The 62,682-nt window shown below is 35.0% G+C and overlaps 2 protein-coding genes and 1 long non-coding RNA gene across 3 annotated transcripts; all 3 read left to right on the top strand.

Annotated features, from left to right (window-relative positions):
• Positions 1 to 6,149: 6,149 nt before the first annotated feature.
• LOC128552897 (uncharacterized) lies at positions 6,150 to 30,878 on the top strand. The gene is made up of 9 exons (XM_053533968.1): positions 6,150 to 6,401; positions 10,345 to 10,425; positions 10,766 to 10,830; positions 14,544 to 14,594; positions 15,976 to 16,111; positions 16,355 to 16,487; positions 25,440 to 25,918; positions 30,019 to 30,120; positions 30,622 to 30,878. The coding sequence occupies exons 1-9, from the start codon at positions 6,167 to 6,169 to the stop codon at positions 30,876 to 30,878; spliced, it is 1,539 nt and encodes a 512-aa protein (XP_053389943.1). The 5' UTR covers positions 6,150 to 6,166.
• On the top strand, positions 30,627 to 37,680 carry LOC128552898 (uncharacterized). Its single transcript, XM_053533969.1, has 2 exons — positions 30,627 to 35,308; positions 35,891 to 37,680. Exons 1-2 carry the CDS (start codon positions 34,538 to 34,540, stop codon positions 36,257 to 36,259), a joined length of 1,140 nt encoding a protein of 379 aa, XP_053389944.1. The 5' UTR covers positions 30,627 to 34,537; the 3' UTR covers positions 36,260 to 37,680.
• Positions 37,681 to 45,880: 8,200 nt separating this feature from the next.
• LOC128552899 (uncharacterized) lies at positions 45,881 to 47,211 on the top strand. Its single transcript, XR_008369200.1, has 3 exons — positions 45,881 to 45,974; positions 46,261 to 46,357; positions 46,632 to 47,211. It is a non-coding gene; the product is annotated as an uncharacterized LOC128552899 (long non-coding RNA).
• The last annotated feature ends 15,471 nt before the right edge of the window (positions 47,212 to 62,682 follow it).

Here is a 62,682-nt window from a genome sequence, read left to right as displayed (position 1 = left end):
AATCTTCAGTTCTTTGTTTGACGCGAAACTGTTTAACTGAACCAATTTCGTCTAAAGTTGAAATAAAAATAGAATTAAAATTGAATCACGCTTTATTAATAACAGTACCGCAGAGCAGAACATCTGACCAGCCGACTCCGAGTAATGATTGCTGAAAGCTTTCCTTGGAATATGTCTTAGTAGAACGAAAAGACACATTGTTCTGCTTATTTATGTTTTCACGAGTAAGTTATCATTTGGTGGCCACTAATTGCAATATCTAAACCAGAACTTTACGAGATTTTATATAAATCTAGAACTAATAATAGATCGATTATTGAACGAGAAGATGTTGTAATTCTTATACAATTGGTAATAATTTTCTTCAAACAAAACATGTCACAGAATGAATTCAAACTTTAGAAGAGATGACATTCATTCTTTTCAGACACGTCAATATTAAAATCACCAAGGATGATTTATTCTGCTTTGTTTACGGGAGAACAATTTGAAAAAAAATACTCTCCATCACTTCATAAAAATTAGTTTGCTTTGGTGGTCTATAGAGGGCTCTACATAGTATTGGTTTCGATTTTAGAAGCAAAATATTCACAAAAGTCCCCTCTAGCTCAGTATGTTTTAAGACGTCTCTGTTGTTGTACGCTATGTTATTGCGAATGTATATGCCAACCCCGCCTCCTTGTCGATTTCGGTCCCGTTTAAGTTTAATTACGATCCATCCGCCCTTTCAGACACAATTAATTAATGGACCACGTAGAGTATAAACCGCGAACATGTCCTTTTTCATGTTCTTAAAAGGTGTTGTTTGTTGCCAAATAGGGATAAAGATTACCTCTCTGCAATTCCCAGAATGAATATCTGAATATTTATAGAAATTTCTGAGTCCGCAATTAAAGAATCGAGACAGGTTTTTGGTATCATTATACATGATGCATTTGTTGAATTTGCAATTAAACGAATTTCCTCAATTTTGGTAGTAGGCTGTGAACATTCAAGTGTATAAAGTGAAGTCATCTTTACTTTTATTGCAGTCAATCGGCCCTTGACATGGATGTATATCCTCATTCAAAAGTAAACAAACTCGTCAGCAGTTAAGTCATTTTGCCTGCAATGTTGAATGGGGCGTGTTGTTGTATCTGGTATAAATTGTTCTTGTGGATAGTATTATATGTTGTAACAAAGTGGTAATAAAACGTTAGTTCACCAAAAGAAATACTTTTACATATGCCACTCTGAATCATGATACTTTCATAAGAAGATTTCCGAACTTGGAACATTCCAAGGACTTGTGCACTTACAAATTTGTAGAATAGACGTATATACAACATTATAAAACCAAGGGTAAAAACCACAACATGGTCTTTGAGAAGTCCATTTTGTTGAAACCGACATTGTAGATAAAAAAATGGTTTTGTTTACAAAATAAAACACCTCCCTAGGTCATACACCACTAAATTCAAAAAAAAGTGTCTCACAAATTACCTACCAATTAGCTTTTCTCATATACTACATTATTGAAGTAACATGTACAATTGGATAAAGCTCAATAATTAGACAAACTTCTTTAATCTATATAAAACGAACAAACTTCTGAGCACACGTTGACCTTTATTGAAGAAAAATGTGCTAAATAAAGATGAAGAAGCGGATCGTCATGTTCGATGCAAGATATACAAAGTGTCACTGCCGGACTGATATACTAACTTCTCTGTGTATGATATTTTGAGAGCAGAACATATCAAACAGATTTTTTATAAAAAAAAAATTGTTGTAACTCCAAAGGTCGCGCTCCACACGACAAAAGTGAAAGTGTTGCAGCCTAGGTTTGATTCAGCCTTTACACGGACGGTAGTGGAAATGCATGCTACTTTCCTAGCCCTCTAGCCCGGTGTTGAAACTGAACATTTACGCATGTTCGAAGTACAAAAATTAAATAGAGACATCTATGGCGGTGTACATGACCTTCGATGAAACACTAGTATGAGAAGCGGCGTATGGTCTGAAGTTAAAATAATAATGAGCTTGCCCTAAACGAGAAATTGGTAGAAGTAGACAAAATATGATTTAGATGGGAATGTGTATATGGAGCCTACATATCACAGAAACTGTAATCTTGTGTAATAATGGTAATTCATCCAAATTCATAAGAGAAATCTTTCTTAAAGATTATTGCACTTTCTACTACTGTAACAGTAGTATTCCATTATTGAGTATAACGATCAATGAAACGTTGCTTAAAGATGCATAGAATACAATATCAGTAGTTAAAAATACATCAGCAAGTCCAAATTCACTAAGTAATTTGTTTACATTGGAGAACAATTAAGTATGACCATAATAATAATTTACACCAGTATTCTGACGTTTGTTGTTATATATAAGGGATATCCCCTAGCTCGCAATAAACAACTGCGCTGCATGTTAAAGTTTTAACATTTAAAAAACGTTAATAAAAGTTTATATTTCAGATGGATTGTTTCATTTCTGACGAATAGTTTAATAGTCAGTGTGCCGACCAAATAAAAACCCAGAATTCAAGTGTGCACAAACTATTTCTACATCAAAAGGTTCTACAACATGTACCTTCATAGAAACTGAATGATACAACTCTGTCATCATTGAGCATTATGAAATATTCAAAATAGCTGCCAAGATGGCCGCTAAAAATGCAAAATTGATTTACATGTATCTCCTAATTAAACTTTTAGACATTAGAGATTTGGACAGGATTATTAATGTATAATATATATCGGGGAGGGGGGGGGGGGGTTGTTTTTTTTTTTTTTTTTTTTTTTTTTATGTTGTTGTTTTTTTTAGCTATTGGTAACATGATAAACATCAAATGTATATCTGTATATTTAAGAAGAAAATCAATTGAAAAATCCAAAATGGCCGCTAAAACGTAAAATTGATATACAGCTTTAAACACTCTAAACGTGGGTGCTTCCCTAAAATGTTTATTACACTTTAAATATTTCTTCGATAGTTCTATAACAAAGATGTAGATAAAATGTATGTTCCTTTTCAAAAGCATAACAATTTTAACACAAAATATATATAAGTGGGTGATATGAATTGCGATCAGTTTACTATATATGCCAGTAATGATATATCAAGTGTTTTCATTACAATGTTACTGTTTCTAAATAACTGATCCTCGTGCTATTGTCGTATATTATGTTTGTTAAAAAAGTACGCTATTATATATAATTATGATGTGTTAAGTTTGACTTTCCAAAAAGCTGTTGAACGATTGGCGTGTTATATTTGCTCAGTGTTCTCGTATTCTACATATCCTTTGCCAATCTATGTTGACAGTTACAGGTTTGATGGCAGTTACAGAATATTGTGCAGACGATGTGAGTTACAAAACAACCAAAACGATTGGTCTTGTGCACGACCACAAAAATGAACTTTAGTACAGCGCTGGTTCCAGAAGGGAGAGGGTTTGTCTTCAAGGATTGTCGTCGGTACAAGCCTCTTAAAGTTGGATCTTTGCTCCATCCAAAACTAGTAGCATCAAACTTTGAAGGGTCACTCCTTCATATGCATGTCTCTATGTGTGCTCTTAGAACGATTCCAATGGAGGTGATATTGTTTAGAGGTCTTTTAAGCAGGTTTCTTTCCCATTTTTCATGTCCAAATATCAATACTAACATCGGACAGCCTTTTAGCCATTTTCTTTTAACAAAACGCAGCAATAAAACCGATAGTTTCTATAAAGAACTTGTTCATCTACATCTCCAAGTTTTTCTAGAATGCAGCCTCGTTCCACCTGTTTGACAACGTTTGCATTTTCAGTACCACATAGCTTGACGACAGTATCGCAACCAGACAAAGCAGAACTGCTAAGAACTGTGATGCAATAACTGAGTGTGTCTAACATGTTGCTACAATATCCGCTATCGTCCGATGAGCACCAGTTTCCTCCATCTGTAGAGTGGATAAGTGCATCAACAAAACACAAAACAAATCCGAGTGTGTCATCACATGCCACTATCAAACATTTTGCTAACAAACCACCTGCTGTAGACTTATGACATCAGCTTCCTCCTGGCTAGTCCGTAAAAGACAACTCCCATTTATTTCTTTAAGGAACCTGTGTTTGTCAACTTGTAACTGAAGCTTGCAGGTAACCTCATGGCCTTGCATTTTGTCGTGCTCGCAAACCTATCAGTTGAACCATATTAATCATAAACTGAATACCTGAATACCATGACACCATTATCGGCATAACATACGGTCCTGACTAACACAGGCAACAGCGAATACTGATGAAAGAGACTGGTGCTCAGTGGACAATAGTGGAAACTGCAGTAACATGTAAGGTATAGTCAGCTCTTGGTCCCTAGCTATTAGCAGCTCTTGCCCTGTATATCTTGATGCAGTAATGTATCCAAGCTAAGTGGCAACTGAGTGACAGCCGTTGCCGAACAGCTTAAACGTGGGTGTAATCTAGACAAACATGGAGATGCAGATGCAGCTACAAACAATGCTTTTATAAGAAGCAGTTTCATTGCAACTTGTTAGGGAAAGAAAGGAGCTAAACGTCTGTCAGATATACGAGTATCAAAATTGGGAAAGTAACCCATTCAAAAGATGCCCGAATTACAATCATCGTCAAATACATCAGACTCGTTCTATGAGAACCCCAAAGGAGTACATATACATTCATACATGTGGAGGAGTGTGGACTCAGATCCTCCAAATTTTGATGCTATTGATTTTATGGAGCAAGAATCCTAACCCGAAGAGGCTGGTACAGATAACAATCCCGGAAGACAACATCCTCCTTCCCCCACCCCTCCTTCTCATCTGTTGTGATTGTACATCAGAACAACAATTTGCAGCATACCGCAGCTCACCTCGCCTGCCCAACAGTCTGTAACAGGTCAATCGTCCACTAGCTTTTTGGAAGTCAAACTGGATATAACGTATATAATGGGTAGTGTTCTATTTTAACATCCATATATAAAGACAGCACAAGGATAAGTTAATTTAATAAAGCAACACTGAGATGACTCTTGATATACACTCAAGAACTTAAGAAAGGCTCATCCATGTATTGCACTTATTTCACCAACCACTTATATTGCTAAAGGAAAGTCACCGAAATTATACTGGACAGGTTGAGGCTTTAATGTTCCTTGCTTGACACCACTATGTGAACGTTTTGCATACGGTCAACATCACCAACGTTGGCGTAATAAGCAATTAATCCTTATATCATCGGACAAACTGGTCAATATGTTCATCTTTTAACAGTGTAATGACTTAAACAGATATTTGCAATTCTTATACAGAAACGGCAACCGATATCCGAATAAAACTTACCCGAATATGTGCTGCATGCGTGAAAGTCACGTTTCGTTTAGCACAGACAAATAACCACCTTAATACCCTTATCTGTTATGCTTGTTTCATACATATATGCATAACAGTATTATTCTTGCATCAAATTTTACAAATGTGTAGATGGGGCTTTTTTGAAGTCCTTGAGTGTATCTTTACTGTTATTTGTAGCAAACTGATCACAAATCATACCACGTTCTTGAATAAGTTCTTTGTTCAAATTGTTATGCTTTTTAATGAGTATATTCATTTTATCAACATTTTAAGTGTTGTAAACATATTCAGTACTCGTAAAAGGTAGGAAAACCTGCACGTTTAGAGTATTTGCTTATCACTGCGATCAGTGACGATATAGTTATGACTGCTGGGTGGCCGGTATTGTGGCCGGTAGGTCTTGGGTTTCGCTTGATTGCTGGACTTCAATGATAAAAAGTAGGCAGTTTTGGATATACTGTAAAAGCACATATTTTCGCTTGGTCAAAATTTCGCGATTTTGGAATTTTGACTATGTTCGCGAGGTTAAATATTCGCGAAATTGTAACAATGGTACCCTACTTGAATTAGCATTAAACTAATGGTGAATATTTATGCGCGTATTAATTTTCGCGAGATGTAGGGCCTCGCGAATATAGCGAAAATTAATCCCTCGCGAAAATTTCTGCTTTTACAGTAGCTAGAACTAGTAATACTTATATTTTTGTTCTTGTTGTTGTTTTGTTTAATATAAGCATTTAGTTTTCTGTTTTCAAGTTAAACAGGGACCTACTTCAAATTCACACGTTTGATTCTATTTAACATTACACGTTCACAAGCAATGACTCGGAGGCAGCGTTTAGAAAAAAGGGCGAAAGAGCTTGGCCAGTGTACCCCTGCAGAGAAGCGACCTTTGGTGGAGGATGGTAGCAAAATTGGTAGACATTATGGCACGAGCAACGCTGGAAGAAACGGAAGGCAAGATCTGCACGTGATGGAAAAACCGGTGGGGTCCAAGTATGGCGACGACAGCAGTGGGAAGAGTGATGTTTGTCACAATACTAGCACCGATCAAGGTGATCTAGATTTTGTTTTTGTCCTTAGTGTATATGCTGAGCTAGGCTATAAAATCTCAGAGGCTGTAAAGTCAAAGGTTGTGGAAGGAAAATACATAGACCTTGCTCAATTACTAGATGCCAATTCGAGTGCTAGTCAAATAGACAGTCAGGTTATTAATAGTCCGTCTGGCGAGCTCATGCTAAGACCAAAATTACAGTCACAAAAGATAACGTCTATATAAACATGGACCGATGACTTCATATATTATATAAGTATTTATTTAGCTTGTCATCAGGAAAAAACGCATGAGGTAATTAAATATATGAACGTAATGATGTCAGGTGCCAAGCGTATAAATGGGTTTGGATGGAAAGAATATGACGAGCAATTTTGTTATAGAATGGACCCCTGTTTATCTTGGAGTAAATTTACGACGAACTTTGGCTCATGTACATGAACAATCCACAATCACTGAGCAAAATGCCTACATCATCTTAGGCATCTTATGTTAAGAAATTTTTGACTTCATTTTCAGGCAGTGTATCAGATTTAGCTGTCCATATAAACATGTATTTTGTCCTAAAATGGTAATCACCCTTCCACAGGTTGTGCCAGGCAGGTCATAAATAAATAAAGAAGTTAGTTTAGGTCGTATCGCGGGACCGTTTGATAAGCCCCCATTGGGCAAATATTAAAGTTTCACCCATAGGTCTTGTCCCAAAACATAATGGGAGCTGGAGGCTTATAACGCGCCTGTCACATCCACATGGCATTAATATAAATGATGGTATCGACAAATCTATCTGTTAACTTCAGTTTCATACACGTCCTTTGACAAAGTAGCCGACATGGTCTTTAGGCTTGGCAAATAAGATTTAGACATCAAATCTGCATTTAGTCTGCCTCCCGTCTATCCCGGGGATATTCACTTGCTAGGCATTAAAGTGATTGAAAAATACTATTTTAACAAGTGTCTGCCAATGAGTCTAAGTATTTCCTGCGCTCTATGGGAAAAGGTTTCTACATTTATCCACCGGCAGGTAGCTAACTAAACAGGTTCGCAAAATCTAGACTATTTCCTTGATGATTTCATTTTAGTACGCAGAGATAAGTGTAGTGAAGTGAGACTCCGCTTAACTGTTTTAAACAAGTTTGCAAGGACTTGGGTATCTCCATAGCAGATGAAAAATCAGTTGGCCCTTTCACCGTTCTGGTATACTTGGGCCATGAAATTGATACAAATAATATGATCATAAGGATTCCACAAATAAAAGTTGTTGAGCTTATTGGGTTACTTAAGTCATTTTTGTGTCAAAGTAAGGTTTCCCTTCCTGAATTGCAATCTTTGGCTGGTAAGCTTAGTCTCGTAAGTAGAGCTATTAGGTCCAGTAGGGCATTATCAGAAGGTTGTATGACGCATAGTTGGGGTAATCATAAAAATACTACCATCGTCGGTTGACCATTGAAATGAAGGCAGACATGCATATTTTTGGCTACTGTTTCTTGAAAATTTCAATGCAATTTCTGTCAATGATATCAGAAATGAAGCTTCGAGATTGTTAAAAGCATCGGTTTCAGCTATTACATCGGCATCATACAACCTAGAACTACAGAGATTTTTGTCGTTCATACATAAATATCGTTTGGGAGAAAATTGGCCACCAAATGTTGAACATGTTGTTCAGATTGTAGCAGTATTGTCATTGGAGGGATTGTCGTATGCAACAACCAAATTGTATGTGTCAGGAATTGGTTTCCATTGTAAAATATTTGGCCATATCTATGTTACTAAACAATTTTAGTTGATAAGGTACTTGAATGTTTCAAACGTAGTAGGCTAGGTTCTCGTGACACATGTCTCCCAATTACGATATCCACACTGACCAAGGATGTTGTGAAATTACCAATAATTTGCACAAATTTGTATGAAAGTAGATTGTTTCGGCTGAATATACGTTAGTATTCTTAGTTTTATTTAGGGTTGGGGAGATAACAGTCATGAAAGCCTGCTATTTACACCGTATAATAAGTAAACATGATATTAATATGGACAAAGTACAGGAAACATTAAACGTAAAGATATTCGAAGACCGATCAAGAAAGGTGGGGGAAATTTTGCAGTTGCAATAACAGAGCATTGATATTTGCCAAATAAGACACATGCAGTTGTATTAAACAGTTTGTCCGAAATTGGCCGAGCAATTACTCATTATTTCATTTTGATGGCAAACCAGTCGTTAGGCACAAGTTCTATGCGGTTTTCAAAAAAGCGATGCCGGCACTGGGTTTTGACAATCAAATTTCAAGTCCCACTCCTTTCGCATAGATAGGTGCCCCAACCTATAAAAGTTATGTCCGAGGTCCTGTCCGACTTCTGCCAAAGTAAATAAGTTAATTACTGCACGGAGATTTGATTTTGATTTGTTAAGATTCGAGTAAAGCATTAGTAACTCTGGTTTAGTGACAATAATTTGGTTTAGTATATATACTCATAATTTACATGTTATTTCATTTGACAGGTCCAACAGTAATATGGGATGTTGGCTCATCCATAATACGTAATGGACCGAATTTCCGAATCTTGGGATTAAAAGCACAGAAATCTGGTGGCTGAAAACTCATAAAAAAATCAGAGATTACCCAAATTTCATACGCCTACACTGTGACGGTAATGATATTGGTAGATATCATTTGTTCTCAATACGGCATGAAATAGACCGTTATCCATTACATTTATACAGTCTTTCCGAATTCTTAAATAATATGGTCTCAAATTCTTCCGATTTTCTAACAATCTGTCCGCAATGGAAAACGCGCGTAAGCGAATAAATTCATACGGGGCAAAGAGGGTTCTTGGATCGGGGTGAGATTACGTTTTACACTCAGATATCAATACCAAGTTCCAATGTCAGTTTAATACAGACGGGGTGCATTTGTCGTCCATGGGCAATGACTTAATTTTAAACAAAGTGGCAGCAGCATTAGAAACTATGTTAGCAGGGGACGCAACTGCTAGACCCACAATTTAGGGCTTGGCAATGCTATTTTTTTCTCAATAGGTAGATTCGCCGGAGCCAATCTAAAATTGGCGGTGGCCTCCTACTTAAGCTTGTGGACTTCTCCCCAGTCTTCAGTGGGAGACCAGTGGCGGCCGGTGAATTGTTTTAAACCGATGACGGTGGTAATGCCCCTGTTTCCCAGGGCCTTATCGCATAAAGCATCAGTGTGATTTGTATGGCCTCTTTTAAGAGTTTGCCACAATTTATGTTGAATGACTTTTGTTGACTATTTGCTATTTGGTGGATTTAATAATATATTGGTGTTTGTTTATGGGATGTGTTAAATGACATTTGCTTACTATTTGCTGAACACTATTAGTGGATTTATATATATTTGTTTGGCTTAAGGGAAGCCCGAACGAGATTTTGAAGTATTGCCTGAAGCCGTGTCTACAATTATCCATTCGTTAAAACCTTAATTTAATGAACAAGACATTCATAGATATATCATTGTTATTTGAATGTGGTATATTTAATTTGAAAGTAAATTGCATGTAATTTACATTTTGTTTTGTGATTGTTGTCCCAAATAATTGCCATTTGGCATACTGACTATAATGTAGCAACAACGTTAAGAGTATATTTTAACCCGAAAAATGGTCTTGATTCAATGCAAAATTGCCAATATATTTAAAAAAAATGTTCCCGAAGAATTAAAGACATTTACATTTTTAATGTTATGGTCATTGTTGGTCCTACTTTCATTTGGTTATACACGTCCTTGCTTTCTAAACAATTGATTTTTTACCTCCAAAACCAATATATTGCAATTATTATATAGGTGTAAGAGGTCAAAGTTTGATCGTAATTCAGCTTAGGTCTTCCATAAAATGATCACATCATCGGCAAAGAGAAGTACCATCAATGCTATACCATCAGGTGACTTTCATTGCTATTCTAGGTCCTCAACGAACACTGCAAAAAGTAGAGGAGACATTACCTCCCCTTAACGCAAACCTAAAGCATAACAGAAATTATCAGAGTACGTATTACAGTTCTTTACATTTATTTTTACTGTTTAAGTTACTGATTTCACTTCGCTACTCTCTTTTACTTTAAAACTTAATTTCATTCCTGTTCAATAAATGACCTATAACCTATGCTTTTTGGGTTCAAAGAGCTTTTGAGTGCACAATAAGTGGAAGGTGAAGTTAATCGAATTCGATAACTGATGCCATATTTATTTTGAAAACACTCGTGCACTATATTAAATGGATAGAAAACCACGTTAGCTTGTTTACTAAGAAATAAAAGAATTAGACATCATTCAGTAAATAAATAAATCCTAATAATGAAAGAAGTTTATTTTTCTATTATTTCAGAAGTGAACCAATTAATGATGAGATCGCCTGAACATAGACCTCGCAACAAGGACAAAAAACAAACGGTAAAACATTTTTTTTATAGTTTCAAAAAGTCCGTTATTTTGCTTTTGATGTCATAGGTTTGATTACATTTGGAAAATCAAATGCATAAAGTGTTTTATGATAAATATGCACGTTATTTTGCAAAACTCTAATCAAAGTAGTCAGATCCAATTTCTGTTCCTTTACACGCATGACATTGGTAGGCAGTTGGTAGTTGGTAGTTGAACATTCGAATTACCAACTGCATGCTAGTTGCAGTTGGTTATTCAAAATATATCAAAGGTCAACGCATTACCAGTTTTCAGTATCTTGGTTACTCAAATATAATCATTAAATTTAACGTTTGATTCTAAATATTAATATTCAACATTCTGCCTACGCAACGACCAAGACAACCGTTTGCAATTTTGCGCTGATAACCAACTGCCTACTGAAAGGTAGTTGGTTGTTCAAATTTTGAAGAAAAATATTACCTCATTCAAAGGGATCAAATCATCAAATTTAACGCTTGATTTGCTCTTAAATATAAACACATGCGACCTATCCCCGAAATGAACAGTAGTGTCAGTTGGCAATTCACACGCGAATAACGAACTACCTACTGATAAGCAGTTGTTTAGTCAACATTTTTGACAGAAAATAAACTTCTAATTCGCAAAATGATATATCGTTAAATTTGATTCTTTATTAGTTCTTAAACAATAACGTTTAACACTTCATATGTATTCAGCGGTTTGCAACGATCAGGAGAGCCAGTCTTTTTTTCAGACATGAAGGATAAAATCATTTAATTTATCGCTTAATTTGCGTTTAGATATCAATATAGAGAACCAGGATAAAATCATTCAATTAAAGGCTTAACTTGCTCTAAGATATTCATATCCAACACTTTCAATAGATAGATCAGTCTTCAAAACATTCAGGAGAGCCAGTTAACAATTTGCTTGCGCATAACAAACTGCCTACTGGTAGGCAGTTGGTAATTCCATATTTTTCAGAAGATCAATGTGTCTGTCGAAAATAATAAAGTCATTCAATTTAACCCTTGGTTTGTTCTTGAATATCAATAATAAACCCTTTAAATCAATTGGGAAAATTTGCATCGACCGGGAGAGACAGTTGCCAGTTTGCGACATCTTTCAGAAAATCTTTCTTCCAGACATAAACGGAAATAAAATCATTCAATTTTACGCTTTTTTTTTAGTTTAGTTATCAATATACAACACTTTTAATATATAGACAAGTCTTCGAAACAATAGGAGAGCTAGTTATCAATTCGCGTGTAATTAATCAACTTCCTACTGGTAGGGAGTTTATTATTCAGTATCTTTCAGAAACCCTTTTTCACTCGAAAATGATAAATCATTCAATTTAACACTCGATTTGCTCTAAGATATAAAAGTCCGTCCCTTTCAATAAATATATCAGTATTCAAAACAGGCAGACAGTTTGTTATCCGACATTTTTCAACTACCAACTACCTACCAACTTTACTTCATATATTCAGATACTATTCGAGTAAGTCAGAAGGAGTTTGTCTCTTTAAGGTTTTATAATCTTTGTACCATATGAAAATATCAAATGAAGCAGTTTTTCTAAAACATAACATCTTGAAAATTGTTGGTCAAAAGATATGTTTCATTTTAAAGGACATAACGTTTCACGGACGGACCGGCGGACATATGGACCTGTGGACGGACCCTTATCTACTTTTACATTATCATTTCTTCTTTGATATGGAATATTAGGGATGCAAATTTATTATTTTACAATTTCAGATACTATCAGTATGATTAAAAACGATTCAATCTAGGGTATATCGGAAATTGAACTATACAATAAATGAAATTCAGTTGTATTGACTTACCTAATTCAGGATATCCTAGATACAAAAATCATTTTGTATGACATAAATGGAACGGTTTTTGGCATGTTAATACTATCAGTAGTGTTCTATTTATAAAAAAGGCTTAATGAATAATACGTATGATAACGGCCCAGATATTATTATATGATAATTAAAAAAATAATATTATATGTCTCATCATTGTATTACATTTAAAAAATAAATTGTAAGCAAATAACCTTTGCAGAGAAAATTAATGATTACATAAAAGTTGACAAACTTATATAGTAAACAAACACTTAATAAATAACCAGAGGAACGTCAACATGATCAAAGTATCAAGCATGGAACCAAAAGTGCCATGAAGGCTCTGTATCTGTTACCTGACCTAACCTAGTATCTAACTTGACCTAAATTACATTATGATAAACGTTCTGACCAGCTCGTCTACAATAATTTGACCAAGTGATCCAGTAACAAACTTATTCTAGACTTGAAACAAGCATTCTGACAAATCTCTGTGAAGTTCATGTTGAAAATGTGATCTCTAGAGTGTAAACAAGGCTTGTCTATGAATTGACCAAGTGACCTAGTTCTAACCCTCATATAACCCCGGTTGAAAGCTGATCTAGAATTTATAAAGACAAACATTCTGACGAAGTTTAATGAAGATCAGTTAAAATATGCGGCTTCTATGTTGTAAACAAGGTTTTCTTTTAACCTAGTGACCTAGTCTTTGACCTAGATGATATGCAGCTTCAAGCTTGACCTAAATTTCAAAGAGACAAATATTCTGAGGAAGTTTTAGTAAGATCAAGCTGAAAATAAGGTCTATAGAGTGTTAACAATGTTTTTGTTTATATGTTCTTATTAAGTGGCCTGATTTTAGACCTAATATAACCTAGTTTTGAACTTAACCTATATTTCATAGAGTCAAACATTCTGACAAAGAAGTCTGTGAACAAATAAAAAATTGCCTCATGTTCATTAATTTTTTTTCTATGATTTGACCTAGTGTAAAGATAGAACCTAAAAGTTTCAAAGATAGAAAGATATTAAATAAAGACTACAAGTTGAGTATTTCAATAACCAAAATGATTTAACAATGTTTCTGTATGATTTGATTTAGTGGCCTTACAGTCTCAGATAAGCCAGTTTTGAACCTGTCCTAGATTTTATAGAGGCAAACATTCCAAGAAAACATTACGATCAAGTATAAACTTGGCCTCTACAGCGTTAACAATGTTTTTCTATAATTTAACCTTGTGACCTAGTATTTTTACGTTGAGCAAACAACTTTCAAACTATTACTAAATTGTATAGAGACAAACATTCTGACAAAGCTTTACGAAGATAATACAGAAAATGTTGCTTCTATTAATATTATTTATGATGGACGACGGACACGGGATGCTATAATAACTCACCTTACAAAGTCAATTTATCAAAACTGAGCAATTAAGTTTACACTAAGTTAAAGATTGTACAGTTGTGGATTTTTACTGGTCTCACTTTTTGCTTCATCTGTTTTTGGTTTTTTTGTTGTTGTTGTTGTTTTTTTTTTTTTTTTTTTTTAATTATTTTATTTTTTATACTAGTTTCTGTTTCTCTCAACGAATTCCAACCTTACCTATCTAAAGTAAGAGATCCAAAAGCCTATTTCCTGAGAGTAAAACTTTGCAAAAAAATGACACGTTTTCTACATACTCCGTCCGTTCCATAAAACATCACTTAGTCCTAGGCTTGAGTAGTATTTGGTACACAATCTAGAAAGACTTAATAACAAACTTATTAAAAACTAACTATAATATTTTTGTGTTCATACGTGCCGTTTTTAGAAAAATATAGACGTATGACATATATATTTCATGCATTTCTTTTCTCTAGATTCCATACGCAGGACCTGAAAACCGAATATCTCGGTTTTGTGTTTTAATGGTAAGATCTTTCGTATAATCTGAATTCTTGTTTAAAAATCTTATTTCCATTTTGCGAAAATAACATTTCGCAAGCCCTCGCGGTTTAAATAAATAGATTGCAAGGCGAGTGGTTTTGATGTCCTTTGTCCTTTATCTGTGATTCTGTAAGACTTATTTATGTGGTGAAGTTGTCAGTTGTTTGTGGAGAACAAGTCAGTGCTGGTACAGAATCTAGAAACAAGTACAGCTGATAATTTAAAACTCGCTGCCGTTATAACTAAATTACTGTTGAACAAGAGCTGTCTCCATAGGATGACACATACCCCCGATGGCACTTTGAATGAATAGTTATGGCCGATGTTAGAGTTTAGGACCTTTGACCTACGGACCTGGGTCTTGCGCGCGACACGTCGTCTTACTGTGGTACACATTCATGCCCAGTAATTTTAAAATCCATGCATGAATGACAAAGATATGGACCGGACACGCCCATCAATGCAATATCATGAAATATGACCTTTAACGTCTGTGACCTTGACCTTTGAGTTACGGACCTGGTTCTTGCGCGCGACACGTAGTCTTACTGTGGTACACATTCGTGCCAAGTTATTTGAAAATCCATCCATCGATGACAAAGATATGGACCGGACACGAAAATTGCGGACAGACCGACAGACTGAGACAGACGGTTCAAAAACTATATGCCTCCCTTCGGGCGCATAAAAACGTCGTTTCACCCAACTCATACGAACATAAACGCGTTTTGCAATATATAAAACATGATGAAATGTTATTTGTTTTGTTGACCGTGAACGAATTCAATTGTTGTGACTCGGATCATTAACATAATATATGCACGACCTTGTAATTTCATCAAGCAATATTAACAGTGAAAAAGGTCCGCGTGTAACTGATAAATATAGTTAACATACGAATTGGAAATAATAATATTATAAATATTATGTGTAAATACATGTATGCAATCGCTTAACTACACTTTTTTAGCTTTTTAATATCTTTAAGATCATTAATAGCGTACTTTTTGTATACTTGTAGAAAACAGAGCACTTCGACAGCATTAAACTCTAATATTTTAATCATTTTATCACTTCAAACCATTTTTAAAAAAAAATGAATACGAAGGCGATGCACAAAATAAATAAGTAAACAACAAATTAAGAAACCAAAATTAAGAAACCAAAGTCATAATAAAACGTATGCCGTAAATCATGTTTGATAAATTCATATCAATGTTTATATTTATGGCACCTTTTGTTTGTTTACATTTCAAAACGCCATAATACTCTACGATACCTATAATTTATTTCTGTATTTTATATCTTTTAAATGTTTATAAAATACTCAATCCTTCAAAGTAAATTTACTTTATGTCTTTTCAGATATTGCTCGGTTTAGCAGTTATTACATTGCTGGCTGTCTTTGTTTATTTTCTATCTGGTTCAAGCGATACAAAAACTGCTGATGGTGGCGGTCATTCGCATGTTGCGGCCAATATGTTCAACAAAAACGGCAGTGGTACGTTTTCAGTTATAAAATAGACTACAAGGCACGTTCTTAATAATTTTCTGTCAAATGCTCATATAATGTGTCGTATGACGAATATTTTTCTGTTAAACAGTTGGTAATTTTCACTTAGTCTTGCTTGTATTATGTTAATGTAATATTTTATTTCTTCCATGGAATTCAGTACATTAACCACAGTTTCATGTCACAGTTAGTGGTATGTCTTTTTTTTTTCTTTTTTTTTTTTTATATCAGTTAACTACCTCGTACCAAACGCAGCATCAGCTGAAGTACCAACAAGATGGGATATGAACATTATTTTGGTACTTGTTACGATAGCCGTGCTTGTAACAGTAGTCTTCGTTTTGTGCGTGATTTTATGTTATTTGTAAGTATTTTGAATAAGTTTGCATAATTCTTTCGGATATTGTTTGGTTTTATTTATCACTGTATCTGGATTCCTTATCTGTGGTAGTTATGCAGCAAGTACTACTAAATCTAAAGTACTGCGTCTCCCGCTGCTCCAATTGAACTACCGAGATTATTATAATATCATCAGTTGCTACTAATATTCATACTGTTTTCGCAACAACTAGTTTACCTGGCGCTATTGTAATTACTACTGGCATTAGGGCTTCGGTTTCTGAGACGTAGGGCTAGTATTGTTAATTATTATGTAAGTCTGAAATTTTATCTTTTTAAATTAGAATTTTAACAGTTTTTGGGACATTTGGAGTGTACATTGTATTTCAACTGACCACCGTTAAAGGGGCTTCTCGTTCATGTGGTTGAGGCCACATACTTCGAATCACTTGCCCCCAAACGCCGTATATTCGAAACGTCCCTTAGGATGTAGAATTCGCTCATGTTAGGAAGTCATCCAGCTGGCTTTCGGAAGGTGTGTAGATCAGATCCACTTAGGTTCTCGTCCGTAATGAAATAATGCCCGGTGGGGCACCTAGGGTCTTACTCCGCCATCAAAAGGTGGAAAGTCGCCACCATGACCTAAATTGTGTCGGTGTGACGTAAAACTAAGCGTAAAAATACAACAACACGAAAACCATCAAATCGCTGTTAAAAGCTTTTGGTCAACATAAGTTCTAAAGCTTTATCAGTTTCCGTATGATATATACAATGGAAATCCATTTGGCAGGTGACTTTATACCGGCGTATACATAACCGCACTAATATTCTGTGTACATTTTGCATTAGTTACAAGTTGTGGCAAGTGATAGTGCCGTCATTTTTGCCAGAGTTGATTTTGCTAGAGTTGATTTTTTAATGAAATGGGTAGATGTATTTAATAGGCGAGTTTATACACAGTATGGTAAAGTTTCCTGCAATTTATGAAATTTCGACTGAGTATGTATGAAGTTTGAATTGCCACAAATCACTTTTAACGGAAACACTGTTTTGTCGCTTTCAACGGGTTTCTGGTGGAATTTTCAATGTAGCTATCTACTGCCCCCATCATACCCCATTGATTCCTTGTAATAGAATCAGAAGTAAATGTTTCGTATACGTACTTCTTGGCAGGAGTTAACACGTGTGTTTCATACCATCGAAAATGAAAGTAACTGACGCGCTTGAACATGCTTCTTTTATCTTATTATATAAGAACAAAAAAAAACCTTCAAAAGGTCATGTTTCTATTTCGTCTATAGATCGATCAACCATGCCTATCAATAGCGCAAGAATGTTATAACATACCGCCATTCTACTTTGAATTTCACTGAACGACCGAGCATGAGAAGTTAAGACGCGAGAATGGAATTGATAACATAAATATTATGTTATTATAAAGCATAAAGGCAATTATTAATTTGTTTAACGTAGTCCCTTATATAAGCCGTTGTCTGAAATTAAAATATATCGAGATCATACATTTTAAATCATTAATTGCATTGAGGTAGAATTTTTTATTTAGATCGGACGGTCACTAAAAATAGTGAGAACATCTGTAACAGAAAGCACCAGTCAGTCGGCATGCTAAAAAACAGTGTTATCATCCGAACCTTTAATACGATTGTTAAAAACACTAACTCATAATGAAATGAGTTAAATGGGTTGCGTGCATCTCTGCTGTCCCCACCTCTATTATCTATAGCTGAAACAATGATACGCACTTGACTTGTATTTATTTTACGTCAATGCTTACGATGTACAAGCACATTTTCAGAAAAAAAAAGATGAAAACCTGAAACAGAAGTAACTGAAATGTTAATTCAGGGCCTTCCTTGCAAGTAAATCCTTCAAGTTTTTGACAAAGTTTGTTTTAATTTTCCATGTCTGTTATTCAACAATAAATAGATCAGACTTCTCCAACTGTGAGCAAAACCCCAAATGACGTTTGTATGGACGCCGTCATCTTGAAATGGACGTCACGTCATTTTACAAAGCAAGTCTATGGAGAAAAAAAAAACATAAAATCTTGATTTTTTACTTCATTTTACATTTTTTTTCCAAAAAAAAATGATAAAAGTGCCTAGAGATATTAATCTTAAGGTATTAACGATGCCATTTTTGACAATTTTACATACAATATGAATAAATTATTGGAGGCCCAAAGTTAGGTGGGACAGACTTTAGATCCATCATAACCGGAAATCACAACAGAAGTATTTCCGGCATGCAAGCGTGGCGCCATTTTACGATCACATTGTTTTACCATCGTCACGTGTTTTCGTGATTTGCTTAAAGTTTGGCAATATGTCCGCGTGATGGGTATGAATAACGTCGAGAACACAGAACTATTTTATCAGACTTTTAAGTGGCAAGGAGAGCATCGCTGAAGACGATAACGTTTAGTTTAAAGTGTAGGAAATCCATTATAATGATCATGTGGCAAGACTTTTTGAATCAGTGCTAATTGCGAACTGCATTTTTTATTTTATTTTTTTTATTTGGTTATTTTGTTTGTTATTTTGTTTGTTATTTTGTTGTTATATGGACTTGTCACAGAAACTATAGCTAAATAATGTTTATGCTCAATCATATTCTGAAATTTCATCAAAATAAGTTTAGAAATAAAGACTTTAGATCACTATCCTCGCACCTTTTGAACTACCTTCCTATCAATAAATATAAGACTACTATGAATACCACCACCACCACTACTACGAATACCACCGCCACTACCACTACCACTACTATGAAATACAGCCATCATTACTACCAATACTTTGAATACCATCACCACCACTACCACTACTACGAATACCACCACCACCACTACCTCATCTATGAATACCATCACCTTTACTTCCACTACTTTTAATACCACCACTACCACTTATACGAATACCACCATCACCAACACCACTACCATGAATATTACCACAACCAATACCACTACTATGAATACAACCACCAGCAATACCACTACTACGAATAGTGCCACCACCAATACCACTACTATGAATAACCCACGACCACTTCCACTACTACGAATACCACCACCATCAATAGCAAATATATGAATACTTCCACTACCACTTCTACCAATACCATCACAACCACTACCGCTACTATGAATACCACTACCACTAATACCAATACTACGGATACCACCACCACTACCATTACCACTACTATGAATACAAACATCACCACTGCCACTACTATGAATATATCCATCATCACTACCACTACTTTGAATATCACAACCACCACTACCACTATTACGAATACCACCACCACCACTACCTCATCTATGAATACCACCACCACTACTACCACCACTATGAATACCACCACTTCCACTACCACTTCTACAAATACCACCATCACCAATACCACTACTAGAATACTACCACCATAAATACCACTACTATGAATACCCCACGACCACTACAACTACTTCGAATACCACCACCACCACAAATACCACATCTATGAATACTTCCACTACTACTGCTACCAATACCACCACCACCAATACCATTACTACGAATACAATTACCACCAATACCACTACTACGAATACCAGTACCACCAATACCACATTAATGAATATTATCACTACCCCTACTACCAATACCACCACCACCACTACAACTGCTATGAATACCGCCACCACCACTACCATGAATACCCCCAGTACCATTACCGCCACCACTAACACTACTATCACCACCAGTATTACCATCGCTTCTAGCACTACTATGACTACCACTATCGCCACAATAACTACAACACCAACTAACACCGTCAGTACCAATAACATCACCACTTCTAAAACTACTAACTTCTACCACAACAATCGTATGCACCATCATTGCCACTACTACCACAATCACCACCACCACTTCATCTGTAAGTAACATCACCACTACTACCGCTTTCACCACAACCACCACTATTACTAATGCTACCATTACCGCCATCACTTCTACTACAATCGTCACCACAACTACCATTAACACCGCCACTGCCCCTACTACGACTACTACCACTGTCATCACTACTACTACTACCACCACAACCACTACTACTGCAACTACAAGCGTCAGCACCACAACCACCAGCACTTCCACTACTACCACCGCCACTACTTTTATTACCACTACCATTAAAACAATGACAAAAACTAACGCCATTGGTACCACTAACACAACCAGTACCACCACCACCACAGCAACAACTAATACAACCACTACCACTTTCATTGACACTGCCACAACAACTACCAAAATGAATATGACTACAACCACAACTACAACCGCCTCCATTACAACCATTAACACCAACACTCACACTACCACCACAACAAATACCACTATCAATACTGCTATCACCAAAACTGCCATCACGAAAACCACAATCACAAACACTATCAATACAACTTCCACCACTATAACGACCATAACCAAAGTCAATACCAATACCAATACCATCAAAACCAAAACTACAACCATTGTCACAACTATTAAAACCATCACTGAAACCACCACCACTCACATTACCACTTCCACCAGTTTGCCACCACTATCACTACAGTACTTCCACCGCTAAAACAATCACTACCACCACCATTTCTACTACTACCAAGATCACAACGAATAGCATTACCACCACCAGGACTGCAACTACTACCACCACCACTACAACCACTACCATCATAACTTTCAGTAGAATAAATACAACAGCAAATATCACAACCAACTCCTCCACCACTACTACTATCATCACTACCACCACCATTATTACCTTTTCCACTACCACCACCCTACTAATACTACAACCACAAACATCGGTACTACTACCACCCTCCCCACCAACAGTACTACAACTACCATTACCACTACTACTTCCGCCACAACTACTACCACCACAACTACCACTACTACGACTACCACCACAACTACCGCTACAACTACATTTATAACACCACTTCCACTACTTCACTATCACAACCACTGCCACCACAATTTCTAACACCACCAGCACTACCGCTGCAACTACCACAATCATTACTGCTCCCAACACTGCTACCTTCACCATTACCCCCACTAGAATCACCAATTCCACTACCAGCACCATCACCACCATAACCAACACTACCACAACCACCACCACTACTACTACTACCTTCGCCATTACTACTTCAACCACCACCACCACCACCATATCTGCTGCTACCACCATCATCACTTCCACTACCACTACTAAGACTACCACAACCACCACCACCACTACTACTACTAAGACTACCACAGCCACCACTACTACTATCACCTTCATCATTACTACTGCAACTGCCACCATCACCACTACAGCTGCAGCTACCATCATACCACTTCCACTACCACCACCATCACCACTTTAGTTATCACCACCACTAGCAATACTATCACCTCAACCACCATCACTACTACTGCAACGTAAACCATCACCGCTACTACTGCAAAGTCCACCACCACTTCTACTGCTATCTCACCACAACTTGCACTACTACCACCACGACGTCCTCCACCACCTCTATCACCAACAGTACAAATACTATCACCACCACCACGACTACTACCATGCCACCACCACTACCAACTCTACTACAACTATCACCACCATCACTATTACTGCCATTACCGCTACCACCACCACTACTACTACCGCCACCATTACCACCATCAATACTACTATTACCTCCTCTACTATTACAACTATCACCACCATTACTACAACCACGATAACTACCACCACCGCCATCGCCATTACTACCACCACTATCGTGAGTACCAATACCTCTATACTACAACTGCTAACACAACTATCACTACTACTACTACTACTACCACTACCACTACCACCACTACCATTACCTCAACCACTACCACCACTACCACTAATACTACTATCACCACCACTACTGCAACTGTAACCACCGCCCAATCACTTCTACTATTTCCATTACCACTACTACCTCGAGTGCGGGAGGTCGTGGGTTCGATCCCCGGCCGCGTCATACCAAAGACGTAAAAAATGGTACTAGCAGCTTCCTCGCTTGGCGCTCAGCATTAAGAGGGTAGTGCTAGGACTGGTCAGCCCGGTGTCAGTATAATGTGACTGGGTGGGGTATCATGTCATGTGTCTACGGCGTGATATTCCAGTGAGGCAACACTATAAAGTTGGGCAATGTGCTCACTGCTACAACTAGACACCGTCGTTTATATGACTGAAAAATTGTCGAAAAAGACGTTAAACCCGAACACACACACACCACTACTACTACCACCACCACTACCATAACTACCAATACCCCCACCACCATCACTTCCACCACTCCCACCACCACTACTACTACTATCGCCACTACCACTACTACGGCCACCACCACTACTACCATTACCACGACCACCCCCACTACCAATACTACCACCACAACTCCAATCAGGACTAGTACCACCACCAGCACCACCGCTATCACTACCACATGCAATTTCATTACCGCTTCTAGTACTACTACTTCCAAAACTACCATTTCAAGAACCACTTCCAGTACCCTACCTCTTTAACTACTGCTTTCGGCAGCACTACGACTATTACTTCTGCTTGCCTCACCTACTTATGCTTCAAGCCCAGCTCCATCTACTACAAGTACTGCTTTTAATGACTACTAATGCTTCTGCTACCCAAATTTATCAGCAATATTTTGATGAGAGAACTTGATCACAATGTGGCCATATATCCCATTACACAATCATACAGTCAATTTATGATCAAACTTTTATACAAAAATACACATATCAGAATAACTTCAATATTTCGTCGACAAACACGTCTCAAATTATTGAAGTCTTAAAAGCATAATATACAAAAATTGTAAATATAACAGTAGTAAGTTTGTTTTAAAAGAAGTATACGTACGGGTATTTGTTGTTCACCAGATTTTACATTAAAAATACATAATAATATTATGTAACAATACCTGCATGTATATAACAGAAAAGTTGCCATAATTTGTAACCGCATAAGTTACATAAGGTTATCCAAATGATAACAAAAATTCGGGCTTTAAAATTCAAACCCTTGCGACATATTTCATGATAATTTACCCATTGCAAACCTGGCACAAACAATTTTACCACGGGTCGCAAAGATTAATTCTCAACAATTAAGGCGTGCAAAAGGAAAGTCTGTCCCATGAAATAATATACATGTTCCAGATTTGGATTTTAAGATAATACAATTATTATTATTGTTGTTAACCGAATTATTCGACATTCACGCTCTTTTGAAAAAAAATAACATACATAAAAATGCAACAAAAGTTTTGTTATTGCAAGTAATAAATTGCTAAAAACTACTGTAGCAAGAGAAAATTCTTTAAAGCACGCTTGAACGCAGACATATTATTATGAAGGAAGTGAATTCCATGTGTGCAGCTTTGTAACTAAACGTTTGTTTCAGTTAGTTCGTTTTAGGTTTAACAATAGAAAGATCCTTGTGTTCGGATGAACGCAGACCATAATGATCATTACGAGCAAACTGTATTAAATCTGAAATGTATATAGGATATTCTCTTTTTTTACATTTGTACACTAGTAATGAAATGTGATATTTGCATCTGTTTTCAAAAGATGGAAGTTTTGAATTTCTTAATACATCGTCATAGTCGATAGACTTCGATTTTGTAATTTTTTTATAGCGCGTCTTTGCAAAAATGTAATTTTATTAGTGGCCGATTAATGACAAAGTCCCCAGACATGGTTGACATAATATATGCATTGTAATACAATAGTTTCATCTCGTCTCTTAAGAAAAAAGCAGTTCTTCTAAGTAGTGCAATATATTAGTTTAGTTTATTGGCCACGGTACTAACATGGAATTGCCGAGACAGAGTTTCATCGATGTATACACCTCTTAACGTTTTCTATGACCGAATTTTAAATTCTAAAATTAGCTCGAGACTTTAATACGTTTTATTTTGACTCTAGTGAATAATACAATATATTTTGTTTTTAGAAGGATGAAGTGACATGTTATTTATTTTACACCAATTATGGACATTATTGAGGCTATATTGAAGTTCAGACTGAATTTTTGTAATACTTTGGGCGGATTTATGTAAGGTGGAGTCGTCGGCATATAGATCAATATTGGTAGTATTACAGTAATAAATGAATGTTGTGTATAACTTTCAACAAATCTTTTAACAAAATTGATTAATACTATGTTATCATTTCATTTATATTTTTACCTCAACACAACTTGTTTTTCAAACAAGTAACAAAAACAAACGGTAATGTCCAGAATTTACGATGAGCCAATTCCTTCATAAAGCAAACACATCATGTAAAATATAATATTCCTGTCACGTCTTGGAAATAGCCTAGATTTAACTTTGGTTTGATATTTGACCATAAACCAGTATAAATCCAATATTCTATATCTCTGCATCCTTATAAATGGCATTTTCTCCTTGAAATTGAAATGAAAACATTCACCTTCATTTTTGTGACTTATAAATGGTTAGACGTCGTGAAATGAATTGAATGTATTGCTCTTTTTTATCTTTATATTTTTTGTCCTTCTTTGTGAGAAATTTGATAAGTGTACTTGTTTAATTATGGACAACATTTCCAGAAATATCACGGAGGAACTAGACGTTTCATTAACTGCTACCTATAAATTGTATACAATGTTAAAAATCCCAAAGATAACAAAGATAATCTTCCCTACAAGTTCCGTGATGTTCATTTTTTTACCGAAACGGCACAACACTTACTTGTAAATTTTTACATATTTATTATTGTATTACTAAAATTTCCATTACTCATCAACATAAACTTGCACATAAATTTGAAGAATACTAATAAGACAATTTGTTTTAACTTTACAGAAAGAATAGAAAATTACAATTTGTTAAACAAACGTTACCATCATCATCGCGTTCTACTTCAAGAGAAAGTTTGGCAGAAAATCGTATACATTACCCAGCTGATAAGTTGAGTTACTTTGAAAAGAAAGTCGACAAAATAGAAACAGAAAGTTTGCTGAAGAATGGAACTGATTTAAAACTGGACCACATGTCTGAAATTTCAGAAGAGAGTTCCAACAAAACTACAGCTTATGGCTCAAATAAAATGGGTAAGAAAAAAGAATCACCTGTCTTTTGTCCCATTGAAGAGATTGACTCCATTGATGAAGACCAAAAAGTCAAAGAAGCTAAATGTTTTAAAGATAGCATGTCTCTCGAAGGAAAAGGAATAACTTTCACGACTGAAAATGAATTTCGAGCGGAAATTGATGTTTACCAGATAGAAAAGTGTAGACCAGTTACAAAAGGCAATTTATCGACAAGCGGAAATCTACAAGGAGGTAAGGATTGAATTACAGTCACTACACTCAAGAAAAGTAAACACACAACATCCACTCATGGTAAATAATCTATTTTCGCAATATATATTTTGATATATCATTGAATCCGTTTATTTTGTGATACTAGAACTTTGAAAGTAAACTGCGATGTATAGTGAACATTTGGTTACTGTCTTTTAAATTTAAATCTATTAAGTAAGTCGAAGAAAATATAAAGTCAAGGCTTTTAGCCAAGACTTTTATTCCAAACACATTCAAATTTATAAAGAGAGTAACATAATGCTCTATTTTTCCTACTTTCTGATTTAAACTATTTTACATTTGAATAAATTAACATGCCACTACTGCATGTGGCAAATATACACAGCCTTACATGAATTGGGTAATTTGAATCCATAACATTATAAAATAAAAAAAAGGAAAAAAAGGTAAAATTATTCTCATTTTTTGTACCCCACTGCTGTATACTGCTAAATATAATAAAATATTTTTTTGATTTCCTGCAAAGTGAAGTTCTATCCAAAAATTAGGTGCAAGTCGGATACCCATTATCGGATCTGGGTTAAATTGATACAGGCCATTACGCCTCTTGATAGGATAGGAGAAAACAGATAACCGTTTCCTCGATTCAATAACATTTCTTTCGAAATGCAATATTCCTTGATTTAAGTGCAGAAATTTAAAATCCTGCAAAAGCTCTATAGAGGAGTCATCTTTTGTTTCCTTCAGCGTTTCCGTTATAAAAGCTTCTTGTGGTAATTGCAAATACTTTACGTGGCGGTCTCGTGTACCTAATAAAAGCTCAATTATAAAAATCGTTGCATATATATAAAATGGCGTCGTTTTGAAAAAAAAAAATGTAAAAAAAAGAGGTCCAGCAAAATTTTATTTCGTCACTTACCTATTGAAGCAAAATTTGTTACACCCCTAGATTGTGCCCTTTATTTAGCATGATGATAAAAGAAATACGTCAGCGTCCAAAGTCACATACGCAAGCGTCTTGTAACGTAAAAAAACTCAGACTTATTTTCACTGAACATCTTGGTCAATGTATTAAACATTTAATGTTTTAATGGTGTCAAGCAGATCGAATTTCTATAAATTTCAGTAAGATTTCATGGACTGTAGTTATGCATGTCAAGCATCGAGTACCACAAAAAAAGAATAGATATTGCGTTTTCACTCTTTCTATTTAAGGGATTTAAAATGTATGACTACATATATTTTACGTTTCTATCAGCTTGCCACTGTATGTACATGTACTAGATAAAAGCTAACACATGGTTTCCACTTGTTAATTCCAATTAAAAATTCTTAAATTTAGACCAACCGGATTACGTTATCAGTTACTATCAAGTCGGCTCCAGATTTGTGTATATAATAATATGCGTGTTTAGTTAAAAAAACTGTTAACACTCTGGGAGAAGTTCCAACGTAAGTCAAGTCTCAACGATAACAATAGACGATATCTCCACGACAATCGTTACGGTGTCGCTCCGTGCGACCATGCTGATTCATTTATTACGTGTAATAAAGCATTGATTCTACGTTTTCTTAACTGAAAAGATGAGTTTAATGTGTGGAAGCTATATTTAAGAAATAATAAATATGTCCCTATATTTTATCAGTTAATAAAATATGGGCAGGAGTTCGGATGCATAATAATTAAATCACGAGTGCGTAAATTAAATATAGGGACATATTTATTATTTCGATTTTAACCACGCAAATTCTTCGCATTTTACGGGACTACATTTTAGCTCGATACGTCATTCGGCTGGTCATATGCTATTATAAAAACCTCCCCACGAATGGAAAGCGTTGCATAAAACGGAATTTTCCGATATTCAGTAAATTTTGATTAAAGTTTTAAGTAGTTACTGCTGTGAAAATGTTATTTTCAATAACATTTAAGGTCGGATATAGAAATCAGAAGTAAATACGTCATTAAGAATTTATATATGCAGTTTCTAAAAATAGTCCACGTCACCTTCATGGTGGCACTGAAACAATCACGCCAGAACATTGCGGCATATAAACACGTACAAACACTTGAGTCTGGAAGATTGGAACATGAATTATGATTTATTTACTGTTACTACCGGGCTGAAAAATTTTCTTACGGTAAAAATATAAACAAATAAATTTATCATTTAGAAATTGTTTGTTTCAGAAAATTTGATGTACTTTTTATTACTACTACTTAGCACTGAAAAGGTAAAGTATTTAGTCTGCATGTAGAATTTCACAGTCATGTTACAACCGTAGGGTGGAATGGAACAGCTATATTTTATCGTAGAATCATGTATAGGCGATTTCTCTGTATGTTTATATAGCAATTGCTGCGGATCGTGCTAGAATAGCTATTTACAAATAAAATGAACTAGTTACAAATAAAGTTATGTAAGCTTTATGAATGTTGCATGGTCGCAACGATAACAGAAATTATGTGACAACGTCTCACATACAGAGTTGCAAAGTCTCAACATCATAATAACCATTTGAAAAGTTAGCTCATTCGTATGTGGTACATTTTCTCTTTTCGTCGAGACCATTTCTTGGACACTTCCATAAATGACTGGGTGATGTCTGAGCAGAGTACAACAATTTAGTCAGTATGACAAATGTATTTGTCGTTCAAAAGCTGAATAATCATTTTACATTATAGTCTTATGCAGACTGGAATGAAAGTCTTCGAAATGGATACATACAGTTTATAATTATACAATTATAGCATGAATTAAAACGTAAAGTTAATGTTCTACAATAGAAACAAGCATTTTCAATTTTTCCATTTATTTTAAAAACCATGGAATGCTGGAAGCATACTAAGTCAGAGATTCCTACAGATAGTGTTGTTCAGCTGAAACATTACTCATACATTCAGTTTTAAAAAGTGTATACAGGTTATGCATTTCAATGTTTACATTTTACGTTACAGAGCGGGTAGAGAATCTGAAACATGAATATTCTATGCGCACGTGATAAGTTATTAGGCTTCCGAGACCGAGTGGTCGCTGACTTCGAATCACTTGCCCTTCTCGACCATGTGCTTGAAATTGGGTGTGGGATTCTTTCATGTAAGAAAGTCATCCAGTCGTATTACAGTAGGTCGTTTGCTCTAATCAGGTGCCCGTCTGTATATAAACTAATATGCAGAAGGGCACCTTGGGCCTTCCGTCACCACGAAAAGCTTAAAAGTCGCCTTATTATCTCTAATTGTCTCGGATGACGTAAAACCCTTCATTCATGTAACTATCTGGGCTCAAAAATGCTTATACATGCACATGTAATAAATAATACGTGTGCACGTAATAGCTAATACTTGAACACGTAATAACTGATACATGCGTATGCCAATAATCATTATTATATGTTCTAAAAATAACTTAAATTTTATCGGCCAAAACCGCTCATCATCTTTCAAAATATATTTCATGTTTAATGGTTAGTGGGTTTTCCCTATTAAACATGACTTTCTAAAAATAGAATGGAAGTTTCACACAGTTATTGTTACTTTCAAACAATGAATATGTTCAACAAATATTTGTTATTTATTCATAAACCTGAATCCATATAATAAAACAGTTATTGACTCTTGAGCCATTGGATATGATGTGATATTCACCGGAATATAGCAAAATACTTACATTTACTGAAAAATACAAGAACGTTTCTAAAATCTAAATGTTTTAATCAATATGTGCGACTAATCTCAGAATCTGAATAAATGTTCATGCAAAGACATAAGTAAATGTAATCAAGGTAATTATCATATATGAAAATTATATCAGCCGTGTCATACTGAGCAATACCGTAACCAGCCGTCGTTGATATGTTGTCACATGATGTCGTTAAGACATGGCTTACGTTGGAACGTACTTCTCCCGGAGTGGTTAAGAAGAATTGAATTGCATGATTTAAAAAATAACAAGTTTGTGACAGAGATCACCAAAATCAATAGAAATACAGATTACAGGCCGGAAAAGATTTCACAAACACACATTGGTAGAGTTTACAAAGACTAAGAAATATCTAAAGCGGAATATAAAAGGTGGATACGTTGTTAGCATTTCCAACTTTCTGCGTTTTTATTTCAGATGAATGTGCCAATGCAAGATTAAACTGGGACCAGATATTTTCATATCTAGCCTTTCATATGCCACAAAGAAACAGTACTATGTTCTTTCAACAACTGTACGGTAAGATCTCCTATACAAGGACCAGACAGTTAAGAAATGACCACGCGCACTACAAATTAATGAAACAAACACAAACAAAAACTATCTTGAAAATTGATTTTCATTCATGATTGTACAATGCTATCAAGTTTTATAAAACATCACCAATTAAAAACAAATTATCTCAAAAAAATAGTTACTTTTTTTCTATTTTACATCAATTTTAGACTGTGACTAGCACAAAAGACAACTTTAAACATATTGTATACACCACATGAATGTATATTATAATGAATACTATATAGAACTCTCTTGATAAATTTCATTTATTTACATTTACTAAAACTGAACACGTCAGTTTGGAGGTATACATATTTTAAGAGCTAAAGGACAGAGATGAGGAAGAGGTAGAAGTCTTCGGGGAAAAAAAGTTTTAGAATAAGATTGTTTATGCTAAATTGTTGTTGTTTTTATTATTATTTTTTTGTCAAACATATTCATAATTTTCATCTCTGTACACAGGCTATGGACTTAATATGCTACAAGAAGGAACGTCAGCCCTTAACATCATAACACAGGTTGAAAAAAATTGCAAAGATGATAAATCTCAGTCAATTCTTCTTCGCCAGTTTCATGAATGGAGACAGCTGTTAGGAAACGAAGCCAGAATATCTCACATCAAAGATGCTCTGTCAAATATGGGCTATATAGAAATACTGGAAAACTTCGAAAAATATGTCAGGTGTAATGCTAGCAATAAGTTATCAAATTTACGTTAATTGTTTAGTGCATGTGTTATGTAATTGATGTTTCTCTTCAACAATCCCGTTGAAATTATTGTACTTTAATAAACGATTTCTTTCTAAGCAGAACTACACTGGGTAGCAGCTTGCGGTCTTCTCATACATATAAAACGCGAAGAAAGAGCCATTTATATACAATTCAAGTATACATAATTATGCATCTCCATTACAAAAAAAAATGATATTGCGAAATGAATTACTCATCTTGTCAGTTTCTAGTTAACGAAAAGGTGTAATCAGTACGACGTCGTGTTAGTATATATGCAGTTTGAATGATGTTGGACTGATTTGCGATGCGCAAAATTATCCTTTACTTGGATGCCCATTTTTCCTTTTCTTAACTTTGTACTGGGTTTGAAACATATTTCTATCACGTAGTTGTAATATTTTACTATGTAGTTATGAGTTCCTGCGATTCACGTTTAACTTGCCGATCCTACCCTGTCGTTCAGTTCATATGAACTCCGTAAAAAAAATTCTTATATTTACATTATATTTTCCTTTCCATTTTTAAACAATGTTATGTTATAATTTGCACACAGTTTGTTGCATTTAACATTTAAACAAGATTTAGCTTACCAAAAGGTTCCTTCTAGCGCATATTAAATATTCTTTTTAAGGGATCTTTAATAAAATAATTATGAACTATGTTTTTTGCTAGTTTACGTGCATTCTTATCTATTTATTATAAGAATACTTAAAGTTATTTCACACAAACATTTATTTAACTTAAAATAATAAACAAACACCTTTAGATGAGCGATCATACCTAAAATTATCAGCGGACAATAAATACCATCATTCTGTCAAAATTTCGGGCACCAGTGTCAGCTGCTGTCCTAGTGGCACAGATCAGAATTTGGTCGTATGTTTGCCTAATTTTAATTAGCAATACAATGGATGAAAAGTTCTGCCATATGCCAGTAATTGCATTGCATGAGTGGATACTCACAGCTCCAAAACGACTAAACCAGGAGAAAAGGGGCTTTTATATAAGTCGGCACCAACAAACTGATGGATTTGAAAAAGTGCTTACAAAAAGTTCACAACTTGAAAATTACAAAACAATTAATCAAAAGGTATGAAATTACAAAGTTCGAAATATTTATAGCTCAGTAAAGTGAAGAAATGCATTATACAGTTCTAGATAAAAAAACAAGGGAAGATAACTGAAATGTCGTAATCCGGCTACGGTACGTATCGTGCAATAGCATTCACAGACAAGTAAAAAATCTCGAATAACTTTATTAGTGCAGTATGTTTTGATGGTTATACTTAAAATGTTAAAATAATAAAGTTGGTATGAAATAAAATCGTAAAAAGAACCTCTGGAAGCAGCAATGAATGCAGCCGAGAAGAATAATAGTAGACGATATTTTTGGGCGGGAGTCTATTTTTAGATGATGAATATTCATTTAGTTAATCTCTATTCTACAATATGAAATGTAAGATTTAGGAGTTTAGTTTAAACTAAATTATTGTTTTTGTAGGTCTGTCATTACGTAGTTGTATTTCACTAAAGATTGACTTAAAGATGCGTAAAACACATTGGCAAAGAGGATATTTTTAATGAATATGCATGAGTACAAAATGGCGGCGCCTACTGGAATTCGGATGCCTTTGATGATACCCTTGTATCCATTACCTGCTCAGTCAAGTGTGACATGTTCACCATAAGTGTTCCTTCTCATGAGAAGGAACAATAAATCAGCTTCCCGGCCATTCTGTTCAAAAGACGGAACAACTGCGATGTCATCTAAGGAATATTCTCCACAACTAGACGCTATACGTTGAATGAAGAGTCCAAATCCACTTGTTTAGAGAACCTTGTCTTAATTTTAAACTGATTTTGAAAGTAAAAACGTAACCACAAGACACAGAAGTTTCAACTGCTGTCTTATTATCCCCCGCCGTAGGGATATAGTTTAAGCGTTGTTCGTCTTTGTATTTTTCCTTCCGTCCGTCAGAATCGATATCTATGACATGGTTTGGGGTATTTTTATAAACCATGGTAGAAATGTTAACTTCTGTAGAGAAAAGCCATCTTGTGAGTGTTTTATTCCATATTACTGTCCGTCTGGAGTCATATCTCGGATATGGAAGGAAGGTTTCAATAAAACATGGTAGAAATATGAACTCTTACGGGGCAATGTGGTCCTGCAAGTTACATTAAGATTATATATATATGTATAGTGTTTTATTGGAATTTTGTCCGTCTGGAATCATATCTCAGAATTGATTGATAGGACTGATTTCAATAAAATATGGTAGAAATGTTAACTGCTAGAAAGAAATGCGACGTTGCAAGTTTTAGTTTGATTGCTTTAGAAGGTCTGTATAGTACATAAATAGTTCATTTTCTGTCAGTCCAGAGTCATATCTCAGATATGGTCTAATGGATTTAAATAACACATGGTATAGATTTAAGTGCTGTAGGGAAATGCGGCCCTACAAGTTTCAGACAGATTGCTTGAGGCCCTTTGTACCTATTTAAAAATACGTAATAGTTTTTTTGGAGACTGATGAATGGTATAAGTTTTGGTCGCTGGGATCAAGATCAAGGTCACTGTTACTAAGAATAGAAAAAATATTTCCGCTCAAAAACTTTACTAAGGACTAGGGTATTGCGCCCATACTTTGAATTTAGGAAGCTTGCATGAAGCCCGTGGTTTTAGGTGTATTTGGGGTTTCTTAGGTCAAGGCGAAGCATATTGTTACCTAAAAATGGTTGTCTCACGACAACTTCAGTTTGGAATGAGGTAAGCAGACCAAATCTTGTAATCAGGTAGCTTTCATTGAGACCATATTTGGTTCAATTTAGGTAGCATGGGTCAAGGTCAATGTTACTAAATACAGAAAAATGGTGTCGGTCAATAACTTAGAATGAATTGTTTTCACGAAGAATTTTTGCAGGCAGAGAATACTTTTTCAACGGTAAAACCTTGATCCCGTTCGGTGGGGGATACCAATTCACTGGATTTGCTTGATTCGGTACATCACAGCAGATGTAGAGGTTTCTGATACCAACGATAGCGTAACTATTTTCAACTTGTTTCAAGGGCAATTTGTGTTCGTATATATTTATATTAGTAAATTGTTATACTGTTCTCTCGTTAAACAGATGAAAAGTCAATAGCATGGCCCTGAGAGACAGAAAGTGAACTTGAAAATGAATGTCCGAGTTGGAAACCGGCACCACACGCCAGTTAAATCGAATGTTTGAAGAAACTGGAGAAATACCAGTCAAAACCACATTACCTGGGAAACGTGAATGATCTGTCGCTCGTACAGAATATATCGCTTCTTTAAACATGTTGAACTTAAATGAAAATAAGTAGTTTTTCTTACTTCACCTTGCAAGATGGCAATGCCGGTAATGGAAGGTACAATGTACCGTGTATCTAGCGTACCCGCCGTAAACTCAACGTATACGTTGGATACGATGGAACTGCTATAATACAGAGTGGATCTTCATGCGACTCACTTACCATATCATTCACCGAAACACTAGTAATATAGATATAAGTCTTTATATAAATATGAAACTGAAATAATAAAAATGTTAATGTTTCAGGAAATCTTCTTTGCCGCAAAGGCAAAATGGAAACCTGGAATGCTGCTCCGAATTTCCGCCAATGAATTCTCCGACAAAATCTATACCATATGAAGAGTATTCAAAAACTAAGTTGCAGTCATACCAGACACAGCAATGGCATCTCAATGGCAAGAATATGTTTCTTAGACAGAATCAAGAGTCACAAAGCTCAAGTTTCTCTTCCCATTCTTTTTTGTCTGTAAGTTATCCCAACTTAAATGATACAACGAATCATCGTGGACCTTATATGCATGGGACTCTAATGAAATCACCATGGTCTGACTCCTCATCTGAGTATGACACCGACTGTCCAAGCAACTCACTCAAAATTGATACTCGCTTTAGTGAAATCAAATCTGAAAAACGTACGCAGTTAAAATCTAATTATCCGGCCATATGTCACAGACTTGTACATTGGGAAGATGACACACATAGCCAAATCATAGAGCTGATTAAAAGGTTAATCTCAACTGGAGAAATAATTAAAGAAAAAGAGTACACTCGTTTCATTTATCATACTGTTGAAATGATGATGAAATCCACGAAAGAATCTGAAACGAAAGTTCTCTCTATAACATGTGATGATTTTGACAAATGTAGAGAAATACCATCAAAACGCGGGTATGTCATATACATCATCGACTCTGAGTTTGGTTTCCTTAATCCATTCGGTGCTGAAGAATGGAACTGCCTCAAACTTTATAAACAACAAAGAGATCACGTTTATCAGAGAAAAGGGTCAGAGAACAGTGCAGTTGTTTGCAGCCTGTATTTTTTCATCGATTATAATGGTCAGCCCGTTAAAAATCAGGTAAATTATTTCATCTTAATGCACTGTCATCCAGCAATTGCAAAATTTTAGGGTGGTGATGGATATAAAATGAATAGCTAAACACGCTAAAATTTGAAGATGGCTATAATACAGATAGATTGGTCCTTTAGTAACACTAAGAATAGTAAGCTTCGTGAATTTTTGTTTAAGTAGAAGACATTCGTTGTAGTAAAGAATAGACATCCATTTACTAACATGAATTAAGTCCACTTTCTGTACAGTTAGGCCTAACCTAGCAAAGTACATGTAAACAAAATATGTATATTTGGTCATTTTTGTACAAGCACACAGTCCTCTAGAATTTTAGTTGTGTCAAACTTTGCTTGAATAATATGCCCAGTGAATATGGTGTTAAGTTAATAAAGTACATTGTACACAGCTCCGCGATTAAATCACCACGGTAGGCGAAAGCTACTTTTGAATACAGGAAAGTGAACAGACTGTGATATTATAAATTGTCCTTAATAGAAACACTGTGATTCAACTGTCGTTTAACCTTTTCGAGGATCATTACCCAACAGAATGGTCGTGTAATACTTTCTTATCAAAAATGCATTTCAGGATGAAAAAGAAGACATTGAAGATACAGATAGTGATCAAAAGGAATATCTCAGAACACAATCAAGCATGCAAAGCAACGAAACAAGATCAGAGTCCTCAGCGTGTAGCAGTACGGAAGCGAAAGCGTACTTAATCGAGGAGAGTTGCTCACGAGGAACATTGCCGACCGAAATGATGAAATTAGGTGAAGAAGAAGGCAAAGAGCGAGAACACGTCGAATATGACAGCCATGTTCTAGGCAACAGCGACAACAAATGTGCAGCAGTTAGCAGTAGTACTACTGAAAGCGAAAGGAAAGAAACTGAAACAGCGAGGAAAATGAACAAAGAGTCATACGAAACCAAAAATAAAAGACGTAAAAGTGTATAAAAAAACTGGATTGCTATAAAGCAATTAGAACTAGCTATTTAAGTTTGCTCAAACAATAATAGTGTATGAATGATAATTTTCATTTCTTTCATGAAACGTGTGTACAAAAGTTCAGTAAAACTGTTTTATTATTTCTGTTGACAAGATAGCATATGAAAATTATGTCTGAAATTTAGAGGCAAGACGCAAATGATAGTCATATATTTGCAAAGTTACCATGCAAGCATTTGCTTTATATGCTAAAAACTACGAGTTAATACATTCCAAATTCAATTTTGTAATTACCCATTGTGTGTTTATCAGTCTTAATTTTCATGGTGCTAGCGACTATAGCGATTATAGCATTACTATACTGAAAACATTTAGACTCGACTTCTTTTAGTTGTCAAAAAAAATTTATATCTTTTTGGTTTGTGATATTTTATTTGATTGTGCCTAGTACTTTCTTTTTTCTCTAGTGTACATTTTCCAATATTGGCAATTATGAATGAGCTTTCTCCAAATAATATCAATACAGATTATTTAGAGGTTAATGCTTTGTTACCCCATTCCTTTAATTGCCTTAAATATTGTTAAACCTATGGGTCTAAGTCCGAAGGTCATTAAAACATTACACATTTGTCTCATATACCGTAACGCTTACCCTCTCCACCCCCCACCCCAATCACATCAGCACAATATTACAATGTTCACAAAGTAATGGCAAACTGCTGTTTTCTTTAAAGAATGTATCTTGTTACGAGAATATGATCATTTAATTATTTTGAAACCAATTTTGGAGAATTTGAAATTGTGTGCTTGAGTAATCTTGCTTTTTATGTCCCAAAAATGGTAACCCCGTTTTTCTGTTATTTTTTGTTTTGTTGTTGTTGTTGTTTTTTGGGGGTTTTTTTTATGTTTTGTTTTTCAGAAAATTATATATACAATATACATATAGTAGGTGTTGGCATCAATTTATCATAATATTTATCATTTAGTTATCATAATTATATCACAAATAGTCTATGAAGAATAACATATCAACAGTAGCATCTTTTGACCACAGTTTATAAATGGGAAATAGCATGCTTATATATTTTTACCACTAACGTACTTAAACTATTATTCAAAATTGTCAAATTTTGGACAGTGTTAGTGTCACATATGTCCTACACAAGTATTAATTTTATGGGATTTCTTTTGTTAAAGGCTCATAATGCTTTTGTGCATAATGTGGCTGCCACCTTTTCTGATGTGAACATAAAACATTATATTTTTTTGTTTATCCTATTTTTAACATATTTTTATAATATTTGTCAAAGGGTTGAATACTGTTTGATACTGTAGAAATTATTATTGAATCCACTGTTTTTGATTGCCACTCTTTATGGCTGTAAAAGTTCAAGCATAAAATTAAAAGAATTGTTTTTCTAATTTCATAATTATGTATATCATCTATTTAGACAGCTGTTTCGTATATTTTTAGCATAAATCCAAAGCCTACTGGAACTTTAAACTGAACAAGTCTTGCGAGACGTAAAAGAAAAAAAAAGCGAAATTCGAAAGATATTGTGTATAGCCACCATTAAAGGGAAAACTCTTAGTTATTCTTATTTGTTTTTCCAACGCTGGTCATTTTTCTTACAATATGATTGAAGACACTAAGGAAAAAAGGATAAGAAAACAATAGACCAAGAAGGCTTATTTAGTCAATATGAAACATCATACAATTTGAGGTGATGCTGATTATAAGACCTTGAAATATACAGGTATATGCAAACAGTGATAATAGAGAGAAAGTTAGATGCCCATGGGCAGCATGTTGGGCCCGCCCTTTGACCCCTAACTATGACCTTGACCTTTGAGATAGAGTCTCATTGAATTAAACATTCATGTCAAATGGAAACAAGATTCCTCAATGCATGTCAAAGTTGTGGGCCGGACAAGATCTGACATGATCTTTGACCTCCAACTGTGACCTTTACATTTTTAGATAGGAACCTGGGGTTTAAGCATGGCATTCCGTCACACTGAGGCTAACATTCATGCCAAATATAAACAAGATTTCTTCATGCATGTCTAAGTTATGGTCCTGACAATCAAATCCGAAAGCACGCACGGACGCACAGACACACGAACGCACGCACATACACCGAACAGCCATTTGAACAACTATGTCTTCGCTTCCGCAAGCGGGATCGACAAAAAAGGTGGGTCGCAGTACCAGGCGGGTCAGACCTCTATAAAACTACATGTAAAATATTCATTCCCATTTCTTTCTAACTTAGGTACATTGTTTTCTTTTATTTGCCTTGAATAATTCAGCCTGTTAAAATACATAAACTTTTTAAACAGTTGAAAATTTGGACCTGTGTTCTTAAATTTACATCAATATATATATTGTATTTGACCAAGAGAATAAGATTTGTCGTTGCTTTATTTAATTTTTCATTACATAGAATTATGTCCGTACGGTTATTGACCAATTTGTATTCACATTAGGACATTTTAAGTTCATCCATCTTTTAACATGTTTCCCATAAGAATTTTTTTTACTGAAAATCCCAAAAGAGATGTTTATTGTTTCAGCATGATTTTCGCATTAAGAACAACAGCTGAAATTTTTAGCTCACCTGAGCCAAAGGCTCAGGGTGAGCTTTTCTGATCACTCACCGTCCGGCGTCCGTTGTCCGTAAACTTTTACTTTAAACGACATCTCCTCATAAACCGCTAGGCCAATTTCATCCAAACTTCACAGGAATGTTTCTTGGGTGAAGCTTTACAAAAATTATTCAAAGAATTGAATTCCATGCAGAACTCTGGTTGCCATGGCAACCGAAAGGAAAAACTTTAAAAATCTTCTTCTCAAAAACCAGAGGCCCTAGAGCTTAGATATTTGGTGTGAAGCATTGCTTAGTGAATTTCTATCAAGTTTGTTCAAATCATGACTCCGGGGTCAAAATTGACCCCGCCCCAGGGGCACTTGATTTTACATAGGAAAATCTTAAAAAATCTTCAACTCAAAAACCAGAAGCCCTAGAGCTTAGATATTTGACATGTAGCATTGCCTAGTGGATCTCTACTAAAGTTGTTCAAATCATGACCCCGGGGTCAAAATTGACCCCGCCCCAGGGTCACTTGATTTTACATAGATTTCTATAGGAAAATCTTCAAAATTTTTTAAAAATTAAACCAAAAGGCCTAGAGCTTAGATATTTGACGTGTAGCATTGTCTAGTGGACCTCTACAAAATTTGTTCAAATCATAACCCCCGGGGTCAAAATTCACCCCGCCCCGGGGTTCACTTGATTTTACATAGGAAAATCTTCAAAAATTTCCTTAAAATAAACCAGAAGGCCTAGAGCTTAGATATTTCACATGTAGCATTGCCTAGTGGACCTCTACAAAATATATTCAAATTATGACCCCCGGGGTCATAATTGACCCCGCCCTAGGGGTCACTTGATTTTATATAGGAAAATCTTCAAAAAAATTCTAAAAATAAACCAGAAGGCCTAGATCTTAGATATTTAACATGTAGCATTGCCTAGCAGACTTCTACAAAATGTGTTCAAACATGATCCCCGGGGTCAAATTTACCCAGACTCATGGGGTCACTTGATTGTACATAAGAAAATCTTCAAAAAATTTCTAAAAATAAACCAGAAGGCCTAGAGCTTAGATTTCACATGTAGCATTGCCTAGTGAACCTCTACAAAAGTTGTTCAAATCATGACCCCCGGGGTCAAAACTGACCCCGCCCCAGGGGTCACTTGATTTTACATAGGAAAATCTTCAAAAAAAATTCTAAAAATAAACCAGAAGGCTTAGATCTTAGATATTTGACATGTAGTATTGCCTAGTGGACTTCTACAAAATTTCTTCAAATCTTGACCCTCGGGGTCAAATTCACCCCGCCCCATGGGATTACTTGATTGTACATAGAAAATCTTCAAAATTTTCTAAAAATAAACCAGAAGGCCTAGAGCTAAGATATTTGACATGTAGCATTGCCTAGTGGACCTCTACAAAATTTGTTCAAATCTTGACCCCCCCCCCCCCCCCCCAGGGTCAAATTGACCCAGCCCCATGGGTTACTTGATTGTACATAGGGAAATCTTCATAAATTTGCTAAAAATAAACCAGAAGGCCTAGATCTTAGATAATTTGATATGTAACATTGCCTAGTAGACTTCTACAAACTTTGTTCAAATCATGACCCCCGGGATAAAATTGGCCCCGCCCCGTGGTTACTTGGTTGTACATCGGAAAATCTTCGAAAAAAAATTCTAAAAATCATCAGTTTGACATTTGAAACATGTAGCTCATATTACTCAGGTGAGCGATCCAGGGTCATCATGACCCTCTTGTTTATTTTCATTTCTGGTAATAGAGATCTAAGAATCCTGCTAAAACTAAGGTAATTTTAACGGTGATGGTAGAACTTAATTATTTAGTTTAATCATATTTTATTGCTTTCTTCAATACAAATTTACAAGACATGCATACAAAAGTCGAACTAAATTTAAGACTATTATAAGTGCATGGATATACAGATTACATATAAAGGCAAAAGGGTTGGGCCACAAGTTTTAACAACATTAGCGGGACTTATGAGCGGGAACTTAATTATTATGAACAGCAGGCAGTATTCTTACAGATAGCGATATTATGCACATGCACACGCAAAAGTGGAATTAAATTTCTACATGTATACATAGTATTCAGCTACTCCAAAAGATTACAAGGAAACTCATTGATGCGAGCATCAAAGACGCCGCCAAGTGTTGTGTCTGAAGTACATTTATTGCAATATGAGAAATCACCTAATTATTAGTTTGGTTATTCTGACTGGTTACAAATTATCGACATTAGCACATAGTACAATATATGTTATAAACTGTTAAAAGCCTGAAGAATAAGCATGTTAGAAAAGCATTACCATGCAATACAAATCCTCTACCTGCAACGACACAGACATTGTGAGTAGGGGGTCCCTTTACATACAAAATTAGAGTAAATATTTCACCAACTAAGGTCAGCACCTGTGAAAAGTTCTTTTATGCAGGAGCATGTGTATGAAGTTTCACAGAAATGCAGTTTGTTGGGAAATGAGGAAATGATGAAAGATAATTATTTCAAAGTTGTGGTTCACAGAAACCATTATCTTCATGAATCTTTCTTATATACTTTTGGAATATCATAGAATTCTCTTTTTTTTCTCTTTTGAACGAACGGTAAACTTGAAGTCCTCGTAGAACCGTAAGGTTACTAGGAATATGTCAGTGTCTAGATTCAAATCTAATATTTCAAGAAATTTAGCAAGCATAATAACCCACTGCTAAAGTGTAGAAAACGTTTAATGAAAATCTTTTTTTAAGTTAGATAGGAATGGACAGACACAAAAACAAACTATCTATAAAAGTAAAAAAAAAGAAAGAAAAAAAAGAAACAAGTAACAAGATATAATACAACGTTAAGGTAACCATAACAATTATATAAATATACAACTGCAAAAGGAATCTGTAAAAATGTGCGCATTCTGAAATTACATCACTGTACCTATCAACAAAGAAAATAAGACAAAAGATTAAAAATAAGTTAACGCGGCACTTCCTACGTTCATTTCAACATATATGTATGCTTAATGGTTCCTTTATTTATTTTGTTAATACGTTTTTTCAAGGAATTTTATGCAGGCAAAGTGTAATTTTCCGTATTTTTATTTTTTAATATTCTCTTCGAAGTTTATTTATTGTAAAATACATGAACGCTCCCTTGTCCGCAATAGACCTCACGCGTTGCAGTATGGTATATCTGCGGTGTGTTCTATTTATAGAAAATTAGATAGGTAAGTAGGTCATGCTAAGGTCAGAAATAGAAAACTTGACTTACAGAGTAACCTCCCTTATCAATAAATCGGATCAACATTTTGACGAAATTATAGATAAAAAATATTTTCTGCTCTACAAATAAAGAGAGAAAAGACAGATAACATTGTTTTATATAACATAATAAGTTGCATTACATACATTTCGTATGTGTGTGTTTTTTTTTTTGTTGTTTTTTTTTGTGGGGGGGGTTGCCATTTCTTTTTGTTTATTCACTAAAATCAAGTGTGCAATATCGTGGGTCCTTTTACAAACTATTCACTGTGTTCAGTTTATCATTCCGAAACTATTCATTACCATCTTTACAGGGTCCAAAATAAAAGTGTATCCCATATACTCGACACCGCCTTCTGGCGGCGTCGAATTAGAGAATCTTTACCCGATACAATCGCATGAGACACTCATTGAAACTACACGTACACGTACAAAATCTTAACATCTCAATTACAAAAAGTGTACAGCCAACCTGTATTAAACAGCCCTCAAAGGAACACATACTGCTGACAAAGGCAGGTGGCTGCCTAAATCTGGTGACGTTGGAGACAAAATACTTTTCTGGTAGTGTGCCTACCGTGACTGTTTGATGCTAGGATCAACTTAAGACCAGTTACCATCAAGGTAACAGAGATTTTATGAGGTTCACTATATCTATGACAGTCGTTGCACGACGTCAGTACAGTCAAATATTTTAAAACTATTCTTATTAGCATTCTAAAACAACAAACACAAAGAGCTAGACAGAAATTGTATAGCAATTTACAGGCAATGCAAAGAGGCTGAAGCCCAAGTTATAAGCACATAGCGGAGAAACTGGCACAATTGAGAGATTTCTTCATTTACAGCTAATGGGAAAATGAGGTGAGTTGTTTAAATATATAGAACTTATCTGCATTTTCCTGCCTCAACAACCATTCTATCTTCAGAATACTATTAAACAGCATTTTCCTATCGATGTTGTTCGGACGATATCAGATAGCAAACTGTTTCGGAGGCGTGGCAAATATATGCACGGACTTCTCGTAACTTAAAGTTATGCCACCAATCATGTAGAAAATTAAATCGTAAAACGGAATGTAACTGATGTTGTATGTCAACGGACAAGTCATGAAAAAGTCTCCAAAAATAATATATTAATTTATTTCTACAAGAGAACATTTGTAGTTTTGAAAGGAATATTAATAGTGTATTTCCAGCTGAAGTTTCATCTGAATGAAGTTTTTCATTCCATTTTCTTTTTGAATTTGGAAAACATTTGACCGTAAGTTCTAGTCATAAATGTATCTGCATCCTTCCTGTTTCGTTGACAAACGTTATAGTTGGGTTTCTTTCTTTTTGCTAAGTGCGGAAAAGTCATGTTAGAAAGAAACTCTCTAATAGACTCTTAATATTTTGGGTGTGTCTGTGTGGATGGGTGTGCTGTAAAAAAATTGTACTTATTTTGTACGCGTTTGAGAAGTTGCTAAAAGAAAGCGAACTGCCAACACTGTTCAAAAATTCAATTACTAAAATTACTCATTTATTTACAAATCATAAGTAACAGGAACTAGTGCCTACTGTTTTAAACATACATGTATATACCGAACAGGCAGAGAACAAAACTTATTCCATGTCTTCGGATGTTTGCTTAGTACCGACTATGGACTGGCGATGTATATAAGGAATATACGCGTATTTTACATCAGTGTGTGCCTAAGAAATGCATAATGTCATCTCCGCTGTACTCTTTAAACATTATAAATAATTAATCCTTCAACAGACATGATGCACGTTGCTTTACCGGTACCATGCACGTGGCTATTAAAACTACGCAAATGTCTATATACATAAAGGTACATAATACATAATCCAAGACTTACGTTTGTCTAAATTTTCACTCACTGAGACATTGCTGAGCTAGTACTGATTTCTTTTGTCAGTTTAAAAATAGTAACAAGCTTGATATCACTATTTATACCATTTTTCAAACTAAAATCACAAAGCCACGGGACTGCTCTGTCTCGCCGCACTAATAATTTTGAACTGTGAAATGCCGCCACACATTTTTTGACCATGTCATGTTTGAATGTATATAACTCGTTGTATATTGCGTTTCGTCAGTTAAAAGTTGGACACTATTCAGAGCAAACATTTTAAAGGTTGACGTTTTAAATAGTATAGCCGTAAGTTGAAAAGTGAATTAATATATCACGATAAACTGCCGTTTTCGCATTTTTTTTTCAAGAAAATCACACTTTTAACTCGCCATAACTTACTCAATATACGTTACTTTTAAAGGGAATCACATGGCATATACTTTGTTCATGCTACTTTTTATAGAAATAAAGATTATAACATATTTTGCACAAACCGATTCTAGGATCGAAAATACTTACCCCAATATAGATGCCGGCAAAAATATCGGAGAACTGTTTTGCTCGCAACCGGTTAACGGGTAAACTGTTTTTTATTTTCAAGGTCATCATCAAATTTATGCTAAAGTTAATATCGCCTTTAAAATATTAAAGTATTTAATACAATATATCAATAATCTCCTAATCCATGTCATTTTAGGGACGTCATAAATATTTCTATATTCGCCAATTTAAGTTTCCCATAATTGTATGTTTCAGTTACAATATTGTAGTGCCCTAAGAATGGGTTGACCGTGATTTCACCATTTGCATATCAACTCTTTTTATTGACGTAAAATAAATCCTGTCCAGTAAAGCTAGAGAAAGGTTGGAACTAATTGCAAAAGTCTGGTTTTTGGTGCTGGACGAAAGTACATACTTTTAGCTATTTCCAGAAAAAAATCGCTATCCATAGGAGCTAAGGGATTTTCTCTACGGGTCCTTAAACTTGACGTAAAAATTTGCATTGTTACATAGAATTCGGATTTTTTCATGGCGCTAACTGTACACCTTGGTGACGTCATCGGGTATATGTCAACAAGTTACAGCCGCCATTTTTTTTTTAAACTCGATGCAACCTTTGGTTCGAATTGCCATTTTCCAAAAGAATTATCGAGATGTGAACAAAGGTAAGTGTGTTTCTGACGTATTTATAAATAAATGACATGTGTGCAGCAGGATATCCAGCTCAATTTGTATTTTGTCCCGATTTCGCATCGTGTTTGCTGGTAGACTCACAGGTGCCCGGCGCGTGACCTGGACCCCCCAACCCACACACTACAACCCCCCCCCCCCCACACACCCGTTTTAAAAAATAAAAAAATATCATCAAAATCCTGTAAAACACTATCAAATATTCATATTACAATCAAATAAATAGTTTCAAACAAAAATATAAAAATTTATATTTTTGTTTGAAACTATTTATTTGATTGTAATATGAATATTTGATAGTGTTTTACAGGATTTTGATGATGTTTTTTTATTTTTTAAAACAGGGGGGGGGCTGTAGTGTGTGGGTTGGGGGGTCCAGGTCACGCGCCGGGCACCTGTGATTCTAGTGCGGTATACATTTTTTTGCAGTTCAGATTCTAGTTTCATGGTATGTGCCTATAAGATGGATTGGCTGGAGACAAGTACATTCATGTTGCTGTAGATCTTTTCAAGGTATGAATTAAGTTTGATATATCTCTTTATTCTGACCAGAATAGACAGAACTATTATTATGATATTAAAATCAAAATGAAGGTAAAATATATGTCCCTGAAGTGGAGCTTTAATGATAATATGTATAACATAAATACAAGATTTAGGAGAACAGTTTGTATAGATTTAATACTTTTATAGAATTCCGTTGTTTATTTTCCAGTTTGATTACAATGTAGACCTGTGATGTGTGAATGAATTCCAATTTACCGACAGTGTTTCTTTGGATCCTGCTATTCATATTATATGGTAACTGGTCTTAAATAGATCACACTAAGCTTGATTTCACTTTTCAAATATTTCTATTTCATGTTATTTTTTATTGTAGTGTTTATACAGAACCTTAAACTAATCTGTTATCTCAGATCGAATCATTAATCGGTGATTATTGAAAACAAAAAACAATATTGTGACAATAACAGTCATTTACATTAGTATGCTTGTAACAGAATTTAGATATAGGGTCGTGTTTGCGTTCATTTTTCTCTGCAGACCTAGAAATCAAGAAACATATCTCAGAATTTTTATATTTCAGGATTTGTTCAGTTGTTCTATGTTGAGCCAGGTGGTATTTGTTGAGGTGATGCATACTCTTAAGCATAATGGCAGAACCAGTGGACATATCATCGGAAGTAAGAACACTCATAATTCTTGTTGTGTATCACACAATATCAAATACTCTACTTGAAGCAGAAACTCACAATGGTAACCCAAGGCATTGAGATTTATTATATAGATGCTTGAGTCATAAGAAATGATAGGATGATAGACCTAATCAAGCGTCTTTCATTTTATTATTAATGAATTATATATTTAAGTTGTTCTGCTTTATTCGGGAATATATGAACTGATTTTACTGGAAAAAAAAACACATCATTCAAGTAAAACTTATTTTTATTTTAAAAGGATGAAAGCTGCCCTATCTGCGACGAATTTTAAAGAACGGATCGCCCATAGTTTTGATACGTGAAAAGGGAGCAAATAGCATCAACAGAGCCAGTGCACAGAGAAAGTCGAATGTAACAAGACTGTAGAAGGGATTTTATAGACTTGAGAAATGTAAAAACTGATAATTATAGTGGATATGCATGTGACTCTTTGATAACAAGATGCAGTTGTACAATTTTTGATTTTAAATCTAATTGTTTCTTCTGCACTTGTAAACCGCCTCGGTAGCCTAGTGGTAGAGCGTCCGCTTCGCGTGCGGGAGGTCGTGGGTTCGATCCCCGGCCGCGTCATACTAAAGACATAAAAAATGGTACTAGTAGCTTCCTCGCTTGGCGCTCAGCATTAAGGGGATAGTGCTAGGACTGGTCAGCCCGGTGTCAGTATAATGTGACTGGGTGTGGTATCATGTCACGTGTCTACGGCGTGATATTCCAGTGAGGCAGCACTATAAAGTTGGGCAATGTGCTCACTGCTACAAGTAGACACCGTCGTTTATATGACTGAAAAATTGTTGAAAAAGACGTTAAACCCGAACACACACACAAATGTAATAAAATATGTAGTGAAGTCCACAGAGTCAAACAATTAAATTTTACTGCAACTATAAAAGAGTTATGTAATGTAAGAAGTGACTCGTGGGGTAAGAAGGTTTGTGCTAGGTTGGTATCAATCCTTGATTTGCAGGCTGTTGAAGCAGTTTACCATCATGTGTGCAATGTAAACTTTCGTACTTTAAGCAGTTGCCTGACAGGTTTGCAAAAGATGAAAAAAGTAAGAAATCACCGGAAGACCACAGTGCACAGAATTGCTGGAAGGAGTTTAGGATGTCATAAACTACATTGAAAGCATTGAAGGGGCAGCACTATTAGTCAAAGAATTAGTTCAAGTCATGGAACAAACCTGTGAAAAGAGAGCTTACCCAAGTAAATATATGAAAAAGAAAATTATTGAACATTTTGGTGATACAATTACATTTGTTTCTACGCAAGGCCAAGAAGACAAAAACATTATGAAACATACCGCATCTGATATCTTAAGCAAATTCACAAAAGAAAACTTTGGACTATCAGAGGCAGAACAAAAACGTAAAATTATTTCAACAGCTGCAAAACTTATTAAGTCTGATATTGCTGCTGTAGATGCATCAAAAACATTTTATCCTTCTGTTGGTACTGTCCAGTCTGCAGAAAGGAACTACGAGACACATTAGATTTTCTGCTGTCGTCAATGTTTTCAGGAAAGGACTCTGAGATAAAGATTGCAGCGAATGACCAGTCAATTATGCAGACCAAAGTCCTTAATCGCACCATTACAACTTGGTTACGCAGTTCAGGTTCATTATTTATTTTCTTCCAGATTTCTTGTAGATGAGCTTTACCAGATGGGATTTTCATCTTCCTAATTTTGAGGTGCAACGTTTCCAGTCCAATGCCGCTATGTCACTAAATGCTGTAGTCACAGGATTTTTCCAAGTCAGTTTCTTCAATACATTGCAGATAATGCAGACCACAACGTACGTACCTCAGATGGCCATGGAACATTCCACGGTATGGGTATGGTTGCTTGCTTGTCACCAAGATCAAATGTTGAGTTACCAATTCCGAGAGCAGATGTGTCAATTACAGATTTATCCAGAATAATAAAGCATTAATACCAAATACTTCAAAAATCCAGAAAATGGTTTGTCAGACGAATTTTATTTTCGGGACATAGGATTTGGAACTGAAATCTCAGATACATTGGTATGCATTCAGAATCCCTTTGACACATTCTTCAAATTGATTTGGCCTTTAAAAACATCTAGACCAAACTGGGCGGGATTTATGCAGCTTTATACAGAATCCCATGCTCATCCAGGTAAATCAAGTGTCAAAATACTTCCCATGATAGACATGAATCCAGGTGATAGATCTTGTATCAGTTCAACGCTCCACTTTGTAAATAACCAGTTTAAGAAGTATGGTGTCACTCCTGTATCAGCAGTTGTTCAGCCATTATTCCAAAAGGCGACATTTATCATCAGATGTGATCCTCTCTTGAGAAACATAGTTTTACGAGATACAGAGATGAGTTTCCTGGCCAGTATAGGACACATCATGTCATCCACCGGATGCTTTCGGATGCCCTAGAGGTACCATTGCCACTAAAGGAAGCTAATTCCTCTGAAAACGAAGACAGAACCCTCAGTGCTCTATAAATGAAGAGTCCAGTTCGGAACTTGAAGATGTTCTAGAGATGCTTAAACAGATAAAGGAAATGTACGAAAATCTTGGAAAGAACAAGGTTTCCGTCAGTGACGTTTGTAGCTCTGAACTTCTCCAAGAAGTGTCACAAGTCATGAAATAAAATTAAAGAGTAACCGCACAGCATGCTTATGGCTGCAATATATGGAAAATTTGCTGAATATAATTCGGTGTAACTGCAAGGTCAATTGTAATACTAGAAGATGCATCTGTAGAAAACATGGCCTTGAATGTTCGGTTGATTGTGGAGCATGCAGAGGTGTCAACTGTTCAAACAAAATGACTCTTGCAGAAGTAGAAGCTGATGAAAGTACTGAATAGAAGTTGGTCGTACCCGTGATGTATCACGTTCAAATTAGAGTCCATGTTTAACTTGGTGATACACATTATTTATGTAATGAGACAAACTGAAAATCATAATATAACACCATAAAATGACATAATTTGCTTTGAAACAATAATGCCTGTCTAAGCGGCAATAGTGTAGAATTAATTTGGTTTATTCCCATTTAGTAGATGAATGAATAGTCTTAGAACATGACTTGATATATTATACTATATAAAATTCAGTCTGTTACATCTGATGTATCATTATTGCTGAAATTACTGGCACAGTATCATAGAATAATGAGTCAAAGGCTTATTCAGGTGTCAGAGATAACTGCTTTTTTAATTTTGTTACAAACGCATTTTGCATTTAATTAGTAGTTAAAATTTTAATGATTTTTGCATTTCAGACTATTTGCTATTTTTGTAATGCTCTGAAATTGAAATTAAAAATATATTCATTTAAATGTACTTCCGGTAGTTAGATACAGTTCTAAATACTTGATGTAATGTTTATCTTTAAGTAAATGTTGATGTAATGTTTCTCTTCAAGTAAATGTGTATCATTTTCTTTCATCAAATTAATATATGTCATGATATTTTTTACTACATTTCCATGGCAACATATACTTAAAATGATGTGTGCAAATATCTTATGTCCTAAGAAAGTAGTGGTAAACTCATATAATAATTATTAATTAAATTTGTTGTCATAAGTAAGAAAATAATGATTATTTTTAAAATATCATTGTAAGAAGTAAAATTGTCAATTTTTCTTCATTTTTATTGATTGAAGAACGTTATCAATGCAGTTTTGATATAAATAAAGTCAAATCTAATTAATTTCATTTGAAAACAATTGTATGAAATGTTCAAAAATATTTCTGGACATAATAAATACTAAGTCTTTATAATTTATACGAGTTTTGTATTTTATGTCGAAATATAACTATTTGTTCGAAAGTAGGTGGGGTAATTTTACTCCTAAAATTATACCAATCTGCAAAGTTATATCTCGAAGTGACATAAAAATGTGCCAGTTACTTATTACGGGTAGTGTTTTATGTGAAAGCAAACGTCCCGATACAAAATAAACAAGAAAATACCGGCAAACTGATTACAGTTACTATTTAGTGTTATTATAGCGTATTTTCAATTTTCTCATGTACACTCTCATAAAGCCCCACAAAAAAAGTCATTTCCATTGACCTGAGAGATGGAGATTTTGTACACAATAAACTATATATGTTTCCCCCTCATAATATGTAGGAAATGAAACTTTTGCAATTAGTTCTAGGTTAGGTGCATTTTCCAGCTAGATTTACTGGTATTACTACACGTGTCGTTGATTTAATTCTGTCAGCCATTGCTTCTTTGCATTGTGGGAAGTGACGTCATAAAAGTGACACGTCAGAATTCTAGCTATTTTTTTTTCACCTCCAGACCAGTTTTCTGCATCATTTGTACAAGGATCGGAGAAAGCAATGTAAGTCATGTAATTTAATCTTCAATCTTTTTTATTTTTTTTTTTATTTGAAGTAGATACTATTTTTATATCATTTTTGTCACAGAGTGAGAAAAATGTGCAGCTAGACCGGGACTCGAACTCGGGGCTTCGGACTACCGTTCCGATGCTCTACCGACTGAGCTACCCGGCTGCCTGAGCACTTTATCCCCCTTTCAATATTCAAGTCCTATACCGTGACATATTTCCCCACCATTTTGAAATTCGTCCTCGAATTTAAACGGGTACTTTATATATAAGCAATTACAGGTGTTGGAGACCAACCAGTGTAATGCTCTCACGGTCCCTCGTTGGGCGCCAATTGTCATAGGGTGATAAAAATGTGCAGCTAGACCGGGACTCGAACCCGGGGCTTAGGAATACCGTTCCGATGCTCTATCGACTGTTCTACCCGGCTGCCCCATTTTAATGTATCAAGTCCTATACCGTGACATGCTCACCCGCTATATGAAATTCGTCCTCGTATTTCTAATGTGATAGAGACCAAGGTAAACATGATCTCGGAGTATATTCAGTCACGATCCCATGTTGGGTGCCCTTTGTCAGAGGGTGAGAAAAATGTGCGGGACTCGAACCCGGGGCCTCGGAATACCGTTCCGATGCTCTGCCGACTGAGCTACCCGGTTGCCTACACACTTTCTACCCGTTTTAACATTCAAGTCCTATACCGTGACATTTTAATAGAATTTAATAGTCTAATTGTTGTTTTATGTGAGGGCATATGTTTTTATCCGCTATATTTTTATGACGGATTCTGTCAAACCCGCAGATATTTGTAACGGATTCACTCAGCTTGCAGGGATCTGGTGGATTATTATGTTGTTTTGCCCTCACTTTTTCTTGTGTGATTGCCGGATTTAGGGAGAATATAATTTATAAGGGTTTCCACTCAGATTTTCGGGGACTTCGGCCACTTTGGTTTTAGGGTAAAGATTTTTTTTTCATTATTTTAAGTAAGAATTTCGTTGCTAACTTTGAATAAATATAGGCATTTGGTAGTTAAAGTGCATTTGGGAGCATTTTTGAGAGGTAAATGTTTGCTTTTGATCAAAATTTAAAGGATTAGAACGAAGACAAGTCTTATAGAGTTCTCCTAAAATGGACAGGTAAATAATTGTTTCGCAAAAGTACAGAGAAGCTTCAAATATAATTTCTATGGGAATTTAGTCTAGTATATCAAAAAATCATGTTTCTAGAACTACAATATGAGCGCTAATGAGAGTAGAGAAGTTAGAAGTAGGTCATTAAATTTTCTAGAATTAGAGAACATGAAATATAACAATGGGGTAAAATAGTGTCTCGTTGAGGTTCAGAAATATTTACAAGAATCTATTACTTTCAGCTATGTAACAGTGTACATTTGTGAAAATATTGACATTATCCTCGTCCGGTAAAGAAGTGTTTCCATAAAGGAGAAGGTTTTCGTCCATATCGTAGTTCTGAAGGTAATTGACAAGTTTTTGACGACAGTCTGTATATAAGGTACATTCTAACAGATAATGGGCATTCGTCTCCATTTGGAGCATTGACAAAGGGGCGTGGGTAATATATTTCTAAGAAACAAATGATGATTGAGTGCACTGCATTTAGTCCGTAATCTTGTGTGAAGAACTTGGAGCTTCCTTATTCCGACATAATAGTATTTGGGTATGCGGCGTTTATCTTTATTCAAGAAATCTTTGAAAGAAGATAATGTTGTTAAATTACGAACACTATCTTGTAAGAGGTTCCTGACACGTATCACTGAAGGCAGAAAAGAATTAAAATATAAAGTGGTCCTGGACGGTATACCACGTATACATTGTTCGGATTTCTTAAATCATAGCGATGTTCAGCTGGATGAGGTATTAGAGTTGACAGATATTCAGGTGTCTTGTTTGTGTATATTTTAAAGAAAAGAATAAGTATATGCTTGTATCTGCGCTCTGACAGACTTTCCCATGGAGAGTCTTCATGGAGTTTTCAAGGGAAACTAGTTTTGTTGCACCAGTAGCTATACGAGCACATTCGTGTTGGATTTTATCAAGTTGATCTACTTCATAATTTGTACATTTACTCTAAACAAGATCGGCGTATTCGAGAATAGGTCGGACGAAGTAAGTGTAGATAGTTTCCGGAGATCTCCGTTCGATGGAAAACTTGATTTTACGCATGACGTTGACTCTTTTCCATGCTTTGTCTGAAATAGGTCGGACGAAGGAAGTGTAGATAGTTTCCGGAGATCTCCGATCGATGGAAAACTTGATTTTACGCATGACGTTGACTCTTTTCCATGCTTTGTCTGAAATATAGTCAATATGTGAGTGCCAGCTGCAATCGCTGGAAAGAAAGACACCAGGATGTTCGTGTTCGGTTACTTATTATTAGCTGCCCAAACATAGAGAGTACAGGATGAGGAAATGTATTTCGTTTTCTGGAGTCAAGGAGTGATTCCGGTTTGGAAGGATTAAATGTAACAAGCCATCTGTCGGCCCAGACAGAAATTAATTTATTCATTCGTTATTTATTATCCTGAAAATGCTTTGTTTTAAATTGAAATGAATTTTAGTCTTCTGTTAAAGTCTATTTAATGATATCCCCACTTAAAAGTTTTCTTTTATTTTACCAAAGTCTGGCCTTTGTTTAACATTGTGTTCATACATTGTCCGTCCGTTCGTCTGACTCGTGACATAGTTACCTAGTGGAGTTCACAGGAGCAGTAGAGTCAACAAGGTCCAATCTTGTTGCTGAGTTATTGTGATCGTGATCTGTCCGTCCGTCTGTCTCGTCATTGTAACGCGGTCATCTCGTGGAGCTCTCCGGAGCACTACAATATATCTCTTTATTTTATCTGGTCCTGAGTTCCATAAAAAAAAAAAAAAAAAAATTTGTATTAATTTCAAAACATCTGTATTTGGACTTGGTAAACTCAAAATAAGGTGATTAATTTTTGATAGAGCTAATGTTTTAATAATGGCATAGTATAAAACATTCCAAATCTCAAAGCAGATCAAATTCTGGACAAATACTAAGATGACTACCTTTCACTGAACCTATCCATAGTACTTTTGTTTTCTTTATATCGATGTTTAAGTTGAAATTTTAGCAAAAAGTTCTAAAGTTTGCTTGGTGTAGTTTAGAGACTTCTCAGTTCCATCTAGCATTATGGTTGTATCAACGGCATACTAAGGCAACATAATTTCTATATCATTTGGCCTAATTCCTTTAGATTGTGATTATTTTTTAAAAGCGTTTCAAGAATTTCTGCGCACAGTTTATACATTTATTGTTATAAAAGACTGAATATTTTTGTAAAACAATTTTGCCCATTTTGTAAATTCCCCAAGATTATCCAAGATATGGTGTCTAAAGCCGTCGCAAATTTAATCAACAATAGCATCCCTGGAACCTCATGCTTTTCTGTATACTGCATAATAATATAATTTAGTCTTATGTTATCCAGATATAAAGCCGGTTTAGTCTTAACACAAAACCTTATGTAGAACAGAACTGAAGAAAAATTGATTTCTTTCAACTCCACTGCACACATCTTCGTGGTCTAGGGGTCCCTGCTGTGCTAATTGCCCTCTAATCAGTTACGGTTACATAATCGCTGATAAGCAGCAGATAAGATGGGAGTTGTATATTGGATTTGGGGGGGACACTTATATAGTAGTGAATCTAGGCCTTTAAGGCTCTGATGCAATTTCGTAAGAGAGATAGGCCGCCATTTTTTGTGTGTTGTTCATTTCCTTTTGGAATGTAGGTTATGACCCCTGTTTAAATGCAGCAGATAATTCTTCCGTGTCAAAAGCATAATTATTTGACCTTACCAGAATAATTATGACCAATATCACTCAAAAAAAATAAAGAATACCCTGTAATTTAAGCACTACTACCTGAATAGTCATTTGGCATTTGTTTTCAAGCTTGTACACATTTCTCAAATATAATAGATAATGGAAGGACAACTTCAAACAGTAATTTAATTTATTTCCAACTAGTTTTAGACTTTTTCAGAATGTCTGTCTCTTTCATGCGCGAATCCAGACAATTTTCTCAAGGGGGTGTCCGACCGAACCCTTACTATGACAAACAGATTACTATGTCTTTATACACTAAATAATTTGTGTTTTTTGTGGATGTTAGCCATTCACATTTATAGGGTTTATATGTATCAGTCAGGAAAATATCAAAACCAAACCTGATGTACTTTTAAATTAGCAGATATTTGAAATTACCTATTCCTACCCAATTGTAAATCTTACGTCAATTTTAGGCATAACCAGCCAAAAATTAGGGTGAAAAATTTTTTTCCTCAAAAAGTAGAATCTATTTGGTTAAATGGAACATTATTGGCCATATTTTACCAGATTACATAGTCAAAAAAATTCGACGTTCTGATTGTTGTATATTTGTGACTGGCAATCTAAGTTTACCGCTAAACTAAAATAATGGCGGGTAAATCACAATACTGGTTGGGAAGTAGTTTCCGGACAGGACCAGTTTCCGGATACATGTAATATCCGCTTTATTTCGTTGTTATTCACGTAATGGTTTCATCTGGATCATTTAGATGTTTGTTCTGCATGTCTATAACAAACCACTATATTACAAGGCTGTATAATGTTAGATTTTATGATGATAACTCACCTGTGTTTACAAAAAACTTACTGTCTTAACGGGGCATGAAGATATGATGGCTCATGCGCAGTAGATCACACTTGCCGAGGTATCAAGTGGGGAAGAAATAATTAAACTACATATTGATTGTCTGCTGATAACATGTGCTACTTTTAATTTCACAGTAATAGTTACATAAAATGCATGTCTGTCGATTTTTGCAATAATTTTATTCTATATCTATTGGAATTATCAAGAATTCGTGTTAGACAAAATTCGAGTTTTTTATAGTCAACCTCGGTTTGCTTTCGTAGCTGCTATTGAACGTCGGTTTATGTTCTATGTGCATTTTTGAAGAGATGAATGATAGAGAAATGTGTAAAAATAGTGTAATTACTTATTTCTATATCAAATTAACAGCAGAACACCGTCAAAATATTTGTCCGGCTACTGGTTTACCTCACGGGGGAAATAACTCCTTTTAGTGACCCCATTTGAGGCCCCATGGAACCCATATTTTACGTCAAAACGCGATGCTGATTATAAAATCGGATGCGGAAGGAGCTTAAAATTGTGTAGTGTGGGCTTCATATGTGTCAAATATTTGTTTAGGGAATAAATATAATGGAGCCGTAATATGAAAATGTGTCCGGAAAATGGTTCCCAACCAGTACACAGTCATGTAAAATTATTGGTTTTATTACTTGCGCATATTTTTGTGTATGACATGGTAAACGGAATTGAATCACGTTTCGATACATTTAACTTTTATTGAATTGATTTTGAATTGATGACCAGTTCGTGAAATAATCTGCATTTAACCATATAGTAGGCATAGGAAATAGAGATCAATATAATTGCACCTTTACTAATCCTACCAGGTGTTCTGTATTACAAAAGTGGATCTATTGTGACATTTTGATACAGGCAAAACTGTATTATCTGCACTATTATTTACCTACTGGTACTTCGTTTTATTATTGGCTTGTTAAAAGTTAATTTTTTACCATATGTAAGTTGACAGAATCATAGGAACCATGTCTTGAGGGGTAAATCAAACACAAATGAATAAATCCTTAATGATTTTGTTGTGCAAAAAAGTATGATATTGTGTTTTAAACAGTTTTCATTTTCCACTCAATTGTGTAATTGCAAGGGAAGTAAACTAATAGATCTCTACTTATAAGTACTAGCCCAAGGCAAGAGTTGTCATTCTTTGTGGATCACAACTTTAAATTAAAAACTAAAATTTCTGTTATTGATATTAACAAAACTATCATAAACTTCACATTTGTGAAATCATTTTTGGTTATTTCAAGGACTTGGAAATTAATTTCTAGACTTTATTTAATGTAATTCTATCATTGAAAATTTTAGGGCCTATCTCTACATATAGCATGTAAAGCGTCAGCAGCGATGAAAATTTCACTGGAAATTGCTTCCAGTTTTTCGAGTGTTTGACGCGAGTGGGGATATTGCCCATATGAAAAAATATCTCGATATATCCTAGGATCGGGTCAAATTAGTTGGACTATACTTGGAAGTGAAGGATCTCTGGCTCAAGACCCGGAGTCCTGAGGTCTGGTAATCAATACACAAGTACTATTAAGTAATATGTCACCAGTGGGTAAAGTAATTGCTGGTAAAAGCTTAGACTTGTTGTCTTGAAGTTGCTGGTACAAGTTTTCTTTTATGATTTTATTTATTGGCGTTTATTTATAATGAGTACTCACTTGGCTCCAATGTAAATTTGAATATGAAATTTTAACGATTTCCAGTAGTTGTTTACTCAAGCATTAAATTAATCCCACAGTCCCGCACTTTCTTATGGAATTCACAGATTCATTATCTTCTTGACTGATAGTTTTTTACAGAGTGATGAAAACTTAAAAGTTCCCTTGCACGATTCTAGAATCGTCCGGTCTGGAAATGTCGGGTTAAAATGCCCAAGACAGTCCGTATTCTCATGCTGTGCTGAACATATATACAAAAGGTATTAATTTGAATTATGGTTCATTTTGCCCTTGGTTAATTAATGCCAGCTGGCTATTTATCGTGTATCAATATCTTTTTTGCTTCAAGTGCGACAGAAAATATCGTCAACACGGTGAAAATACTGTCAACCGGGACGAGGCAAAATACATTTCAAACAAAATTCAACGAAACTTTGAGAAGCAGAAAAGTACGATATTGCGATGTTAATATCACTCTTTTACATTGTATTTTCCCATTCTTGCATCGTATTATCGCACAATCGTCCCTTCGGCCTTATGACGATTTACCAAAGTACGATAATGTGATGTTTATATCGCACATTAGCATTTCGCCGTATAGAACATGGGGTGGCAAGAAAGTGTATATATATTGATCTCAAGCTATCGCATCGTGCATCGCGCCGATACATTGCACACTCACGTCTTCGCGTTGTATTGCACTGTCGTCCTTGTCAATCTAAAGTGCGAAGACTGTAAGAAACAAATAATGTATAATCTAATAACAAATGTAATAAAAACATACAAATCAGTTTCATTTACACAAATTAGGTAGGAGTTACCGCAGGTATAGACATGTATAAAACTAGTACACTGCATACTTTGTTCACATGACTAAATAGTCATAGAAGAGTTACTGTCACTGGCTTCACTTTTCCAAGTAGGAGCAAATTTTCCGGATTAAATATTGCCAGTCAGCATGAAAAATGAAGTATGAAAGTTAAACCATTATATAATTGAGGTACTCCGATATTAAGTGTTCAACAGAAAATAATATCAGATGCAATTTGAATTTTTAGGTACCATCTCTACACTGCAAAACGTCTATATTTTACAAGTTACTATTCCTGCAGAAAATCTTTCCTTTTTTGCGATTACAACACACCGGACGTACGTTTAATGCTTAAAATCACCTGCAGATCGAATTCCGCGTGTGACTTAAGACTTTCCTAAGTAAAGAAGTTTCATATAGCTGGCTTGCAGATCGACAATCATGCCAGGCTACCCCGACTGGTCAAAATCAATACATGGAAACCTAGCATTTTCCTAGACTGTTAGTAGGTATTTTTCCGTCAACTAATCGACCAATTTCCCTTAAATTTTGACTTACTGCGGTTCTGTATAATATATAGCTCGAGTATATGGTAATAAGAAATATCAACGCAACTACTAGTATGAATTGTCTCTAACTTTTATCAGGACATTATTATTGCTTTTATACATAGAGATCGAGGCAACACTTCCGTCCTTTTGAAGTCGTACCTCTACTGCCCAGTCATTTTTAACACTAGTAAGAGGAAAGACATTGATGATGACCTAGCTCGATAGTAAGAAAGGTGAGAAACTCACTAGAGAAAAGCATTCAATATTATTTGGCTGGATGCATCCTCCAGTTGTATGGATTGAAACAGTGTAACGTTTATTCAAAATACAATTATGTCAATATTTAAACCCACCTCCAAACTGAGTCATATGATCATATTGCCTGGCTGCCAATACAGACAACTATAAAGATGGCATTTTCTATATAAACTGTACAATTTTACCAGTTAGGAAAGATTGCCTGTATAAAAGACTCAGATTTGTTTTTCATTCCAAAAGAGTGGTCGAACAGTATAGTCAAACCTGTATATGAACACTATCCTAGGTAGAGGCAAGCAGTAGTGTTTATTCAAACGTGGTCTATATTCACAGATTTAAATATACTAACATGTTTTTTTTTTCAGAAATGACACAAGTGGTCTTGAATGGCGGATGATCTCTATTTACAGTTGGTCTATATGACAGGTTTCACCATACGTGTATATCAAAACAGAACACTCATTGAAAACAACAACAACAACACTTTCAGTATGGATTGTTTATTGTAGCCTAACAAATTAACACAAGGTCATCAATGTCATAAAGTAACAAATTTTGTCACCTCAATGCAATACTATTGCAAATAACTACATACTTTAAAAAGCAAATACAAGGTGGTTTAGCTGAGGCACAGAGCTATTTGTAAATTCCTTGGCTGTGGGGAAAATATCTAAGTTCCTATATAGAGATGGACAAGAAACTGCTGAGCTACCTACAACAAAATGCGATTACACAGCCATCACTGCTGTGGCAAATTAAAACTTCATAATCAAGATGTAGGTAAATCTATAGTTTCCAATCTGCATTTGAAAATATGTATAAAATATACATTACTATTATCATACAAAATTACTCACTTACAACAGATTAACAAGAAATGTGGAAATTCCACTAAAACCAGGTTTTCAATTGCATCACGCCAACAGGTTCTTAGCATAAACCATTTTTCTATTTTTAGTAACAGTGATCCAAAACACAATCCAAAGCCAGTTCTTGTATTTAAAGTTATAAACTCGAAACAAGCTTTTTGTTTTGATGATCAAACTGAATTTTTTTTATATTTTTCATTATAACTATGACAATATTTTTCTATTTTTAGTTACCCAATGGCATTAAAATGACCCTTTTCTCACCAAAAAAAAACCAAACAAAACTAGAACTGTCACAGGAGTGACTCATACCCCCACCATACGGTCTTGTCACAGAAGAATGGCAACCATAAGGAATCTTAAAAATACTTTGGAGTACTTCATCCTGGGCTTCCACATATAAGTAATACTAGTATAATACTAGTATAGTAATACTAGTAAATATATTAAATCTCTAATATTAGAGATACACTAAAAGTGAATACAAAAAAGTGTCTTACCGACCCATGTTATCACGGAAAAATGTTTTTACTTTTTACATAGGACTTATAATAAAAAAGTTAGAAAAATACCTAAAATATTGAAAATCTAAAAATAGGATTTCTAAAAATAGACTTATTCCTGGAATTTAAGGGGAAGAAACTCAGTACAAAGGTTAAAAAAGGTTACTTCCCTTTGGCTCTAAGCCAATCAGAATGAGATATAGTGAAAATACATCAAAATTAACCTTAAATTCTAGGTAAAAGGGGACACAATTCAAGAAAAATAGTGTCAGAGTTATGCACCTTGTTTCACATGATGTGGGTGATGAGGTGGAACATCTGTTTTAGGTCTGAATCAAATCCATTCAGTAGTAATTGAGATATAGTGAAAATACATCAAAATTAACCTTAAATTCTAAGTAAAAAGGGGAATAATTCATGAAAAATTGGTGTCAGAGTTATGCACCTTGTGTCACATGATGTGGGTGATGAGGTGGAACATCTATTTTAAGTTTGAATCAAATCCATTTTGTAATAATTGAGATATAGTGAAAATACATCAAAATCAACCTTAAATTTAAAGTAAAAGGGGACATAATTCATAAAAAATTTATGTCAGAGTTATGCACCTTGTGTTACATGATGTGGGTGATGAGGTGGAACATCTATTTTAAGTTTGAATCAAATCCATTTTGTAATCATTGAGATATAGTGAAAATACATCAAAATCAACCTTAAATTTAAAGTAAAAGGGGACATAATTCATAAAAAATTTATGTCAGAGTTAAGCACCTTATGTCACATCATCTGGGTGATGAGGTGGAACAACTATTTTAAGTTTGAATCAAATCCATTTAGTAATAACTGAGATATAGTGAAAATACAACAAAATTAACCTTAAATTCTAAGTAAAAGGGGACATAATTCATGAAAACTTGGAGTCAGAGTTATGCACCTTGTGTCACATGATGTGGGCACATGATGTGGGTGATGAGGTGGAACATCTATTTTAAGTTTGAATCAAATCCATTCAGTAGTAACTGAGATAAAGTGAAAATACATCAAAATCAACCTTAAATTCTAAGTAAAAAGGGGCATAATTCATAAAAAAAATGGTGTCAGAGTTATGCACCTTATGTCACATGATGTGGGTGATGAGGTGGAACATCTATTTTAAGTTTGAATCAAATCCATTTAGTAATAACTGAGATATAGTGAAAATACAACAAAATTAACCTTAAATTCTAAGTAAAAGGGGACATAATTCATGAAAACTTGGTGTCAAGAGCTATGCACCTTGTGTCACATGATGTGGGTGATAAGGTGGAACATGTATTTTAAGTTTGAATCAAATCCATTGGGTAATAACTGAGATAATAGATTTCGGGACGCGACGGGACGGGACGGGACGGGACGCGACAAAACGCGACAAAACTGACTCCTATATACCCCCCTCAAACATGTTTGGTGGGGGTATAAAAAAACGAAAGAAGAAAAAAACAATTTGTGGATCTTAGTGAGATCTGAACTGACACCCTTCCATTCCACAGCACAAAAATCTATTTTCTATTTCAAATATGACCCCATTTTTCTATTTTAGCTACATTGACCTTGATCCTGATCCAAGTGACCTCAAATACATTCCCTACCTACACCAAGTATACTGACAATAAGTGTACCCAAACTAAAGATACTGACTGGAAGCCATTTTTCTATTTTTAGTAACAGTGAACCAAAATATCAATTAAAGCTAATTTTTCAAATAAACTTGCTGTACACAAAGTTTGGTGGCAGTAAGTAAGTCCAAACTCAAATTATAAAACGGAAACCACCTTTTGATGATCACATCGAGAAAAAAATCTATTTTTAGTAACTGTGACTTTGACCTTGACCAAATGGCATTAAAATGACCTTTCTATCACAAAGAAAAAAAGAAAAAAAAATTTGTTTGGATCTCAGTAGGATTTGAACCGACGCCATTCCGTCCCACTGATTAGAAAGTAGCTTTGGCCCAACGCTCTATACCACTGCGCCTCCGTGGAATTTTCAAAGTGTGAAGATTAAATAAGTTATCCTGACCTTGAACTTGACCCCAATGACCCCATATACAATCCCAACCTTGTTTTTTTTATAAGCTACTTATAGGTCAAGTTTAATTTCAATACATCAATGCAAACTAGTTATTGTGCAGAAACCAATTTTTCTATTTTTAGCAACAGCGACCTTGACCCAAATGCAATCCCAACCTTCTTCTCCTTACTATCTATCTACAGGCCAAGTTTGGTGTCTATAGCTTGTTCCAAACTAAAGTTATTGTGTGGAAACCAAGTTTGACGCCCTGCCAGCCCATCCAACGACATACCCCAATCTAATAACCGGTTTTCTATGAAAACCTGGTTAAAAATATGATCACAGACTTCAGAAAAACAATTAAACAAAGCTACAAACTTGAAACTACAACAAAAATAAGTTAATTTTGGACTATATACATATGATAGTATGGTAGCATATCCAAATAATTAAGGCTCAACAAAAGCAAACTTTCCTTTTACATTTTCTCTCTAATTTTAAAAAATTTAAAAACACAAAATTGTCTCCATAAAAAAAG

The sequence above is a fragment of the Mercenaria mercenaria genome, unplaced genomic scaffold, assembly GCF_021730395.1.
Source record: "Mercenaria mercenaria strain notata unplaced genomic scaffold, MADL_Memer_1 contig_3273, whole genome shotgun sequence".
Classification (NCBI taxonomy): Eukaryota; Metazoa; Mollusca; class Bivalvia; order Venerida; family Veneridae; genus Mercenaria; species Mercenaria mercenaria.
Note: the sequence above shows the minus strand (reverse complement) of the source record. Positions and strands in the feature narration are given on the sequence as shown.

Excerpts from the sequence above, each read along its gene's own strand:
- LOC128552897 (XM_053533968.1), top strand. The coding sequence starts at position 6,167 with ATGACTCGGAGGCAGCGTTTAGAAAAAAGGGCGAAAGAGCTTGGCCAG. Across the intron at positions 10,426-10,765 it reads GCATAACAGAAATTATCAGA|AAGTGAACCAATTAATGATG; the intron begins GTACGTATTACA and ends CTATTATTTCAG. Across the intron at positions 16,112-16,354 it reads GTTCAACAAAAACGGCAGTG|TTAACTACCTCGTACCAAAC; the intron begins GTACGTTTTCAG and ends TTTTTATATCAG.
- LOC128552898 (XM_053533969.1), top strand. The coding sequence starts at position 34,538 with ATGAATTCTCCGACAAAATCTATACCATATGAAGAGTATTCAAAAACT. Across the intron at positions 35,309-35,890 it reads GTCAGCCCGTTAAAAATCAG|GATGAAAAAGAAGACATTGA; the intron begins GTAAATTATTTC and ends AATGCATTTCAG.